This window comes from Chrysochloris asiatica, unplaced genomic scaffold (assembly GCF_000296735.1).
Source record: "Chrysochloris asiatica unplaced genomic scaffold, ChrAsi1.0 scaffold00212, whole genome shotgun sequence".
Classification (NCBI taxonomy): Eukaryota; Metazoa; Chordata; class Mammalia; order Afrosoricida; family Chrysochloridae; genus Chrysochloris; species Chrysochloris asiatica.
Window position 1 is genome coordinate 2,596,138 of NW_006408730.1, and position 64,028 is coordinate 2,660,165.

Consider the following 64,028-nt stretch of genomic DNA (forward strand, 5'->3'; position numbering starts at 1 on the left):
AGAATATTTCTTAGAAGCAAGGATGGGGAGACTTTGTTTCTCATAGTTTGGACATAGTATCAGGAGGATATCATAAACAAAGAATAAGACCCTCAACAAGATAGGATTGACACAGTGCCAGCACCAGTGGGTTCAAACACAGCAATTATGGAGTTGGCGCTGGACCCGGAAGTGTTTTGTTCTATTGTGCACAGGGTTGTTGCCTTAAACTATTTCTCTAAAGAAACAAAATTAGTGAAACACACACAAACACACACACATATATATACAGTTGTTGATGTCAAGTGCTGTTAAGTTGGTTCTGACCCATAGTAACCCTGTATAGTTTCTGAGGAGTGGCTGGTGAGCTTGAACTGCTGACCTTGCAGTTCAAATTTACCTTGCAGTCCAGCACATTAACCCACAGGGCCACACCAGGACTCCAGCAGTCCTATAGGAGAGTAGACGGCTCCTTAGGGTTTCTAAGGCTGTAAACCTTTACAAAAGCAGGTTGCTTCTTCTTTCTCCTGTGAAGCAGCTGGTGGGTTTGAACCATCAACCTTTTGGTTAGCAGCCAAGTGCTTAACCTGATGCACCACCAGAACTCCTTCAACTGAACACATCATTTCGGGAGTCTTCAAAAAGTTCATGGAAAGATTCCTTATCTTTTAATTCCATTTTTCCCACAAACTTTTCTTGAAGCCCCTTCATACTGAAATTACGTGTTTATCTCCACATCTAAACAGGAAGTCTTCTTGGCAGGTCTAGATGCTGTACTTAGCATACACTAGCAGCACAATCAATTATTGTTTGCAGTTCTTTTCAAGTTAAATGCTATGTAGGCGATAAACCAATTGCTATGGCACTAATGGCTAATAACACACTCGTGAATTCTCTCTTCTATCACCAAGGTGATCCAACTAACTGAAAGTTCTCCGGAGTGTTCTAGTACAGCTGTGTGGCAGCTAGAGCGTCTTCTCCCTGTAATAGCTACAAGTTTGGAAGGAAGCCGCAGGTCACTGAGTTTGGCTTACCTGGAATGCGTAGAATGAGTATTTTATGGGTTAACAGAATGCATCCCTTGAAGTTACTAAGTATTCTCCTGATTTCTTCACTAGCCTGAGTTGTCAAGAATTGTTGTTGTCATCGAGTCGGTTCTGACTCCTGATGACCCCATGCGTGTGACCTTTCAGAAACCTATCACCAGGCTTGTCTTCTGAGATGCTTCTGGGTGAGTCTGAGCCACCAGCTTCAGCTAGTGGTAGAAGTAGAGTGCTTAACTGTTGGCGCTACCCAGGGACTTTTGTCATGTGCAGGCAGGTCCATCTTACATCCCACAGAATCCCCAGCAGGGCATTTTGTACATAAACATACAAATGCTTACTGGATTTGGGTAATAAAAGGTTTTTGAGCCTTGCTCGGGGCATGGCTGCCGTACATAAACTGACAGTTCCAGCAATCTAGGGGTGCTGTGATTTCCTGAATGCTGAATCCCAAGATAACTATCACTATTAACTATCAGCTTTCACAGAGAGCCACATCAATACTTTTTGGGTTATAAATGCCTTCATGAACATGCCAGCTCCATCAGAGAAGAGAAATTCGGCAATTGTGACATGACTTCATAAACTGATTTACCCAGAGTCCTGCCTTTCCCTGCAGAATGACTTGGTGCCTCACAAGCTCTTTTCTCTAACACTTATCTGCAGAGTGACATAAGATTAGCTGCAGATTTAATGTCACCATGGTCGTTAATTTGCATGTGCTTGAAAAGTTAACATAATGTAGAAATGCGAAATTGGTTGACTGTGAGCATCAATCCTGCTAAGATCCATTTCTCTATCTTCATTATTTCGCCTCTTGGCTTATTGTGTTTGCCACTTTCTGTCGTTACTCACAAAATTGTCAAATATGGTCCCCAGGATGCAGTAGCACAGGCTTCTGGCAAAGTATCTGGACAAGTTTACATAATGGGAGCAATGAAGCCAATATGTCCTCAGTTGTGAAAGAGCCAATGTTCTCTCACTTTGTTAATTGACCCACAGCTTGTGAAGGAAGATGGCGAGTTTGGGTGGGGAACAGAATGAAAAAGCTAAGTATCAGGAGACTGGCTTGTAGGTTTTTATCAGTTTAAATGATGCTTATAAGAACAGTGAAAACTGGAGACTTTCAATGACATTGAATCCACAGAGGGAAAATGAGATAAAAATGATTATTCTCTTCTACTCAGAGAACATGGGGAGATGGAAAGAGGCAAAGGTCTTTTCTAATACAAAATTAGGAAAAAATAAATCAAACTATTATGGGTACATTAGAAGAGACAAATTGCTTCTCCAAGTTATGTTTGTGAAATTACAACTGTGGTGCGCTTAAATGTGCTTGTCATTATTATTCTTCTAGCAGGAAGATGAGCCAGAAAACTAGCCAACAGGGCTAGCTGGCCTTTCCAATTGAAATGCAGTCTTGTGGAGTTGGTGACAATTCTCGAAGAATTACTAGAGGTCTCTGGGAGACCTCCCCAAGAGATCTGTCCACTCCACACATCACTGCCTGCAACCTAGAGATCATTCACATCTGGGGCCGGTCCTTCATTCGAAGAAGTGAAATAAAAACAACCATGTATTTATCCTGAGTGTAATGAGTCAGGATAAACAGATGAGGAGAACACAGTACATTTTAATCATATGTACCAGAGGACAAAATGTAATATTTTATAATTTGGCAAATCTTTATTGTGCTAAGTGACACTACGTAGTTGTGCCATGAACAGAAGTGGCACAGGACCATCCCAGGCAGTTCAGAACTCCTTTCTCGCTTCTGCAGACACATTTCATAACAACGCCTCATTTAATCCTCTCATTTCAAAGTTTCTTTCAGAATTGGACATCAGGAATATCAATTTCTAGAATTGTTATTGTTAAGTGCTGTTGAGTTGGTCTGACTCACAGTGACCCTGCTTAGGGTTTTTGAGGAGCAGTTGGTGGGTTTGAACTGCTGACCTTGCATTATCCTGCAGTAGCACACCAGGACTCTGATTTCTAGAATTAGAAATTATTAACCACAGTGTGGATTCCCATATCTATGAGATGGTTAATACACTGCTCTGCTTCAAGCCTACTGGATTCTTTCTAATTTTATAATGACCAGATTTTAACATCTTGCCCTTAGTAAATCTTGACTGTAAAACTAATTACAAATCTTTGTTTGAGCCAAGGATTAATAAAAAGTCAGAAACAAATCCTTGTGAATTAAACGTATGGAGAAACGCAAGGGCGTGATATGTAAGCTATAATTTACCATTGAAGGAAAATAGTCTTTAAGTTTAAAATTTAACAAAGCAAACAAAAAAAGCACAGGACAACATGTAGTACTGATAACATTTTATTGAGAACCAGTAAGTCAAATCCTTTACAGAACACAGAAACACAGATGATCTCAGTCCTTCCCAATTAGTGACAATATGGCTTTGGGGCAGGCTCCCTGAATATCCCAAACAGAGTTGCTTTTCTATGGGAGAGATCGCTCTTGTACAGTTCAACAAGATGGAAAAGGCAGAAATGGGGTGCTCTAACCTGTTCAGGGGAAGCAGAGTGGAATCAGATCCAGTCTGAGTAATAAAAAAACTACCGATGAGTTCTAGGAGTCAATACATGGATCAGCTAGTGGAAGGCGGTGCTTTACGAGATCAGACACAGATTAACCTGAGGACGTAGGAGCAGAGTGTGCCTCTCATTCCAGTTACTTAGGGAAGTGGTAATAAGGAAAGAAAATAGCCTCTGATCTTCTTTTACCTAAAAGTCTACCATCAAGAAGGCTTTTTATGCCAAATAATTGGAACTGACATCAAAGATGGAAAAAACAAGAGCAAATGACGGTCAGGATTAAAGACTGACAACTCTGCTGAGACCCAAGCCCAGTGGGATATATGAAGTAGTCAACATAATTCATTCTTAGATGATGAAAAGTTAACTACTGAAAATTTTCATCATTGGAGGAACAGAAAACATATGACAGGATAAATGAACACTGTTCAGCAAACTTTTACAATCCTACTACCTTAGTCTTTGGAAAGCAACTTTTGGGAAAGTTTTCTTATTAAAAAGAAAAACATCTGAGGGAAAAATGTAACTCAGAAATAGAACTAAAACACAAGTGTGTCTTCCTTTTAAAAGGAAGCGAGCTAGTGTAACAGTTACTTTCAGTCTCGACCGTTGTATCAGGGGATTGGTTTTAGCTTTGTAGCATTTGCCTGAGACTAAAACTCTTTTTGCCTGAGATTAAAAACTTCCATTGCACTGAAATTTAAAAGACAGAGAGAGAGAGAAAAAGGAAACTTGCATTGTTTGTTTTGATGAATTCATCCATGAGTGTCGTATAGGTGAACTGCAGTCCAAAAAGAATCTCATTCCTATACCTTCTTTGTGCCTGAAAGTCTTCCCAGGCCAAAGTACCCGAGATGCTTGGAGAAACATTGGGATCAAGTCTTCTCGGACTGTGAGAAACACAGGTGTGTTTCATTCTCTTTCCCTTGGTTAGTGACTTCAGTAGCTAAAAGTGCAGAAACAGTACAGTAAGACATTTAACTAAACCAAATGGGATTTATTCTTTCAAGATGGACACACAGCCACAGGCAAATGAGCTTTGCTGAGCACTACTTTTATGTATTACTGTGAATGTTGACACCGTTGAGCTGAAACTTCTCAGAAAAGCACAGCATGCACATGCTTGCCAGTAACCCTTTGGAAATCCAAGAGGCACAAAATAATCCCTAACGTGCACAAGTCACAGAAGGAAAAGGTGAATCTGAGGAACTGAGCAATGGGCTGATTTTTAGATCCCACTGTCAGGAGCCTTGTCTAAGCCTTCTACGGGTTAGTCAACTTCCAGTAATAGTAGCGATATTTGTGCTAAACGGGGAATAATTGGGAGCTGTTACCTGCAGGAACTAGCATATACACATTGGGGATTTGGTTCAAAGTTCCAATAAAAATGGACCAAAAATGTGACCAAGAAAGCTGTAAAATTAGGCACATTTAAAATTATTAAACCCTGTTTTTAAAAAGTAGCAAAACATCCTCAAATCCGTGAAAACATAACAAACAAAATGGGCTTAGGAAAGGCAGCAGTGGCGGAGGAGGAGCTGATGGGTCAAAACCTTTATACAGAATTGGAAGTGCCAGGGGTTTCTGCCTACCATATAAATTCCAGAAAGTGATGAAATGGTAAGCCTAAGATATACAAAGATCCAGGATCTGTCGGTTTTAAATACGTTACTGGATAATACCTACTAAATAAACAGCATTTCTATCAAAAGCTTGGTCGTCTTGTTCAACTTACTGGCTACATAACATTTCTAACTAATTTTCTGTTTTAAGCAAAAGCACAGTGCTGTACTTACATGATGAATAGATCACCATTCAGACAAATTCACAGGAAAGAAAATACCTTAGGCTTTTAGTAACAGCCGACATGAAAGCCCAGTCATTACAAAGTGAGTAAACCACAAATCAAGGTGTAGGTTAGCTGGACAAGTGAACTCCAACCCTAGGTCACAAAGTACTCAGACACAGAACTTGCTTTCTGATCTCATACAAGGGGCTTCAAAACACTCAGGGGCAAATGGAATAGAAAGATAATGGAATTCTTCCACAAGCTTTTTAAACCAGTCCCTCATACTAACTGCAAAAATAAACTTACATACGAACTTCCAAAATGTACTAGACTGTTTTAGCAAAAACATTAATCTGTTACTGTTTACTGTGAACCAACCTTCAAGTCAGAATTTTGAAAATAATTGTCACATTTTAGAAGTTTTAGATAAAAAAGCTGGTCATGGAGTCAGAATGCTTTACTAATTACCAACAAAAAGGGGCACATCTGAAAGTATGTTTCTCTCTAAATAGCCATCATGGATTGTGAAATGGTAGCTAGGTTCCTGGCCCCGTCTGCAAAGTGTGAAGTGTTTCTACTGGAAGCACTGTTATGTTTTGTCCCCTTCCATAGTCAACCACTTAGAGAAAAGCAGTGATAAAGCCACCCGACCTCCTGTTGGGAGGAAGACAAATACTGAACAGAAGAGGTGGAGGGCAACATCCCATTAAGACGCATATATTTCTCTTTCACTACATTTAGCTTCACCTAAAGTTAAAATATTTCCTTGGGTACTTTTAAAGAAAAGCAAATGGTAAAGAAAAGGAAGTGAACTAAGGGCAAGTTCAGAAAAAAAATAAACTCAATCAAATACACAGTTTGACCCCATGTTTCAATTTAAAGCAATGAAAGCACTTAGCCCAGGTTTGAATACACAAGAGAGGGTCATGCAGAGACTTGCAGGGTGCATGCTTTTCTTTTAGAGTTCAAACGCAGGGAATTTGGCTTTCATGGGGACTAGCAGGTCCGACAGGAAATAGATTGTTCCAGCCATTCCTGAAGAAAGGGAAAGAGGGAAAACTTATTACACCAGATAGGATGGCTCCAACTTTTCAGTATCAACAATGTAATGCTAAAGGCAATGATTTATGTATACTATCTACCTATTTATATGCGCTGCAGTTCTACATTAGAACAAATCACTCCTGAGACGCCCATCCTCTTTATTCAGCAGGAGGTAGGAAGCAGAGTGGAACCCAATAGTTCAAAAGTCACAGCCCGGCCATTACCATATGTGAGCTCCCTCACCATGGGTCACTTACCTCTGACTCTCAGGCTCATCCTCTGCAACATCAGGGTAATAATGTGTGTATGTTTTTGCTGAGACGATCATGATCATGAAGCATCAGCAAATGCTCAGCATGTGCCTGGCTCCATAAGTAGCAATGACTACTAGTTAGTCTGTGGTGGTATAGGGGCTAACTACTTTTAAAGATTGACTACATTTAGGAAATAAAGAAGCTTAAGAAATGGCTATAAAATTAATTTGATGACAAAATTCAAGTATACTATGTACCGAGTAGATACTAACATTTGAAGGCAAATAAGTAAGGAGTGAAGAGTACCTTCAAAGAGGGAGAAGGGGGTGTCTGGTGTTCTGCATCCGTGTTCTCCATAATCTAAGCACCAGTCAGCAAACTGAAAAGGAGGCCAAGTTAAACCACTGCAGTGATTTCTTCCAAACATTTTCAAAAGTTCACACAGATAAAAAGAGTAAATGCAGAGAAACATATGGTCTGAGAGAGACTATGCAACTTGGAAGAACTTTAACGAGCTCCGTGGGCCACCTAGCTCCAAGTTATCAGACAGAAAGAAACAAGATCATCCTCCATCTTTCTTGGTTTTCCTTCCATAACTGGAAGAGTGCTGGGTCTAATTATGTCCTTAAAAACAAAGAAGTTAATTCAACTGAATGGTTTTGGAAGGCTTTTTATCCCCTTAAATAATGGTTTATCTACAGACTCATGGTTTAAAAAATAAATCAACTAGATGAAGCAGTCAAGAGAGCCTTTTCACAACCTCCCAAGAAGAGAATTCTTGTTGGCAGCTCTGGAGCCTACCTTACAGGCTCTGTACAGGTACTTCATGTCCTGTGTGAGGTTGTACAGCGTCAGGAAGGCGTAGGCATTTCCCGCGGCCCCGTGGCACAGGCCGTATCCTTTCTTCAGCAACCCATATTGCCAGATCACGTCAGCACACTGGCAGGCGTCGTGGAGATACCGTTCTTCTTTGAACACCTGCAGGGGAAGGAACATTCTGTTCTGTTTTAAGGAATTTGAAACAAAGTTCTATGAACATTCTTTCCTGAGGAATAAGTAAAGGCTATGGTAAAAATGGGGTGGATAGAGGAAAGTGGCTTGGCAAGAGAGGATGAGCAATTTAGTGGCATAGAGCTATATGGTGGTGTTGCTATGTGCCGTGAAGTCAATTCCGACTCATAGCGACCCTGTACAGGATTTCCAAGGCTGTAAATCTTTACAGGAGCAGAAAGCCTCATCTTTCTCCCATGGAACAGTTGGTATTTCAAACTGATGACCCCGAGGTTAGCAGCCCGATTTGTAACCACTATGCTACCAGAGCTCCTTATAAAGCTATTCAGTGGTGACAAATTTCTAAATTCACTAGTTTTCTTTTCCTTTTTCAGTAATTGGTCCTGGCCTTGTCTCTCTAGTATAAATTTCATGTATGTATGTGTGTTTGTGCATGTGAGCATCACTAATGAAGCAGCATTATTTAACAAACAACTTGTTATCACTAATCACTTGACAAAGAACACGGGTTACCTTCTTTGGTAACCAGAATGTCCTTCACTAGGAAGTTTCTTCACAAACTGGAGAAGAAACTTTCATTTATTGATGTGCAGACGGATTATAAAACACTGTACTTTGTCAGAAAAACAGAGATAACACCTTTTGTTGACTTCAAAATCTTGATCAAAGACTGGAGATATATTCGTTTTTTTTTTCCTTTAGGTTATGATTTGTAAATTGGGCACTTTTTTTTTTTTTTTTTTAAGGTTTTTACTGTGGATTGAGTGAAAGGTTACAGGGCAGATCATCAGTTGTTTTACATTAAAAAAATCATTCATACACCTTATTTCAATACAATGATTATAATCCCCTCCATGTACCATCAGTTAACAGTATTTCTTTCTATTCACTTTAGCTTTAAAAAAAAAACAAAAACAAAAAAACCCCACTCAGGCATATATAATAATTTACACCTCCAAAGGGCACATTCTGAAAATTTGCCTCCTGACCACCAGCTCTGAGTCCCTCTCTTTCTATGAATCTAGAGTCCTCAGCCGCTCCCCCTCTCTATGACCCCATCTCTGCCTCTGTCTCTGGCGTGGCTGCTTTTCTGAATAAGGTCCCGCATTCTGCTTGTGCGCTTCTCCCTTGATGGTCCTCTGTTTCTATACTGTAAGAGTAACCACTCCCTTGGTTTTGTTACAAAACTTCTACCTTTACAATTTTGATAGTCGGAATTAGTCATGATAACAATTATTCAATATTGAATCAAATAAATTTTATCCTCGTCTCTTTTCACCAGACCCATCTAAACAAAACTATTCAGTGGGGACTTTCTTCGCACCCCCATACTCTTAAACTCCCTCTTGAAACCTTGTAAGCCAGTCACTTCATGCCTGTATCACCCCCTCATTTTAGGTAGCCAACGCCTAAGTTGCCCATCCCTATCTACCTTGTGTACAGAGGGGACAGCACTGATACTTGATGTGAAGACTCCTTCCCTCTCTGTTGGTATTTAGAGTTATTATTTCCATAAATATAGGTCAGGTTCATCAAATTGTAGCAATTTACCCTTGTTTCCTTTATCAATTTTTTTTTTTTTTTTTTGTAATCTTCCTCTAGTCGAGTTCTGATTATCACGTCATTGAGGTTAGGTCAGATGGGTACTGTCTGCAACTTTGGGTGTTCTTGTGCATCTCCCCTTACTTCATATCAGCTGGATGCTTCACTCTCAACTCTAGCTCTTTGTGGCTATGTCCTTGTCCATGGGCTCAAGTGTCCCCAGGTCTCACCACACTTTGGAGCAACCAGCCCTTCCTCTTCTCTCTCTCATCTCCAAGTCAATGGGAGTCAATGGACTGTGGTTGAATTCAGCCCATTTCTTCATTGCTGCCTTTTCCCCTCTTCCACTCACCAGTAGACCAATGTGGTCGCCAGCAAGCTTACATGCCTGTTCATGTGTTCGCTTTGAGTTTTAGTCTTAGAGAGGAGTATGTCCTGAAGGAACTTGATTGTTTGCCTTGATGGCTCCCTGGTGAAAAGCTTGCTTTTGTTTTGGGATTTTCCTGATGATCTTTCTTTGAAGATGTATCTTCTGTTGCTCTAGCTGTTTCAGGCTGGTCTGCTTGTCCTTCCTAGTGGGAATGTCCCATCTCATAAGGTTCTGGTTGGGGGTCAGGATTCAACCTAATGTCCTATACTCTACAAAGGCTTTGCAAGAGGCCTATTTCACTGGGCAAGTTCTAGAACCCTTTTTAGGTGCTCCAATCAGTTATAAAGGAGCTCTGGTAGAGTAATGGTTACGAATTGGACTGCAAACCTCACGGTCAGCAGTTCTAAACTACCAGCTGTTCCATGGGAGAAAGATGAGGCTTTCTGCTCCTGTAAAGATTTACAGCCTCGGAAACCAACTCCACACACATAACAACAACAACAATCAGTTATAGGCTGAAGACAGGCTTACAAGTTTTCTATAATCATGTTTCCCAGCATTCCTTTCTATCCCACTCCAGTATCTATTTTACAATAGTAGGCAAGGGAAACCAACATTCATAAGACAGTCAAGCATATTAGTATTATTTCCCCTCTTCAAACTATGCCTAGATACCTGTATCACAGAGCCCTGTTGTTCCAAGGTTGAGCATGCATTACCATTTACCTCTGGTCCAACTTAGTCCATGCAAACCTGTCTCAGTGTTCCCTTATCTATCTTGTTCTTCCGCATCCTCCCCGTTTTTGTATTGCTGCCACCAACCCCATTGTTGTGGTTACCTTATGTTCCATTAACTCTTCCCTCTATTTAACATAGTCTATTTTATCCTGTAATCTACCTGATCTTCTTACCACCTGGATCTCTGTTCCTCTGTGTTTACCTTCTTTCACACTGTAATTGTTTTGATCAAAGACTGACTTCCCAGATCCTCTGTTCTTATCATTTTATTCTGTTCTTGACTCTTCCATTTGTCAATTGAGTTCAGGGTGATGCTGCCACGCACGTCATTCTCTGGTTGTTGTGGGTTCTTTCTTGTTGCTTCTCAGTCCACAGAACATCCTTTAGGATGTTTTTAATAGCAGGGTTGGCTTTGGCAAAATCCCTCAGCTTCTGTTTATCCTGGAATGTTTTGATTACTCCATCATATTTCATTGACAGCTTTGCTGGGTACAGGATTCTTGGTTGGCAATATTTTTCTTTCAGGGTTTTATATATGTCTCCCTATTGCCGTTTTGCCTGCGTGCTTTCTGTTGAGAGATCCAAGCTTAATCTGATTTGCTTGCCTTTGTATGTTACACTTCTCTTTTCCCTAACTGCTTTTAGTATTCTATCTTTATCTTAGATTTTGGGGAGTTTGATTATTATATGTATGGTGATTGTCTTTTAGAGTCTGTCCTTCCTGGGCTTCACTGAGTATCCTGAATGCTTATCTTTTCACTTTTTGGGAGGGAAATTTTCTTCCAGCAGCTCTTCAACTATCTCCTCTGTGGACTTGTGTGATTCTTCCTGTTCTGAAATGCCGGTAATTCTTAAGTTATGCCTCTTAATGCTGTCCAACATGAATCTTAGGCCTTCTTCAGATTTTTTTATCCTTTTTAGTGCTTGCTCGTCTATCTTAGTAGTGTTGAGAGATTTATCTTCTAGCTCACTAGTTCTGGCTTCTACCTCTTCAATTCTACTCCTTTGCCCTTTCAGCATATTATCCATTTTTGATATTCTATTATTAATTGTTTGGACCTCTTTCTGTAGGTTTTGAATTGTTTCCAATGCTGTATCTATCTTATCTGATTGTTCCTGTAGCACTTTCCTGACTTCTTCCTTATTCTTCTCAGCTCCATTGTATAGTGTTTTGATACATTTTATAATCATTCATTCTTCTGAATTTCTTCTCAGGCATTTCTAAAGCCTGCCCATCTTCCAGCATGGAGTGTAGGTCTATTTCCACCTCATTTGCCTCAGTCACTTTATCTTGTTTCTGGACATGTGCTGATATGGTCATCTATTTCTGTTTCTTGGGCATATTCAGGAATTATCTGTGGCCTTAATACTTACATGGGTGTGTATTTTTGCATTTTTTATGCTTTCTAATTGCTTCCAAGTAGATATGATCATGAGATGGGCTTCCCTTTTCACTGTTCTTTCTGAGAAATTTCAAGATGCCACTGTTGGTCACTGTGACATAACTCAGGATTTAATTTTTGGCCTATTTCCCTTTTAGTCTTCCTGTCCCGCTTTACAATCCCCATTCAGGCCTTTTTCCTAGTGATAAACAGTTCAGGGCCGGCTGTGGCTGTTTTGCATTGCCATTTGGTTTTAAGTGGAAACTGTCACTTTACATTTTGAGGAGGTCTGTGTGCATGCATAGTAGAACACTCTGGGGGTGGGGTGAGGGTGTCCACTGCCTCAGATACACCCTCTGGTCACCAGAATGGAGGTGCACAGACAGTGAGAGACTAATGAACAGATACAAAAAAACCAGATTATTATCCACACCTTTATCTTGACGGTTCTGTTAGGCGTCTGTGGCTGCTCTGATTCTTCCCTGCTTGGTCTCTCCCAAGATGGCATCTTGGGGAGCAGCTGAGTGTCTTGAATTAGAAAGCAATGGATTTCTTGCTTCTGCTATAAATTCTCCAAGCTGTAAGCCTTCCAATCTTCTAAATATTCCTTTATATGTGGTTCAGAGTCCTAGCACCATCTCCTGAGCCTGCCTGGTCCGGTATTCTGTGTTGTTGCTGACGGAGCTCCTCACTGCAATTCTACCCAATCTGCCATCTTGTTTGTTCTTTGGAGATATATTCTCTTGAGTGCAAATTTTTAATACCTACCTGATGTGCTGTAGGATAAGCACTGGGCTTCTTACCGCAAAGTTGGCGGTTGCAACCCAGTAGTCACTCTTCAGAAACCTTAAACAGAGTCGCTATGAGTCAGAACATACTCGATGACACTTAACAACAACTATATCCTAAATACGGAATGGTTTAAAATCAGGGAAGTTGGACATCATGATTGTATCCTTTCTCCATACTTATTCAATCTCTATGCTAAGTAAATAATCTGAGAAACTGTATTATATGAAGAATATGGCATCAGGATTGAAGGAAGACTCATTAGTAACCTGTAATAGACAGTTGATACAACCTTGCTAAAAGTGAAGAGGACTTAAAATACTTACGGATGAAGTCCTAAGATGAGAGCCCTCAGAATGGATTGTACTTCAATATAAAGAAAAGAAAAATCCTCACCATGGGAATAATAAACATCATAATAAATGGAGAAAAGATGGAAGTTCGTGAACATTTCATTTTGCTTGGATTGGAGGAAGACTTATGAATAATGTGCAATATGCAGATGATACAATCTTGCTTGCTGGAAGCAAAGAGGGCTTACAAGTGCTTACTGATGAAGATCAGAGAAAATAGCCTTTGTATGAACTGAACTTCAATGTAAAGAAAACAAAACCCCTCATAACCAGACCAATAAATAACATCATGATAAATGGAAAAAGATAGCAATTGTCAAAAACTTCAGTTTGCTCGGATCCACAATCAATGCTTATGGAAGCAGCAGTTAAGAAATCAACCTATATATTGCATTTGGCAAATCTGCTGTGCAAGACCTCTTTAAAGTATTCAAGGGCAAAGATGCCAGTTTGAGGACTAAGGTGTACCTGACCCAAGCCATGGTATTTTCAATAACCTCATATGCATGTGAAAGTTGAACAATGAATAAGGAAGAGCGTAAAAGAACCAATGCATTTGAATTACGGTGTTGGCAAAGAATACTGAAAATCACATGGACTGCCAGAAGAATAAACAAATCAATTTGTCTTTGAAGAAGTCCAGCCAGAATGCTCCTTAGAAGGGAGGATGGCAAGACGTCATCTCTCAGACTTTGGACATATTATCAGGAGGGACCAATCCCTGGAGAAGGACATCATGTTTGGAAAAGTGGGAGGTTAGTGATAAAGAAGACGACCCTCAACAAGATGAACTAACACAAAGGCAGCAACAATGGGCACAAACATAACAATTGTGAGGATGGGGCTGGAGCAGGAAGTATGATGCACAGGATTGTTATAAGTTGGAACTGACTCCACAGCGTCTACAACAACATCCTTCAAAGTAAATACAGCAGTTTAACTTTTATTATAGCTAGCACCTGTTGGAATTAATGGGTTTGACAGTCTGATCAGACCCATCAGCTCCTTACTTAAGTTGTTTTTGAGGACAGGGCACTGTTTTACTCTGTTTTGTATGAGCTAACTAAACAGTACTTTCCAACAAACAGCATCTCTGTCTCTATATCTCACTGTTTTTTATTTTTATTTTTTTAAGCTTTTATTTGTGAATTGAGTGATAGTTTACATGGAAGAACATTGGTTTTGCACTCATCCTGTCTTATTTCATTTCATTGCAATGATTATAATCCCCTCCATGCATCATCATTTAACAGTATTTGCTTCTATTCTTTTTTTTTTTTTCGGATGTACACAAAAACATTCAGGAATACATAATCATTTAAACAAACAAAGGGCACATTCTACAAGCCTACCTCCTGGTCCCCAGCACACAACCTTTCTCTTTCCATAAGTCTGGAGTCCTCATCTCTGCCTCCATTTCTGTTGTCGCTGCTTATCTGGATAGGGTACCACATTCCACTAGTGCTCTTTTCCCTTGATAGTACTAGGGTCCTCTCTTCCTGGACTATAAGATTAACTACTCTCTCTTTATGCTATACAAATTTTACCTTTACAGTTGTGACCATTGCAATTAGTCACGATAACAATTACTCACTAGTGAATCAAATGAATCTTATCCCCAGCTCCTTTCATCAGACTCATCTAGACAAGATGAAAACTATTCAGTGGGGATTCTACCTTTCTGTACACACTCTGAAACTAAACTCCCTCTTGAAAACTTGTAAGTCAGCCACTTCATGCCTTTATAGCCTCTCTCTTCCCTCCCTCACCCCCAACACACACATTTTAGGTAGCCAATGTACACTTGCTTCCTTATCAAATTTATCTTCCTTGAGTTGAGTTCTGATCAAGCCATCAAAGCTAGGTCAAGTGGGTACTATCTGCAAGTTTGGGCATTCTTGTACGTTTCCCCTCACTTCATATCAGCTGGATGCTTCACGCTCAGCTCTAGCCCCCATGGCTAGGTCCTTGTCCATGGGCTTAGGAGTCCTTCCTCAGTTTTTGACAGTGTTTTTATTATCTTCAAGTTTCTGAAATGTAGACTTTGACACACTAAAACTTTATTTAGGCTATCAAATTCCAGTGCATATATCCAATCTGTAGATTTGTCATTTATAGATTCTATACCTTAGGTATCAAAAAATCTGATTTTTCATTTTTAATTGAGCTTTTGACATATTTTAAAATACATCTTAGAGACAGAGGCAATGATGTGGACAGATGGAGCAGCTGGGGACACTGGACTCAGGGATGGAGGGGGCTGTGTGCTGATGGCTGGGGGTGGGGGTGAGCAGGCCTTTGGTTATTTGATGATGCATGGAGGGTATTGTGATCATTGCAATGAAACGAAATACGATAGGATGAATGTAAAACTGATGTTCTCCCATGTAAAGCTACATAATTCACAATAAAAAAAAAAAAAATCTCTTGGCTCAGACATAGTTGTTATACCCTTGGCTACTCTTACATGTCAATGAACAATGAAGTATTTTACTATTTAATGAAATAATGTCCACTTTTGGTATAGATGGATACTGTAAAATGAATTAGAATCCATTTACCAACATGATCTTAGGCCCAACAAGTGATTTATTTATTGCTCCTTTCAGAATTATGCTATCAGAATAATTTTACACAGCTGTATTACATTTTCCAGTTTATTTCTACAGTGAGAACACACACACTACCTTATAGGCCTGGATCAACATGTAGATTACTCCAGGAGCTCCGTGGCACCAATGGACAAGCAGATCCCGACTGTCATCCACGCATGGAGGGTAATTACCAGACGGGAATTTCAGCTGGCAGACGTAATCTATGCTGGGCTTCACCAAACTCTGTAACTTGGCTTGGCTCACCTGAAGGCTGGGCTAAAAAGAGAAAGGGTTACTAGTTTTGAAGCACATAGGCCTTCTTAGGCCTCAGGGATGAGTCTTGGACACAGCAGAAAGCATGACCAAAAGGAATTGGAAGCCACTAAGAGCTATCAGATTTCATCCAATTTCTTCACCTAAATGTTTCATTTCCATGGTTTGAGGTTTCATTTTGCAGTTTCAAATAATGGGACAAATGAAAATTTAGTGAAGTTAATCCTTGGGACCTGCTGATGTATAATGTTACTTTTCATTATTTGTTTTTATCTCCATGCATATACTAAATGATCTTCCTGAGTCACTGGTAAGGTTTCAATATTGAAAGCAAGCTTTAGGGTCAGAAAGCATGAGGTAAACTAAACACAGCCTTCATTATTCTACTGAAAACAGTGGTAGTTGATGTTTCCATGGAAGAGGACAGAGAGGGGTGGACAGTGGCATGTACAGAGAGCTCAGATACTGGTGATTTGTACAGGTACTGAATGTGCACTAAATTCTTTACCCAAAGAATACAGTTCAGGCTTAATTTAAAAATTAGAGTAGAATGAGTGGATTTTCCTCAGGCTTGCAGGAATTATCCAACCTGGTCTAAAAAGAATATTGTTTTATTTTACATAGACACATGTTGTGATTGTTGTTACGTGCCACTGAGTCATTTCTGACTCAGAGTGACCCTGTAGAGGATTTCTAAGGAGCAGCTCTGCAGTCCAGTGTGGATCCTACAGCACCATACCAGAAGTCCACATAGATGCAGAGGTGCCTACTCTAGTAGACTTTCGGGACTATAAAGAAAGTCATTTCATATAGATAATAAAATGCAAATGGAAAAATCAGGACTTGGGTTTTCAGATTCCTTGTTACAGTGAATAAAGAGATGGGAGGAAAAGACAGCTCCTGATGACCTATTTTACGGAGAGGCCAATGAGGCTGCCCGGCCACTTACCGGGGTGACTCCAACTCACCTGGAAACTTAAGACAGAAACTCTCCTTTCATCAATACTGAAGAAACCACCTTTACTTTATGAAATATGAGACATTGAAGCAATGCGCAAGAAAACGGAAGAAATTCAAGTCTGAATTGTCAAAAGCCCTCTTCAGTAAAACTATCTACTTGAGAAGTGGAGAATGAAGACACTGGTCTCTTACTGACACTAACACTCCAAGTGTGACTTTCCATCCAACAGCAGAACAACCTGGATGGTTTCAGCTTTACTGTCATTGTTAACATTAGCCAGGAGGACTGTCATTGATTATTTTTATAGCTAGTTACTAAACCAGCTGGTAGTAGAGGATAGGCACGCTTTCATGATGAATATACTAATCAAACATGTTTCTTTTTTCCAAATTGTGTTCTGCTGCCATTAAAATGGACTTTTTCTTGCCATGAATTGCATTCTTCCTCTTTTCTTGTGCTTTAGGTAGAAGTTTACAAAGTGAATTCGTTTTCCAATCAATAATTCACACAGGAATTGCTTTGTGACACTGGATATAACCCCTACAATGTTTCAGCACTCTCCCCACATCCTCATTTGTTCCCCAGTTCCATTCGTCCACCCCCAGCATACCTCCTCCCATTTTTTAATAAAGAATATATATTGTGCTGTTGCTGGGTGGAGTGTTCTATATGTTTTTGAGACCAAAATGGTTGATTGTAATGTTTAGCTCTTCTCTCTTCTTTGCTTAGTTTTTTTCTACTCGTTCTGTCCTTTATCAAGAGTAGTGTATTAAAGTCTCCAACCCTGTACAGGGTGGCTATGAGTCAGAACCGACTCCACGGCATGTAACCACCACCACCACTATAATTATGGGTCCTGGTGTGGCGCTTTGGGTGAATGCATCAGACTGCAACGTCTTTTGAACTGCAAGGTTCAAACTCACCATACAGGGTCACTCTGCATTGGAATCAATTCAACAGCACTTCACAACAACTGTACTTATGAAGGAGCCTTAATAGTGTAGTGGATTACTAGTGGACCTGTTAACTGCAAGGTCAGCAGTCCAAATCTACCTGTTGCTCCGTGAGAGAAAGACAAGGCTTTCTGCTCCCATAAAGATTTACAGCCTCAAATTAATAATGAGTCGGAGCCAACTCAGTGGCACACAACTACCACCACCACCACCCACTATAATTAGGAAGGAGTTCTGGTGCATACTGGGTTAGGTGTTGCGCTGCTAACAGTAAGGTCAGTAAGTTCAAATCCAACAGCCAATCCTAGGGAGAAAGATGAGATTTTCTGCTAAGTAAAGGTTTACACGGTTGCTAAGATTTAAAACGGACCTGAAAGAACACTGCCACTATAATTACACGGCAGCTCAATGACTCTAGAGGATAAGTTCTGGACTGTGAACCCCAAGGTCAGTGGTTCCAGCCCACCAGCTGCTCCATGGGAGAGAGATGAGGCTTTCTGCTCCTGCAAATATTTGTTATTGTTGTTATGTGCTGTGGAGTCAGTTCCAACTCACAGCGACCCTGCATAGGGTTTCCGAGGCTATAAATCTTTACGGGAGCAGAAAGCCTCATCTTTCTCCCGCGGAACAGCTGGTAGTTTCAAACTGCTGTCCCTGAGGTTCGCAACCCGATTCATAAGCACTACGCTACCAGAGCTCCTTATATTTACAGCCTCGGAAACATTACTGGGTTGCTATGAATTAGAACTGACTCAACAGCATTTAACAACAATAACAACTGTAATTGTGGCAATTGTGAATTTCTCTTTTCAATTCTATTAAAGTTTGAATTATTCATTCTAAGGGTGCATATCTATTATGGGTATGTTCTTTTGCTTGATTGACCTTTTAGTCATTATTTAAGGAAACTTCAAAAAGTTCACAGAAAAATGGAATTGTCACCTAACAGAATTTTTACATGAACCTATAGAAGCTTCCTTGTTTCTTATGCTGGTTTTTGCCTTAAAGCAGTTTATCAGAAATTAATAATGTCATGCTTGTTCCTTTGTGATGGCCATTTGCTTGATATGTTTTTCTTTTTCTTTTTAACTTTCTTCTATCTTTGTGTTTAACATGTGTGTCTTGTATACAACATATTGATCATACAGATAAGTTATTTTTAAAATCCATTCTGCCACTCTCTTTCTCTTGATTGCTGCATTTAAATCATTTAACACTTAGTGGGATTATTGATAGAGATTTACTGCTGTCATTTTGTTTTTGTGTGCATGTGTGATGTGGATACTTTCTTTATTCTGTTTAATCTTCTGTGTTCATTTTGCTTATGAATTTTCATTTCCTTTGATGATACTGATTTTGTGTTTACTGAGACTTCATGATTTTTTTCTTTTTTATTCTGATGAGCAGGTATTTTCTTTGTGGTTACCCTATAATTTACCTTTATATTTCCAAGTTTAAAAATCTTTTCTTTCTTGAAAGTGCCTTGACTTCCTTTCTATATGAAAGTTCCACACAACTTCACCATTTCCCCCTCCTTTTGTGTTTGGAAGTTGTCATTTAAAGATTGACATCTCTGCTTCCCTGTTTTCAGTCTTGTAGCTTTTCATTTTGAGAACTCTTTATCTGAGTTAGCATCTGGCTGATGTTGTCCTGTATGTTAATCTCAGGCTGTTGTCTGATGCTGTTGATTCTCTGTCCAAAAGGCTCCGTTTAATATTTCTTGTCAGGTTGGTTTGGTTTTTATAAAGTCCCATCATTTCTGTTGATATGGAACATCCTAGCTTTACCACTATATTTGAGAGACAATCTTCTGGATAGATACTTCTTAGATGGTAGTTTTTTATTTTCAGAGTTTTATATATGTCGTCTCATTGCCTTCTTGCCTACATGGTTTCTCCAGAGAAATCCTGAGTTGCTCTCAGGATTCTTTCTTTGTCTTTATTTTGGAAAGTCTGATTATGATATGTTTCAGTGATTCATTCTTTTTTTATTTATTCCTCAAAGAAATTGGTGCCAAGGGATTTATCAACTATTTTGCTGATTTTGTTTTCCATTGAATTTAATTATACTTCTATGTCTTTCCACTGAGTTCTTTATTTTGAAATTTTACTGTTCATACTCTGGATTTCTAGTTACTATTTCTGTATGGTTTCTAATTATTGATTTTGTCATATTGTTCTTATATTGCTTTCTTGAATTCTTCTAGTTTTGTCTGTTTACTTTGGTATTTTCTTGGTCTGCTGGAGATGCCTCATGGAGTTCTTCTAAATTCCTTGCCAGAAGATTGTGTGGCCCTTATTTTGGTAATTAGCTTGAGCCACCTTGTTCTGCTTCGTATGATTTGATATTGCCTGCTATTTCTGAGGTAGTAAGGTCTTATGACTGTATGTCTGCTTGCTTTGTCTTGCTACTGTTTTATTTTGATAAGTCCAGGTGGGCAGTGCAGACACGCTATACTGGTTGCCAGTCAGGCTGCATCAGAGCACTCAATCCCTTCGGATGGGTGGTGCAGCTGCTGGCAGGCAGTGTGAGCACAGGGCTCTGCTCACTGGTTGTCCAGAGAGGGTTAAGGCCAAGCTGAGCAGTTGTGGGCAGGGGAGTGTGAATGAGTGCTCTGAGGGGAGAAGGGTAGATGGTGGGCTCCCAGGAGCTTAGGAATATGCTCTCCATCTAGTTGATTTGGAGGGGTGGGTGATGGGCTGGGGAGGTTGGTTGGTGTGTGAGTGTGAAGGAGCATGGGTAATACCACCCACAGGGTTGGGCAGTGGGAAATGAGTGTGTGAACCTGCAGGGGTGTGCAGCCTTCTGTCTGGTGGGGGAACTAGGTGGGTGCTAAGTGGATAAGTGCACAGTTGCTGCTGCTTGCTGGCTTGTGAGGGGCGTCTGAGGGAGGTGGTAACTGGCGGGCAAGTGAGCTGGTAACTGCTGTTCATTACTAAGTCAGAGGGAGTGATGGGCAAGTGGGTGTGCTGCCAACCAAGTGAGAGTAAGGGGAGGTGCTGCCTGAAGTCCAGCTGGGTCTGGGGCCTTGGTTTACACTCTGAACCTATTGCTTCTTGTGTGTCAGCCCCCCTAATGGTCAGGGCCTGCCACTCCCTCTGGACCCTGGCTCTCTCCCTATTCTGTGAACACCAGGATCCCTGGAACTCTTGTCCTCCTTCCTGTGCTTCCCCTTCTTAGGTCCAGAGGATGTTCCACTCATCTTGCTTCCTCTGGGTGTGTCTACAGTTTCTCTCTTACTGGGAATGCTGTGAAACCTTCCTGTGCTACTTCCCGGGTACCACTGGCTTTGTCTCAGGATGCCCAGGCTGAGCTGGTGCAGCTGCCAAAAGAACTCCTCCACTCAGTATCACTACTTGTTTGCTGCGTTCCTTCAGTTTCTTCATGTGGTCAGTGGTGGTGGGTGGTGTTTGTTTCTAATTTTTAGCCTTCCATCTGATGTTCAGGCTTCGTTGTTTGTCATCTTCCTCTATTTTACTTGGTTTCTCAGGTGTTCGTTGTGCAAGGACAGGGTGGTGTGCTGACTAAGCTACCATCTTGACCTCTCCTGTGAATTCTTGTTCTAAGTAACAATTTCTCCTTAAAGAACTTAGTTAGCTTCTTAAAATGATGTTCTTATAAGAAGCTCTCTTATGACCCACCATGCCAAGTTATGTTTGTTGTGGCAAATTCTTTCTGTCCTTAGCCTACCCAACTTTGGTTGGTGTCTCTCAATAGTATTAGATCCTAGGAGTTGTTGGTATAGCAAATTCAGCTATTTTTCAGGTAAGTTACACAAAATTCACTAAAGCTCCCTCAGCCTTGCCCTCTAAGCCAGCTTGAAGAACCTGCGCTCATTTGCTTTCTATTGATTTTGTTTTCACTCCTGGAATATGTTTCAGTGGGATGTGCTGTATAATGAGGAAAAATATTCTCAATTCAAAACATTTGCTGAGAGAGAAGAAAAGAAGGGCTGGAGGCATTTCTTATAGAATTCTAGGTCAAAGTATTTTCAGTTTGCACAAAAGCCTCTAGGTAGCTAAGTATGGTTGGCTACAAATTAAATGTCATCTCCAAGCACTGTGCCTTTTATGTATATACACTTTAAAATTCACATTGGGAACTCTGACTGCTGTTTATCTAGGATGGTTACAATAAGGAGAGTGATGCAGGGGTTGGCAGAGAAAATAAAACAGAGCTGGAACATTTATCTTTTCACCAAGACAGTATACTCAGGAAGCACATTTCAAAGTTTCACCCTAATCACTCCTTACCTGCATCAGGAAGTAATAAATTCCTGCTAGGCCATGAGCAGCCCCCACGTAATATTCCTGGTACCATTCATACATCAGTGGTGTCTTTGCTGTGAAATTTCTCTTTCTAGCCAGGTTTTCTCCAGAGGTTAAAATTGTCTCACAAATCTACAGGGAGGAAACCGACACAAATAATGAATGAGAGAATTAGAAAACAAAACTTCCCAGTGGAGGTAAGGAACGTTTTTCTATAAGGAATACGATGAATTAGATACCAATTCACAGTGATGGATGGCACAGTTTAATTCTGCACTCAGAGAATGGATGCAACTGTATTCTGCCTGAAAGAGGGAGGGTTTGGACCATTTGAACCCTGCACCTGTTAAGGGAAGCTCTGGTAGCATAGTGGTTACGAGTTGGGCTGCTAATAAGCTCAAGGTCAGAAGTTCAAAACTACCAGCTGTTTTGCAGGAGAAAGATGAGGCTTTCTGCTTCCATAAAGATTTACAGCCTCAGAAACCCTGTGCAGGGTCGCTATGAGTTGAAAACGACTCCACAGTGCATAACCACTGCTTCCATCACCTGTTAAAGGAGAGGATAATTCCTTCCGGCATCTAGTAGAAATCTGGCATTGTTTTTCTTCTGAAAGGGTATGTAAACTCTCCAATAGAGCCGGCTGGACTTCTTAGACTCACTCCCTAACTTGCTTATGACAGCACGCAGGAAGAAGCTATTGGTTCTTTGTTAGGTGTGACTTTTTGAGGTTAAGATACAGATTCCAGCTACTGAGAAAATAAAAACAATAGTGCAAGCAGACAGTAAGTGGGGTCCTACAAAATCCTGTACCTGCTGAATATGACTTTGAGGAATCTTTTCCTCTCCAAAGTGCTTATTCACAAAAAGCAGTGCATAGATGTAGCCCATTCGTCCATACAGCATTTCATTCGGAGCATGGGGATCAATCTTATTTAGATGAATCAATCTGTGATAAAGAATACATGCCTAAGGTAATTCAAAAGAAACTAGGAGTGCTACACAAGTACATTTACAAAACATATATACACACATACACATACCTGCAGTGCCACACGAGGGATCTTCAATATACATACATACTTAAAGACACATATGATTTTTCCTTTTATTAAGTGGGCTGGCCCAGACTGCAAAAGGTAGTTAGGGTTCAAAGATTTGTCCTTGCTAAATTTCTTAAGTTTACAACAGAAGTGCCAAATAAGAAACTCAAGAATGAATGATTTCAGATGGATGTCTAAGACTGTCCAATGCCTTCCTAGTTCCTCACAGAGGCATGACCCATGCTACTTCAGCAGTATTGGCTAGAGAAGCCAAGAACTCCTGGTTGTATTGGCATTTAGACTGGAGAAAGAGCTAAGTCAACATACAAGGGCCATGGATTTCCATAAAATTCAACGCTTGCTTCATTTGTTATTACCTTCACTGGTTTCTTTCTTACATGCCATCAGACTTATTGGAAGTTTGTAAACTAACCACTATGGAGCCCTGCAGGCATAGTGGGTTAAACAGTGGGCAACTAACCACAAGTTGAGTGGTTCAAACCCCACAAGCTGCTCCACAGGGGAAATACGAGGCTGTCTGCTCCTGTAAAGATTTACAGTCTCAGGAACCCTAAGGGGCAGTTCTACTGTGTCCTATACAGTTGTTATAAGCTGAAATCAATTGGATGGCAGTGAGTCTGGTATTTGGTTTGACTGGTATAGCAGACTGATCTACCACTACTGATAACACAAATGGAGCCAAATGTATTAGTTAGTCTCTTTGCCTTCCCAGTCTCCAAACATTCCAGATCTTCTTCTCGGAAACATCCATGGGTACCCATTCTTGTAATCCCTAGCCTTATGTACACATAAGCATAGATAAATACATGTATGTATATAGCTGTTTCGGTTGTTAAGTGCCATTTGTTAAGTCAGTTCTGACTCACAGTGACTCTGTATAGGGTTTCCGAGGAGCAGCTAGTGAGTTTGAACCACTGACCTTTTGACTAGCAGTCCAGTGCTTATCCTATAGTACCACACCAGAACTCCATGTATACAGATTGTTGTTGTTAAGTGCCATCAAGTCAGTACCGACTCATAGCGACCTTGTATAGGGTTTCCAAGGAGCAGCTGGTGGGTTTGAACCACAGACCTTGTGGTTTGCAGTCCAGTGCTGATCCTACAGTGCCACACCAGTAGTTCGTATGTATATAGATTGATACATATATATCTATAGATTAAAACAGTTGCCATCGAGTCAATTCTAACTCTTGGTGACCCCATGCATCAAGAGCAGAACAACTGTGTTTCACAGACTTTTCACTGGCCTGTAGGTGGACCGGAACCTTCAACATTTCAGTTAGCAACCAAGAGCATTAACTGTTTTCATCACACCCAGGGACTCCTGCACATAAATAAACATATTTACAAATATTAAATATTTCCTTCAAATGGTCTACACCTTGCTATTTAATAATATATCTTGACAATCATTCTATTTCAGTATACATATAATCTTTAAAATCCCTGGTGGAACAGGGGGTTAAGTTCTAAGACACTAACAAGGTCAACGATTCAAATTGGCCAGCAGCTCCAGAGGAGACAGATAAGGTAGTGTGCTTCTGTAAAATGAATGCCTTGGGAACCCTACGGGCCAGATCTACTCTGTTCTTTAGAGTTACTATGAGCTAGAATTGACTTGAAAACAATGGGTTAGACTTTTATTCTTTATAATGGTTACACAACATTGCATGGATAGCATGCACTCTCATTTATTACTTTCCTATTGATAAATTCAGTTCTGAATTTTCTATTCTGGCTCCAAGTAAGATGGATTAAGCACATTCCCCCTTGGCTATCACACTAAATGCAGCTATAAAACAGATAGATTTCATGCCACAGCAACCTGAGGACTCTGAAAAGTAAATACAGTAAAAACTGTGAAAGCCTGAAGCTGTGTCGACGAACCTGTCATTTTTATTTTATGATAACCCCCCTTCTCCAATTTTACTTTCCTTTCTCTCTTCTCTCCTCTCAGCTGGGAGGCCCAACCAATCTCAAGATGGTAGCAGACCAGTGGCAAGGGGAGTGCCTAGGGGTCCAGACTGATGGAGGGGAGTTGCGGTGGGGTCCTCACTGGACCCAGATGCAGGCACAGTCATGGGGTAGATAGAGCACGTTTTTGCTGGAGGATCGAAAAGGGAAGCCCCACAGAATTGGCAATTAGGGAAGATAGGAGAGAAAGAGGAGCTCAGGTAAGGGACCATATCTGACAGGCTCCATTTGACAACAAACTTTTTTTTTTTTTTTCCCCCCCACTGGGGAGGGGAACAGGGGAAATGTACTTTCAAGTTTAGATTTTTTTTTTTAATCTTAAGAAATTTTCAAAGTACATCTCAATTCTCCCATTAGCTATAAATTCAATGCAATCCCATTTTAATTATTAAAACAACTCAATTTTTGGTGAACTTGGCAAAATTCTATTAGTATATAGGAAATAGATGAGGAAGAGCTAGGGAATTTCTGGAAAATAGTATATTAATGGGAGTTCGACCTTACCAGATAACTGGCTCTGCCATTTGGAAGCTTGTGACACTCTGACATTAACTTGGTACTTTCTGTGGCTCATCCATATAATACATGGTCCCTTCTGGTTGTAAATTTCTCTCATTTGTTGTCGTGTTGAAATGTACTTTAAAAATGTTGTTAAGTGCCATCCATTCATTTCAGATTCATATTAACCCTCTATAGGGTTTCTGAGGCGCGGCTGGTGGGTTTGAACCACTAATCTTGTGGTTAGCAATACAGTGCTTATCCTACAGTGGCGTATCAGGACTGCAAAGTTGTTGCTGTTGTTAAGTGCTGTTGAATTGGTTCCGACCCATATCGATCCTGTGTAGAGTTTCTGAGAAGCGGCTGGAGAGCTTGAACTTGCTGACCTTGTGGTTCAAACCAATCTTTCAGTCCAGTGTATCAACCAACAGCACCACACAAGGACTACAATAATTAAACATAAATACACAAGTGTGTGGCACTAGTATTTCTCTCTATATTAGTATTTACTTTGGTAGCATAGTAGTTACTAATCGGGCTGCTAACCTCAAGGTCTGCAGTTCGAAACTACCAGTGGCTCTGCGGGAGAAAGATGAGGCTTTCTGCTCCCGTAAAGATTTATAGCCTCGGAAACCCTGTACAGGAACTGACTCCACGGCACACAACAACAACAACATATATAGTTAACTACACAGTAGTATGTAATCTACATGTCTTGTCTATATTCTGGGGACAATTAATTACATTTGAAGTATCAGAAATTATACCTCTGGGGTGACTGGTTACATTTGAAATAGTCTAATCATGATTAACACCTAGAGTACTTAACACTTCAAATAACCTTCAAACCCAGAGGATTTGTTAAATTAGCATAAAAATGATATAATAGATTTTTGTTGGTATAGTTCAAGATGGGTGGTAGGTTTGGGGGATGGTATAGGCTCTCCTACCTGTTGATGCCCAGGGCAGTGCACCTTTCCTTGAGCTATATGAACAGGATATTTGTACTTGTTTGTGTGTGTGTGTTCTTGCTAGTAAATGTTTGTACATTTTTCAGAGTATGGTCAACTGCTTGCTTTCATTTTGATGTACACAGTGGCAAAGTTGTAACCGAGGCAGTACACACAGCTCAAATCTCTGGAGATTGCCAACATTTACAGAAACAAAACAAAACCAACAAGCTAACAAAAACCGCACAGCTGTTACTAACAGGCAAAGACTACCCTCTTAGCCAAAGCAAAGGTATGTGTGAAAGAGAAAACAACCACCTGCCCCCACTTTGACTTTAAGCTGTGATGAGGGGAGGGGAAAGCTTAAAACGAAAAGTAAATAAGCCATGTAATAATAAGAACCGGATGATTTTACGGACTGAATGCAAGCAAACCTTATGAAACAAGTACTGAGAACAAGTCATGAGTAAGTACTTAAGGGCACTTGGTGGTGATTATGTGCCGTGGAGTGGGTTCCAACTCATCGCGACCCTGTACAGGGTTTCTGAGGCTGTAAATCTTTATGGGAGCAGAAAGCCTCATCTTTCTCCCGCGGAACAGCTGGTAGTTTCGAACTGCTGACCTTGAGGTTCGCAGCCCAATTTGTAACCACTATGCTACTAGAGCTCCTTACTCCCTGTGAAAAGGAGTTTGAGGTATCTCAATTAAATTGGTTAAGTAAGTAAATGGCAGTTGTATGGGGCTGGAGGTGGTGGTGGTGGTGGGTTGGTTTGTTTTCCTTCCACAATGGGCAATAAACTCACAGTGGTTCTCTTAAGAAGAAGGCACTTAAGTCATGAGTGGTTTTCAATTTTCTTGTAATACCTTCCTTCAATTTTTTTTTTTTTTTAGTTTGAAGGTCAACAGCGTTATTTGATTGGTAGAATTTGGGGTGCTTTGTTTGATATTTTATGCTTTTTTGTATTTAACAATATGAGGAGGTTTCAAGTTAAGGAAAAATAGAATAGAAAGATAATGGAATTTTTATCCAACATCTGAAGCCCCCTCCTCATACCATATATATATATGGAGTCTGAGTGTGGCACAGGATAAGCACAGGACTGCTAACCTCAAGGTTGGTAGTTCAAACCCAAGAGTCACTCCTTAGAAACCCTATACTGGGTTGCAATGAGTTGGAATCGACTCGATGATACTTAACAACAACAACAAAATCCTTTTTTTAGTTCGACCTTCAAACTAAAAAAATAAAAAATAAAAAACTGAAGCATGGTATTATAAGAAAATTGAAAACAACTCATGACTAAGTGCTCTTCTTCCTAAGAGAACCACTGTGAGTTTATATATATGCACATACACATATTTATATTTGCCCACACACATAAATATCTAATATTTTTACGAACTTTAAAACATTTAAGGAAAAGCCTATTTATCTTGCCAGACTGGCAACTCAGTAATGTTGGGAACTAAAGAAAATGAAAGCTATGTGGTGGTGGTGTGCCGTGGAGTCGGTTCTGACTCATAGCAACCCTGCACAGGGTTTCTGAGGCTGTACAGCTTTACGGGAGCAGAAAGCCTCATCTTTCTCACATGGAACCACTGGTAGAAAGGTCAAACTGCTGACCTGGAGGTTAGCAGCCTGACTTGTAACCACTACGCTACCAGAGCTCCTTGAAAGCTGTGTGTTGTTCTTGTTAAATGCTGTCGAGTCGATTCTGACCCATAGCGACCCTGTATAGGGTTTCCAAGGAGCAACTGGTGAACTTGAACCACCAACCTTGCAGTTCAAATGACTTTGTAGTCTTGACACGTTAGCCCACACCAGGACTCCCTGAAAGCTGCTTGCTAGAATAAATTCAACTGTTAACTAACAGAATTAATGTCTCAATGTTCTGATAAGGACATATTATCAAGTTTTAATATAAATCTATTAAATTATATAAAACGTATATATAGAAAGGACTCCTGGTGTGGCACTGTAATTTCAGCCCTGGTAGAACCACAAGGTCGATAGCTGAAACCCACCAATGTTGATCATGTTGTTAAATGCATCCGATTCATATAGACTCTTCATAGGATTTCCATGGAGTGACTGGTGAGTGTGAAACACGGACCATGTGATTGAAACCGACCTTGTGGTCCAGTGCTTTGGCCCATAGTGCCAAAATGCATTTTCAAATTTACTTTTGTAAAGATGATCAAAAGAACAACTCAAGAAGGGAAAAATACTGTGGATTAAAAACAAAACAAAACACTGCTCTATGGAAATGTTACTCAGAACAATTGCCTCCAATGATATTTCTACCAAAATAAAGTATGTCTAAACTATATTAGAAGGAGCTCTGGTAGCGTAGTGTTTACGAATCGGGCTGCGAACCTTAAGGTCAGCGGTTTGAAACTACCAGCCACTCTGTGGGAGAAAGATGAGGCTTTCTACTCCCGTAAAGATTTACACCCTCGGAAACCCTGCACAGGGTCGCTATGGCTCCAAACCGACTCAACGGCAATTAACAACAACAACAACAAACTATATTAGAAAACTATCCCTTGCCTATGTCAAAGCCTACACTACCACTAGATGGCAGTATACAATTAGCATTCTAATTATTTTGCAGGCAAACTCATTTGCATTTGTGAAATTTGAAAAAAAACAAAACACACCAAAAAACCAAACTTACTGCCATGCAGTAGAGTTGATTCTGGTTCATAGAAGGTAGCAAACGTCTTTCAAATACTTGGAAATAAAGTATTGCCCAGGGCATACCATAAAATGCTTTGTTGTTCTTATTAAAAGTGCCAGAGTGGGTATGGACTCACAGCAATCCTGTGTAGGGTTTCTGGGAAGCAACTGGTGAGCTTGAAACACGAGGTCAACCTTGCAGTCTAGTGAAAATCTCACAGTGCCATACCATGGCTTTAGGGTAATCAAAAAGTATCCCATTTTTTCTGGATTTGATACAAGTCACTAAAATCTATTAGTTGGGCCTGATGATTACTAAAATGTGCCTTTAAAATTTTTATTTTGTTGTTCAGACGATACAGTGCAAAACATACACCAATTCAACAGTATCTATGTGTTTAAGTCAGTGATTCTGTTTATATTCTTAGGGTTGTGCAACATTCTCAGTCTCCTCTTCTGAGCTGTTCGTCCTCCATTAACATGAACTCACTGTCCGCCCCAAACGGCCCATCTACACTTTCAAGATGTTGTCATCAGTTTGATGCCAATAAAAGCAGCCTGTTCCTGGTATTTTCTCAAGAGAAAATGAAGAAATGACAGCATTTATAAGTCATAATGGTTATTTTATGTGTTTTCAAAAACTTTCAATCCCAGAAGCACATCGTGCAGCTCCATTTATTTGTTTTGATATGTTGATATTAATAGCAATCTTTAGAAGAGGCAAGTCGCTGAGATGCCACTGAAGGAAGAATGAAAACCTATAAAAACAGGATGGCTCTGCTCCACTCTGAGCAGTATTTCCCCAGGGTGTTATTGGGGAGACTCTGTGCCTTGTACTATGACAATGTTTGTATGTTTTGAAGGAGAGCGTGTATAATACGGTTTTTCCGAGCCAGAAAGCAAAAGTCCCTCTTCATTCTTTAGTATGGAGCCCAGAGCACTCTTGTTTGTCAGGCTAATCACTTAACTGACTAACAAATAGGTGTGCTCTCTATTCCTGTTGTTGTCACTAATTGATTCCCACTTGGAATCAATTACTTGAATTGGTTACAAATCACAGCAACCTTGTATAGGGTTTCTGAGGAGTGGCTGATGGGTTTGAACTGCTGACCTTACTGTTGTTAAGTGCCACCGAGTTGGTTTCAAGTCATAGTAATCTTGTATAGGGTTTCCAAGGAGTAGCTGGTGAGTTTGAACTGCTGACCTTGTGGTTCAAACCAACCTTGTGGCTGACTGCTTTATCCCACAGTGCCCCACTAGGAGTCCTTGCAGTCCAGTGCTTACCATACAGCACCCCACGGAACTCTAACACCATATATCTCTGTGTAGAAGAAATAAAACTGGATATGGTATAAAGCAGGCAGGAGGAGGAGCTAGTTATTTATTGCCATACTCCCACTTCGTCCAGGCCAACCGCAGCACAATTTCAGTATGAATGTGCACAAACTCCCCGCAGGAAGTTATCCCTTCTTTTCTAGAGCTGTGTCATCTTGTAATCTTGGGTCAGGATTCCTAACCTTTTGAGAACAGTATAAATATTCTCTCTATACTGAATACAATTTGGAATTTTTATACACCTCCAAATTGTATTCAATATAGAGTCCTGGTGTGGCGTTGCAGGATAAACACAGGACTACTGACTGCAAGATCAGTGGTTCAAACCCACCAGTCACTCCTTAAAACCTTACACTGGTTGCTATGAGTCAGAACTGACTCGACAACACTTAATAGCACAACAATATACACCTCTGGGATGTCCTAAGATTCTCAAGTGTCAAAGGTTAAGAATCTCGATGCCAGCGAAACAGTGATTTCATTGATTTCAGTTTCTTCATCATTAAAATGAAAGCATTAGAGTTTTAATGATATAACAATGGCCCTTTAGATCTGGAACACTCAAAATTATGGCTCTGAGAGATGGATGCATTAAGACAACATAGGAAAGGTGAGTTAGACTCTTGATGGTGTCAGTAAACTCAGCTGCAGCCGACAGCAAGAATCTGAGTGCACGGACAGGGCTGTGATGGAAAGCAAGCATTACTCAAGAAGTGGGTTTCTTAAATTACTGGTGACAGGGGGCAATTTCAGTTTTCCTGGAATTGAATTAAAAAGACAAATTTCTCCTTTACAAGGAAGGAGATATGAAAGAGTCTGCAGATAACTCCGTAGTTTGAAAAAAAATAAATTTTTTTTGTCTTTCGGTTCTGCCATGAACTCAGAATCTGAAGCTCAAACCTGCAATTACAGCTTTCTTTCCTATCAAATATCCTATTCACATTCTGCACTTTAACGTCAACAGGCCAACTGACTATAATAAAATATTGTTGAAATGTCATATAATTAAAAAAATATATATAAACAACAAAAGTGCCTTTATGTCAAATAATCAAAAAAAAAAGTGCAATTTTAGCTTATCCTTAAAGGTATTTTCATTTGCACACTAATCTGATACATGGTGATGGTGACCGTGGTGGCTGTGTGCCCACTGATTCAGTTCCAAATCATATAGGGTTTCCAGTGCGGGGACCAGTCTCATCTTTCTTCCATGGAATGACTGGTAGATTTGAACTGGTGACTGGTAGACAGCAGCACCAACTCATAACCCTCTATGCCACCTGGGCTCCTTTTGTTGCATGGTGCTGTTGTTACTCTTAAGGGCCACTGAGTCAGTTTTGACCCACAGCGACCCTGTATAGGGTTTCTGAGGAGCAGCTGGTGGGTTTGAACCACTAACCTTGTGATTAGCAGTCCAGTGCTTACCCTACAATGTCACACTAGCACTCCTTGTTACATGGTTGTTGTTGTTGTTGTTAAGTGACATCAAGCTGGTTCCGACTCACAGTGATTCTGCTCTAGAGTTTCCAAGGAGTGGCTAGTAGATTTGAACTGCCAACCTTGTGGTTCATACCTGTGCTTACCCTATTATTACATGCTGGTGGTGGTTGGTGGCTATATGCCGTGGAGTTGGTTCTGACTTACAGTGACCCTATATAGTGTTTCTGAGGGAGTAGAAAGCCTCATCATTCTCCTGCAGAGCAGCTGGTCGATTCGAACCTCTGACCTTGCAGTTAGTAGCTCAGCTTGTAATCCACTATGCTACCAGAGCTAGCATTTCCTAAACAGTATTTTTAAGACCAGGCCCTCAAAATGCCTTTAAAAGTTAGAGAAATGCAGTCCTAGAGTGTCCCTCTTGTTCTCCCCAAGGTACATAAACTACTGAAGACTGAAGTTTTCATTGTATTTAAGACTACATAGGATTGTATGTATTTAATTGTATTTAACCAGTATTTCCCTGATTTGTTAGAATATACACAACTTGTTTCCATTTAACACCTAGCTGCTAATCTCAAGGTCAGCAGTTCGAAACTATCAGCTGTTCCACCAGAGAACGATGAGGCTTTCTGCAGCAGTAAAGATTTACAGCCTCGGAAGCCCTGTACAGGGTCGCTATGAGTCAGAACCGACTCCACGGTACATAACAACAACATTCCTCACACAGAAAACGTATTACCATTTGGTAGCACATACTTTAGGACAGGTTGATGCAATATAGAAAATACTGCAACCACTTTATTTTTATGATATGTAAAAGCGATTCATTGAATCGCTACACTTTCATATAGACCTCTACTTTACATGTGGGGCTAAGGGCTAAATGGCCAGGCCAAAAAAATCACCCCCCAAACCCCCAAAAAACAAAACTAGTAGTGTCTGTATGTTTCAAATCTAGATAATATGAATCAGTATATTTTTCTGTACTGACAGCTCTCATGCAAGAAATTTACTATGGAAGTAACACATGCTAATTAAACTTAAAGGCAAATCACTCTTTTGTTTCATCTGCCATTTTGTTTAGGTCAAGCTAACTCACAGGTGTTGGAAATGCTTCCTAGACAAAGAGGTTTTTTTTTTTTTTTTTCCCATCTAGATGTAGTTTTCTTTTTTAAGTTGTATTATAGCAGGTTTTTGTATTTTTTTTTTTTTTTTGATCGTCTGATCATTGTAGAAGGGGGTGTTTGTGCGTTAAGTATTGGCGTACTTGCCGAAAGGTTGCCAGCATCTGCTCAGTGGTAGAAAGCTGTGGCTATCTCTTTCTATAAAGATTTTGTCTCAGAAACCCTACAGGGCAGTTCTACTCTGTGCTGTCGGGTCACTATGGGTCAGAATCAATTAGATGATAGGACAAAGCTGTAGTCCAGGCATGCCCAAAAATAGGTGCTTTCAAGTATAACCAATTCAGGGAAGGAGTCCACATGATCTAAGACAATGACCATTTGTGGATAGGACCATTGGATCCAGAGGGTTTAACTGGCTGGTTGTCGGATGCAGATCACCAGGCCTTTCTTCCTGGACTGTCTAAATCTGAGAGCTCCGCGGAAACCTGTTTAATATTATGGCCAACACAGAAATTTCACCAACAATCAGGTGGTGACTGCACAGGAGGTGCAAAGGTGGTCAGGACTGGACTCAGATCTCCCACGTGGAAGGAACGAATTCTACTACATAACTACAACTACCCCAGTAAGACAATGATTGTACTTTGAGTCCCAACATTTAGTAACTCTTCTTCATAAACCACAGGCTTCTAATGTACAGCTCTTGTTTACATTAAAAGAGAAAAATCTGGATTTCCATGTCATTTGCACCCAAGAAAGGCAGTTTTGAGTCAGTTTGTAGTTCATACAGGGCAGGCCTCTCCCAGGCCACTAGCTGAAAGTGAACTGTATTTTTTTCAAATTACTCATCTGGGGAAGCACCTTAGAAGATCAGGCTTTGTTCTCACCTGTTACTGAATTGATGTTCAATCTGGGACACATGAGTGTTACTATGCTTTGCAATAAAATAGGGATGCTAATGGTGGTTTTTTAGCTGTAACAGGGGGATAAAGTGTGAATTGCTCAAATGACAGCCAGAAGATCATCAGCTGGTAGATTACCGTGTGAGGCACTCTTCTGCCTGCTTCTCATTGTTCATCTTGTGCTGAACCACAGCAGCCACTGCAAGAGGGCCCGCATCCCCGCACAGGAAGGTGATGGAACGCTTGGTCAAACAGTTGAGACTCTGCTTTATGTATCCATGTGCCATCTGCAGGTAGACAGGGTCCCCGAACACATCATAGAGATGCAAGTACAGCAACGCAATACCTGAAAGGCAAAAACAAAACAAAACCATGTACCTCATAACACTGTCTAAGAAAGAACACTGCCTAGGAAAAATCACTGTCTAGGAAGAAGAGGGAAAAGAAAGATAAGGAAACAGTGGTTGATAACAAGGCAAAGTGTGTTGCCTACCTCATTAGGATTGATAAGCTATAGCAAATAGATACCTGATCTGGAAGTTCAGGTGGCCTTAGTTCTAAGGACTAGGATTAGGCAAATCACTTACTTGTCCTCAGTTTCCTCCCTCACTACAAATGTAAATACAAACTTTAAGAGCCTGGCCAATAAAGAGGCAGTAAAGTATCAATCCTTACTGCTCACTGATTATTGTATTAATGTACTCTTCTTAAGGGTTAAATAAGTCATCACACTCTGGTTACAAAGAAATAGTCATCTATTTAATGAACAAATTAATAATAATAATGAAAGAATTTGTTTTGTTCTTGTGACAGAAATTTAGACTAGGACACGAAAAACCTCAATTTCTGTTTCTACAAAGGATAATTTCCAGTGTAAGAAGGGAGTTAAACTCCCAGGCAGGAATTGCAAGCAAACTATTAAAAGTGATTTGGTATCTGAGCGGATATCAACTCCTTCTAAACATATCCAGTCACTTGGTGGTGGTGTTGTTTAGTGCTGTCGAGTTGATTCTGACTCATAGTGAACCTGTGGGTTTCCAAGGAGTGGCTGGTGGATTTGAACTGCTGAACCTGCAGTTCAAACTGACCTTGCAGTCTACTGCTTATCCACAGCACCACAGCAGGACTCCATCCAGTCATTTGCTGTTGCTGTTTAAGTGCTGTGAAGTCGGTTCTGACTCATAGTGACCCTATATAGGGTTTCCGAGGAGCAGCTGGTAATCTTGAACCATCGACCTTGTGGTTTGCAGTCCAGCAACTTTGCAGTCCACTGTGTATTAACCCACAGTGCCACACCAGGACTCTCCAGTCTCTTGTTGTTGTTGTTGTTGTTAAGTGCTGTCAAGTTGATTCTGACCCATAGTGACCCTGTATAGGGTTTCTGAGCAGCAGCTGGTGAGCTTGAATCACTGACCCTACAGTTCAAACGGCTTTGCAGTCTGGTGCATTAACCCACAGCGCCACACCAGGACTCCTAGGGAGATATAATGGAAGAGCTGCCAGAGACTTGCTCTGGGCTCCCTGTAGGCTCCCTCCGCTACTACTGAAGCCCGGGACATGTAATGGAGGCATTGTCTGCATGTCCTTATTCCAAATTCTTGTCAAGTAGGCAGAGCCTCCTCTGAAGCAACCTGGTCTGAGGGCAGACTCAGAGAAGTAGAATAGGAAGCCTGCCTGCCTGCCTGCCTGCAGCATTTCCAGAAACTCATTTTTCCCTTTAAAGTACATTTTCCATCTCATTTACCATTTTTAGAAGACACAGAGCTTATGTTTAAATCTAAATTAATAGAGCCAATCTCGTCACGGATTTCAGTGCAGTAAAAATGCAGCTTGCAAAATTACTTTTCACTGTACTGAGGACAATTTTAAATTTAGATAGTTTTCTCATTTTGCATGGGTAATCTCCAAAGCTTTGTGCTACAGACAATTCAATTTCACATGTATATTAAGGACAAATTTTCATTTCCTGCCAAAGTTAATAACCTTGTCTGCTCTTTCAAAGTGGTTCGATGTTAGTAATTCCACAAGCTGATGATCAGATGTACCAATGCTTAAAGTTTGTAGATAAGTGTACACAACTGCAGTATATGGAGAAGGAAAAAATCCTCCTTTTCACAAATGATCAGTGTCAAGAGCTTCTTCTAGAATTAGGTTCTTAATGGGCGTCATCTCCATCCACACCAGGAATGTGCAGGCGATCTGTTGTAAATTGTTACCCTTTCAATGTGCCCTCCTATTCCCATTGCTGTCTGAACTCCCTAATTAAGTTATGTAAGCACCATAGTCAGATAATGGCATGACTGAGAGCTGAGAAAATCAAAAGTGATTAAACACAAGTCCACTGATTGCTTTCCTTTTCAGACCTTTTGTCTCCCATTATCAACGATTCCTCTTGGTCTAAATATTTAACAGACAAAATACATTAAAGTTTGATGCATTTCTCATGAAAAGTAGGTAATCATATCTCAAGTTTCACAATATTCCAACTGGATAAAGAAATCTTTTTTAATTTTTTTAATTTCTTCTTTTTAATCGTGAGCAAATTATCCTTCTGGCTTCTTCCCACAAGGGTTGCTGTGGAATTCTCCAGTCACAGGCTCCAGCTCTCCTGTTCTGGCTCTCCGGGTCTATGTACTTTCAACAAGCAAACTTCTGCAGGTTGTAGTTTATGGTGACCACTTCCCTGACCAAAAAACACCCATGTAGGGCCAGGGCACTGAGTGACGGCTGCTGCTCAGGTCAGGAAAGTCAGACAAAATGCCGAAATCAAAGGCATTTAATGCCTCATCTACCTACCTACCTGGAGTCCTGATGTGGCAACATAGGACAAGCAATGGACCACAGGTCGACTTGAACCACAAGGTCAGTGTTCAAATTCACCAGTCACTCCTTAAATGGCCATTATGATCTGGAACCAACTTGACAGCACTAACAACAACATACCTACCTACCTATCTAGATTAGGAGGCTTCAGAAATTCACGGGAAAATTCCATTTGATTTGACAACTCCTCGAGCCTGGTTTCTGTAGTGTCCAACAGAATGGTTTCTAGCTAGATATGTCTATTTAGACTAATTAAAATGCGCAAAATTTAAGAATCAGTTTCTCAGTCACACTGGCCACATTTCAAGTGTCTAATAGCCACATGTGGCTGGTGGCTGCCACCCTGGACAGCACAGGAGGAATGTCTGTCACTGGGGAAAGTCTTATAGACACAGTTCTGTATTAGATGACTGGAAGTCTGGCCACCTCACAACTCATCCTAGTCATTTTCTGGTTTGGGAATGTCGAAAACAAAGTCGCTTGAAAGAAAAAATATATCTACTATGAGGTTTGAATAAAAATTTGCAACAGGAATGATTATCCCAGGCTTTTGGGGATGGAAGCTCTGTACTAGCTTTTCCTTTCCTGTTTCTGTCTGGGAAGAGAGGATAAACTGTTCCTGGATACTTCTAAATCTGCAATTTCCTTACTCAGCTACTTATCCCCAGTAGTACAGTAAATACGGCCAGCTGTTGAGAAGTAATTAATACTAAGCCTCTGAATTTGAGGGATCATTAGCCCTATTAATCTTGACCAATCAAGACCTTGCAGTGCCTCAACTGTATTTATGAGGCACTCAGACATTTCTCTGTAATTTTGTATTCTAAAGACCACTCCTTAACATTATGCATTGATTTCACAACCAGCCCACACTGAAGTAAAGCCTTTGCCAGGTGTTCCTGACTGAGGTAGTGTTAAGTCAGGGCTTGTAGATTCCCTTCACGTACTCTTGTGGGAAAAATCATGTTCAGATTATAGACTTGAAGGAGTCACTGGAGGTGCTGAGCTAACATCCAGAGTAGGTCTCCAGAGCAGTGAATACTATGGAGACAGGAATGCCCTACAGGATGGGCGCTCTGTGTATCAGTATCAGTTGGTATTTTCTAATCCATGGTTTTACAACTGGTTCTCAGTGCTGTGTGAGTTTAAGCACATGCATATTTCATGTCCTCAGTGAAATTACAGTTGATCTTAGGCCAGAATTCCTGTTCTCAGTCACTGTGGTCACTGTGACCAGCACCCTTCACAAAGCCTTTGGATAAGATTGTGATGTGAACAGTACACACTCAGTCATCAGATTAAAGCTAGGCAGTTTAAACTGCTGGTTTTCCCCATACTCCAATACATTTTTGTAGTTGAGAAAACACACAGCAAAACATACACCAATCCAACCGTATCTACATGCACAATTCACTGACACTGATCACATTCTCCAAGCTGTGCAAGCACGATCACTCTCCCATTCTGAGTTGTTCCTCCCTCCTTAACATAAACTCAAGGCCCTCTAAGGTTCCTATCTAATCTTGCAAGTTGCTGTTGTTACTACAATCCATATAGATAATTCTTTTTTCTTTAAACTTTTTATTGTAAATTGAGTGAATGTTTACAGAGATCATTAGCTTTACATTCACCAAATCATACACTTGGTTTCATCTCACTGATTGCAATCTCCTCTGTGTAACAACAGTTACTTCACTTCCTCCCTGTTCCTATTTCCAGTCCACCCTCCTTCCAATTCCTTCTCAACTTTGTCCTTCAGTAAATGTTGCTCTTTTGATCCTGAATAGTTGACCATTCCATGGTGAGCATGCCTTAGCAGTGTTGTTGTGCCCGCTACATGCCTTGGCTGAAAATGAGGCCACAGGGATGAGTTCCATTCCAGACCTGAAGGGGAGCTGATAGCCATCGTCTTGGGTTCCAGTCCTTCTGACCAGTTGTTGTTAAGTACCATGGAGTCGGTTCTGACTCATAGTGACCCTACACAGGGTTTCTGAGGCTGTAAACCTTTATGGCCAGGTGGCATCATTGATGGACTCAAGTGTGGCAGCGGTAGTGAGGTTGGTCCAGGATCGGGCATTGTTTCGTTCTGCTGTACATGGGGTTGCTATGAGTCAGTGCCGACTCTATGGCACCTGACAACAAACCTTTATGAGAGCAGAACGCCTCCTTCTTCCACGGAATGGTTGGTAGTTTTGAACTGCCGACCTTGAGGTTAGCGGCCCGATTCGTAACCACTTCGCACAGGGAGCTCTGGTAGCGTAGTGGTTACGAATCGGGCTGCGAGCCGCAAGATCAGCAGTTTGAAACTACCAGTAGTTCCGCGGGAGAAAGATGAGGCATTCTGCTCCTGTAAAGATTTACAGCCTCGGAAACCCTGTGCGGGGTCGCTATGAGTCGGAACCGACTCCACGGCACTTAACAACAACAACAACATAAGGGATTGCAGTTACTGTTAAGTGCCCTGCATAAGGTTTTGAGGATTGCTTTGTGTGTTTGAACTGCGATCTTGTGGCGGTGTTTATCCTACAAGACCAGATAGTAATAGCAGGGTACTCCTCATGCATGTAACAGACATTTACTAAGCACCAACTGTGGATCTGGTATTGCGCTATCTGCTGAAGTGAGTGGAATGAAAATGACAGGCATATAGCCCCAGCCTTCTTGGTGCTGTCTGCAAAAAGCCAAGTTGCTTAGATATGTTGTCTGGCACCCAGCTTTCCTTCTTTCCTTCCTGCCATTTCTTCTGATCTGACTGCAAACACTCTCAACCGGATACCTGTGCTTTACCCAAGCATACTGTTGACATCTAAACCCTGCAGTCATTTTAGCTTGTGTCTTTAGCACGTGAAGGTAACTTACATTACACTCTATCAAGTGCAGTCACAAAGCAGGTGACACTTGGCACATTCATCTATCTAGTAGATACACTGGAGAACGTAGGTACCCACTAACGACCCATGCCCTTGATTACCTCTGCTTGTTCTATAGGTATTTCTCATGAAGGTGAAGGACAGTTGGTCAGGACTCAAATTTGACATTGAAATGCTGACTCTGATGAAGAGCTACTTATAGCATGATAAAATGGCACAGAGAAAAGACCTGCCAGAGAGATTCCTTTCATTTAAGTCTGGCGTCAGCAGTAACTAAGAACCACACACTGTAGCTCAAAGACTACACATTTGGCAGATCAGAGGAAGAGCATCTTGAAATACTGTAATGACTTGCATTTAGAGTGCAAGTTAATATTGCTCTAGGGACTATGCTGCATAGCCTCTTATTTAAAATGTTATCTAATACTTGAAAGGAGGAAATATCTGCCCTTCTTAGCCTCATTAACTTTGTGAGTCAGTTACAGAAGACTGGGTCACATCTTTAGAACAAAAGCCCTAGAGTCCTGTGTGTACTTTTTAATTTTTTTTTTTTTTAAGTGTGAGCAGATCATCATTTCCCTTAGGAATCAAGAGAGCTAAACTTGGGTTGGGGCGGGGGAATGAAATTAAATGAGGGCTAACACTTCCCTTGTTTTCTCTTAAAGATTCCAGTGAAATCAGCCATCCCTTGGGTTTACTTAACTTTCATGCTATGTTATCTGCAAGGGAAGCAATCTTCTCTACTAAACGCTTACTTCTAACACAAAACACTTCATTTGATCATGGAATCCTTTATCATAATAATGCTCCATTGTTGCTTTGTGCTTTCCATTTTATAAGCACTGTAAAATCTTCCCTTGGCTCTCTCCCTAAAGCCAAGACCTATCTGGACCAAAGCCCAGTTCAGCCCGGCAGCTGGTGGCATTACACTCTCTGGTGAGTCACTACAGGTCCCCTCCCTGGACACCAGCGCGGGTCACTCAGTAGCAGACAAACGAGTTAGATCTTAGAAGGGCCCTGTGCCTGCTGTTTACAGCATACAGAACACTTTTTGATCGGATTCCTAAATAACCAAAAGCACTGGCTGTGAGCACGTGCTGTAAAGAACTCCCGTAAATCCCCTGGGAAAGGATTACAGCTATAAATGAACAATTCGCATACTGCAGGCATATGTCATACATCAGTACTGTGATGCGTTACACTTCAATGTACTAAATTTTATAAAGGAGGATTTTGGTAAAAAGAACTGAAGCTGTTCATTTCAAATATCGCTTATTAACAGCTGCATGAGCTACCGATTAATTTCAGACTATGGGTGATAATTCACTTGTGAAGAATCTCAACAAGCCTTTTCAAATACAAGCAATTATGAGGAAAAGCTTCTGTGTTGGCCCAATTAATTTTCTATCCTGAAACCATGCTGCATATATTAATACAGGATTAGGAAGGGGGGGGCGTCATCTTCTAGAGAATAACTGAATATTTTCTTTTTCTAGCTGCAAATGACCATAAATCTTTGCAGCATTTATTTTATGAAGAACCTAAAAAACTGTTTCCCATAGACTTAAATAGGAATGATTCCTACTTGTTTAGCAAGCCACCTCTTCCTTCTTTATTTTCAAATGCCTTTCATGTTTTATCAAGGCTAATTCTTACTTTTATATACAACACTTAAATCAAACTGTTGTTATTGTTAAATGCTACTGACTTGTTTCTGACTTAGAGTGACCCCGTATAGGGTTTCTGAGACTATGAATATTTATGGGAGCAGAAAGCTTCATCCTTCTCCCACAGAGCAGCTGGTGGGCTTGAGCCACCAACTGTGGTTAGCAGTCCAGTGCTTACTCTACAGCAGCACCAGCGCTCTCGGAATTTAACTAGTCGTTTGCCAATTCTAATGAGTTTTGTACAGAATGAGGACCATATGCTATCATTACTCAAATTACCCCAAACTATAGCTGATGGTGTGGTGCTGTAGGATCACGACCTCTGACCTCAAGGTTGGTTTGAACCACAGGTCAGAGGTTCAAACTCACCAGCGGCTCCTCGGAAACAGTATTCAGGGTTGCTACGAGTCAGAACCAACTGGACGGCACTTCACAACAACAACAACATAGCTTATGAAGATGCCCTGGCCGTACAGTGGACTATGAGCTGGGCTGCTAACCATGAGGTCAGGAGTTTTCATCTACCAATCCAATCCCTCTTTGGGAGACAGATGAGACTTTTCTGTTCCCGTATAGATTTACAGCCTCAGAAATCCTACACAGGATTGCTCTGAGTGGAAACTGACTAGGTAACACACAACCACTACCACCATAGCTTTTGAGTAGATTGTTTTCACTTACAGGGAGTCTTGGTGAGGTGCTGTAGGATACAGGCTGGACTGCTAAACTCAAGATTGGCGGTTCAAGCCCAATAACCACTCTTTGGAAACCCTATACAGGGTCACAATGAGTTAGAATTGACTTGATGGCACTAACAACACAGCATAAAATTTAAGAAATAATTCCAAATGTGTAAGCTGAGCGTGTGAGCATGCGCGCGCACACACACACACTCGGGGGTAAAGAGCAGGGCTCTGAAGCCAGGCTCACCAGGACTGGACCCTGACTTCATCATTCATTAGTTTGCTATACTCTGGAGGTCTGCGTATTGTTACGATGCTGGAACGATGACATTTCTATTTCAAGTCCAAGCAGGGACCCCATGGTAGACAAGTTTCAGTGCAGCTTCCAGATGAAGAAAGGCCCACTGGTCAACTTCTGAAAATGAGCCAATGACAATTATATTGATCATAGCAGAAGACTATGATCCAATGTCGTCCTGGAAATTGAGCCTCTACATTGGAAAGTAAGACATTAAAAATATACAGTAGCTGCAACAATGGATTCAGGCCATTGGTCATGAAGAGGGAACAGGACTGTGTAAGATTTCGTTATGTTGGACACAGAGTCACCACGAGTCGGAGCTGACCTGACAACAGCTAACCATGACTTTAAACTAGACACGCAGTCTTGTTTTGCTTTCATTTTCTCATGTGTGTCATGAGAAGATGAATAGTATCCATGCCATGGAGTTGCTGGGATTAGTTACTTCATGTGACACACTTAGAATGGTGCCTGACACATACGCTAGTTATTAGCATATATGCACACACATTTTTGCTTCTGTCATTCAGATGTCAATCCTAGTCACAGTTTATCAACAGGAACTGAGTTTTAATCTTTATTGTTGTTGTTGCGTGCCACAGAGTTGGTTCCAACTCACAGTGACCCTTTATAGGGCTTCCGAGGAGTGGCTGGTGGGTTTGAACTGGCGAACTACCAGCCTTGTGGCTAGCAGTCCAGGGCTTAAATGACCATGAAACTTTACACAGATGAGCCTCAATTCCCTTGAGAACATTACATTCACTATAGTTTAATTAGTGAATTAATTAATTAATAAGTTGTTGTTTTTGAACATTAATGCACAGTGATAATCTGGGAACTCTTAATGACTGTCTGAGAAACTGGGTATGTACAACAACTCATTCCTGGAGAAAAATGAGAGTGGCTAAAGGGATTTATGGCAATTGTTGCCTCATTTACCAATATGACTCAGTTGTGGTAATTTAAAAATTCTCCCTTTCTTTCCTTCTGAGAATCAGGGCACTTTACCTCTCTGCTACAAACAGAAAAATGTAAGCGTCAGGGATACAGTCTGTAAATTCGGACCATGACATCCCAGAGGCATAAATACTCCAGGTTTTGAGGGAAATGCTGTTTGGGTGCTATCAAAACTCCAGGTTAATCTCACTCTCACTCCTTATGGTAGCCTGTGCTTCTATTTTAAAACAAAAGCCAAGATCATTTCAAGTATAAAATAGTTTGTGAAGTAAATTTAAAATACCTTTTAAAGCAATAATTTGCTTCTTTTAAATTTCTACTTAAAATCATATTACCCATAAAGCATTTGTATATTGAATTTGTATATTTTCTGAATTACAAAAAACACAAAGATGTGCTCTAGCAGAAATTCTAAGTATCCCATTGCCTTTAGAGTCAATCTTTGCTGAAGAGACAAGACAATGGGAAAAAATAACGGGAATCTAGTTTTTCCACTGCAAGTATATATATAACATCAGACACACAGGAATGCTGTATCTCTTCACCAGAACCTGTCATCTTCAAGATCAACTGAGCAACTGAGACAAATCCAGGCCTAGCATGAATGAAGTCTAATTAAGTGGGGTGACCTAGATTTGTAGCTTTCTTTAGAGTCGTTAAGTAGAAAACACAGATAGCTCTGACCATGGGATTGAGTAGGCATGATATATGCTTGTCATGGATTCAGTTGCGTCCCCTCCCTCAAAATTAAGTGTCAACTTGGCTGGGCCTTAATTCTCATGTAATGATGGAGTGAACGCCTATGATGTGATCTGATGTGATCAGCCCATTAGCAGATTATGGTGGGATGCTACACTGTTACTTAGATCACAGTCCTGATCTGACAAACGGTGAGTTTCCCTAGGGTGTGGCCTGCATCACCTTTTATCTTACAAGAGCTAAGAGGAGAGACACAGGACAGAAGAGGGGCACCTAATATCAGCAAGACAGACCAGCAGGGAGCAGAGCGCTGCTTTTGTACTAAGTTCCCTGTGCTGGGGACCTCCTGGAACCAGGAGACACAAAGAAAGCCTTACTCTAGAGCTGGTGCCTCCTCAAACTGTGCCAGCGACTGGTGGGTTTGAATTGCCAATCTTGTGGCTAGCAGTCTAGTGCTTTCCTATAATTGCCCTTTCTATACTGCTTCACTATGAGTAGGAGTAGACTCTATGGCAGTGAGTTTTTGATTCTATGGGAAACTTTGTGGAAAGACAATTAATAAAATGAAAATTGTTTATAATGAATTAAAAGTATTTTGAATCAAATCCAAATGAGTTTCCCTAGAAACTAAGAACAGGTGAAACATTGCTTACCAAATTTAAAAACATTTTATGTTGTTAAGTGCTGTTGAGTTGGTTCCAACCAACAGTGACCCTGTATAGGGTTTCTGAGGAGCAGATGGTGAGCCTGAACCACCGACATTGCGGTTCAAACCAACTTTGCAGTCCAGTGAATTAACCCACAGTGCCACCCCAGGACTCCATTTAGGCTGATAAAAATCCACTGATAACGGACACAGTTCAGGATCCTTTGGAAGATGATGGAAACTCAAGGTTCACGCTCCAAATGCTTTGTGTAAAACTTTGGAATTAAGAGGATCAATTTTCCGGTTTTATAAGACTTCAAGGAAATAAGCTAATCTTATCCTGAAATGCACTCCCCCCTTTCCTTTAGTAAATAGATCGCTAATAGACTGCATTTGCTATCCTTTCTTGCTAACTAGGATGATCATGTGACTAAGTTCTGGCCAGTGAAGACTAAGCAGGAACGAAATGCTGAGTGGGCTTCCAGGGTCTTTTTAAAGGGAGGGAATGCATATTTAAGTTTCTTCCTGCCTTTGGTTTGAATTGCTGATGCAATGGCTAGCTCTTTGGCAGCCTGTTTGACCGAACTGGCAGCTGACAGCTGAGCGATTATGGAGCTGACAGGAGCCTGGGTTCCTGCTGACATGCTGAGGCCACCAGATCAGCCCTGGCCTGCCTCCTGCTGACCTCCTTTTACAAGAGAAAACTAAACTACATCTGCTGCCCATTATTGGTCTACTCATTATCACACATTTTATACTTGTGACAATAGGAAAACATCTACTGACTGTTTTGCATATTAACAATGTATAGCTGGCAATAATGAACGCTGGGTTAAGAATAACACTGGCTGACATGATTATGGTTGACTGGTTAGGAAATCATGACTGGGACATGATTTCTCTGGTTTGGGAGTTAAGGAATAGTGTAGTCATCCTCCATTTTCATGTGATTCCAATTTTCACATAACAACCTGGTCTTTGGAACCGAACTATGTTGATAAGTGAGGAGGGGATAGATCTTATTTAAACCACTGTTATTCATTCATTGGGAAAGGAGGAAGTGTATCAACTGAATCTAATCCTACTCCAGTCTGAACTTCATTAACTATCAGAGCATACTTCTCCTGGAAAACGATATTTAACAAAATAAGATGATAATTTACAGTTATAATTAATTGTTATATTATTCTGTTTTCTCATACAAAATGTGTAATGAGTTATAATAATGATTATTTGCAAAAGCTTTCATGGTATATTAACAATAAATGTTCAATAAATATCAATGCTGTTAAAAAAAATAGTTTAAAAGGTTTCTGCGATTCAGTGGCACACGGTAGCAGCAGAATTAGTGTTTCCCAAAGTAAAGTAATTCTGAACAAGTAAGTAAGCTCTGGTAGCGTAGTGGTTACGAATCGGGCTGCGAACCTTAAGGTCAGCGGTTAAAAACTACCAGCTGCTCCGCGGGAGAAAGATGAGGCTTTCTACTTCTGTAAGGATTTACACCCTTGGAAACCCTGTACAGGGTCGCTATGGGTCGGAACCGACTCGATGGTACATAACAACAACAACAAAGCAACAAGAGCAAACAATAAATTAACATTTATAAAAATACAGCCCTGGATTTGTGGCTGAAAGAAGTTAAACAAACACAATCCTAGCCTCCTAAAATGTATCCGTTTTTGAAAGACAACATGGAATACATGTTAACGTGTAAATCTGCACGGAGTTCTATCAACACTGCTTTGGCACACAGTCACAAGTATTTTAGGTTTAGATGTTTGTCTATGCTGTTTTGTTTTTTTTTTTTTGTAATAAAGCTACAATATTTTGTAAGATATAAGATAATGAGAAGAGAAAGTATTATGAATTTGTGATGGAATCAACTTTGGTTTCTTATGCAACTCAGTTTTCTGCTATTTAGAAATATGAATAGTGGTAGAGGGAAGCAATTGACTTACCAAAGCACTGCAAGAGACGGTCCACATTATGTAGGAATAATGCTTTTTAACAGTGTTTGATTAGGGAGACATTAGGAACTTTGCCTCGAATGCCATTAGCAAATCTATCTAGAAGACTTTATGCTTCATCATAAAACAAGCAGGAATGGAAGACACCCTAAACTGCTTAGTATGCCAATTTGCCTCAGATAGTGCCATATAAGCGGCTTTCAGGAACCAGTAATGAGTTCCATAGATGTTTCAGGATAAAGGGTTGAAGAACATTGTTAAAGGTAAAAATGCCCGAAACCATAAGACAATCAAAACTACATTTTAGTTTGGAGTGAATTTTTTTCTTCTTCTATTTTCAAGTTAAGTTTAAGTTATACTTTCTAAATTAGCTCTAGGAATACATGGGTGTAATAAGTTTTCTGAACATGGTCAAATTATGAATTCAAACTGAGGCTTGATTTTTTTCTCTCTGAAACAAGGAACCCTATAATAAACAAGGGGTTCATGGAAAAATTCCATTATCTTTTCATTCCATTTTCTGCAAACTTTTTGAAGTCCCCTCATAGAGTAACTATAAGCTCATCTGAATAGGTGATTGAAGTTTTAAGTCATTCTGTTTGCATTCCATCCTGAAATCAAGTCTAGCCATCTCTTAGTCTTTCATTTTTGCCAAGAATAAAAAAATAATAGAAACTCAAAATATATTAGGAAAAGATCTCACAGTTTAGGACCGTATGTATTAGCAAAATGTGGCAAACAAGAGAAAAACTAAAGACATCCATTCATTGTCCTGTTTAAATTCAAATCTTTGTTTTAAATAAATAGTAATTTTTAAAAATGAGATTAATCTACTAACACCATACCTGGACACAGCAGCTGCTCAGTAAATGAGTTGTTATAACTTTCCTCTTAAAGCAAAATACTTTCAATTCTCATCTTAGTATTTCTTGAGCTAAGTTTCTACAATCCACAACAGCATCAAACTGAACTACAGTGAAGCCTGTGAGAGAGCCAGCACTTTATAGGCCTCCCATGCTTTTCTGGGTCTTACAAGTTTTCGACCTTTGACAGGGTACAGTTTTACCCCCTTTCTAGCACTTGTTTTAGTGGAAAGATTTGAATTTTCCATCTCTGGTAGGTTTCTGCCTTACAGAGGTTCCAACTTTTTGCAGGTTTTACTGTTGGATGACAGTATAACCTGCAAAAACTTGCAAAGTTTGTGGAAGGATGACTAGATATAATTTAGCCCATTCCTCGTATTTAAAAAAAATATATTGGCCTTCAACATTCTTGAGATTATTACTTTGCTGATTTTGACTCTTTTATAACTTAATTGGAGTCCTGGTGTGGTACATAAGATAAGCTCTGTACTGTGAACCACAAGGTCAGCAATTCAAACCCACCAGTTGCTCCTTGGAAATCCTATGTAGTGTCGCTATGAGCTGGAAACGACTCGACGGCACTAAACAACTAGAACGAGAATGACCCCATTATTTGCTGTTTTGAAGTTTTTGTTGATAGCATATGTTTTCAGTAATACAAAGCATACAGAAATAAATTTTAAGGGAAATATGGATTATGTGTGACACAAGGGTCCCAGTGGATTTTGGTTGTAGGATTGGGGGAGTGGGGCCCACATCTTCAGATTCATATAAGTAGCAGATAGCAAACTTGAAAGGCTGAAAATGTTGATGATTTCCGGAAGTAGCTACTCAATACAATGCAAGAATCCCTTAAGGGCGGACAGAAGCCCAAAGGGAATGCTTTGACCACACAAACACTTTTTAGGTCAGTTCATAGTCCTTCGTACCTGACCAACCCGTGTAACAAGTGCCATCCCGAGGGTCTGCTGACTTTAGGCCTCTCTCCATTTGCTGAAGAAGTTCCCGAATCTTATTGTTCAAGCGTTGTGAGAACTCAGGGGTCAGCTGTAGATATTAAAGGGAAAACAAATATAAAAAAATGTGGACCACTCAACTTCTGGGACGACAGACTACCAAAAATAGGAGAGTATTCCATTTCTACTGAGGCTACACTTTTCTGCCTGGGAGAACGAAATTAAAAAGACATGTTTTCTCATTCAAGGCACAAAATATTGTTGTAGCTCAAGTAGAAGAGTGTATCTACATAAGAAAATGTTATCTTCTGTACACCGATCATGTATAATTTATCATCTTGCTTGGCCTTTCCTCAAGAGATCAAGAATGTGAATGCCTTAGGAAGGCAAGGGTATTTCCTATTTGAGCTGCCTGAGAAAATGGATGGCTTGTGGCAGACCACCAGTTAGGTGTGGTGCTGTAGGATAAGCTATGGACTGCTAACTGCAAAGTTGGGGGTTCAAACCAACCAGCTGCTCTGTGGAAACAGGTCACTATGAGTTGAACCTCACTGGACAGCACTTAACAACAGCAGCAGTAATAATCTGAAGAACCTCTAGAAGCTTTTTCTGATTGGATGACAGAAAACAGCCAATTTTCCTCATTGAAATCATTGTACCAACAAATGAAGGACCTGTCTCTCTGGTGTACAATTGTTTGTGTTCAACTGTAAACAATTTTAGAACTGTTATGGCAATTTTTATCTAGTTTCTGGACTCTCAAAAAAAAAAAAGGCAATAAATTACATTTTTATTCTTGGATCAGGGAACACTTGTTGAAATTTATGAATTCTTTTTATAAGTACCCTTAGAAATAATGAGCTAAATTCATAAAAGCATTTACGCTCTAAGTGGCTTAAATAGTGAGCTCCATTTTATTCAGAGTTTGTATCATTAGGACACATTCTCAAGTGCTCCTTGTCAAGTTAGCATGTAGCAACACGTCCATCTCCAACAAGAAAAGACATATACTTCAGCTCCAGCATTTGTAGAGCTAGGCAAAACGCAGCTCCAAATGGCCCAAAGGAAGCTGTCTGACCTCAAAATAACTATATCAGGATTTTACTTGGGCAGGTCAGTTGTTGTTGTTGTTAAGTGCCGTCGAGTTGGTTCCGACCCATAGCGACCCTGTATAGGGTTTCCAAGGCTGTAAATCTTTACAGGAGCAGAACGCCTCATCTTTCTCCCACGGAGCGGCTGGTAGTTTTGAACTGCTGGCCTTAAGGCTTGCAGCCCGATTCGTAACCACTATGCTACCAGAGCTCAGTATTGGTCTTAAAATAAGCCGATTGCCACTACATCCATCCATATGCACTTTGGCAAACTTCTAGCCTACCTACACCCCTTGTCCATCTCCTCATTATTCGTATTACTGACCAGAGTGAATCAATAATGAAGTGTTTGAAGAACAGAGCCACATAAAGTTAACTTGACAGTTAAGGAATCTGTAAAGCTATGATATCACCTGAGAACTGTTTTTTGTATGAATGGCAAGTTGAGAAAAATAAGCTGGTAAAATGAAGAACTATTGTGTGCTAAAAGTTAAGAGATTAACTTGTTGTTCTTGTTGTGTGCTCTCCAGTGAGTTCTGACTCATAGAGACTCTGCATAGGACTTCCAAGGAGCTGGTGGGTTTGAACCACCGACCTCGTGGCTAGCAATCCAGTGCTTATCCTAAAGTGCCACACTAGGTGTGCTTAAGAAGGATCTCTAGTAGCGTAGCGGTTAAGAACCGGGCTGTGAACTGCAAGATCAGCAGTTTGAAACTACCAACTGTTCCACGGGTACAGCCTCGGATACCCTGTACAGGGTACCCTCTCTATGAGTCGGAATCGACTCCACAGCCAAATTCTGTCTTAGCAATTATGTTCACCCAAGCAGGAATAAGAAAAACAATTTCTTGCTTTCAGAAATATCTCCTAGCGTTCCCATGTTTAAAAATTTTTAGACTTTCACCGCCAACTTTTTCTCCCTTGGAGCAATTGGTGTTTTCCAACCACAGACCTTATGCATAGCAGTTGAGTGCTTACCACCTCACCACTAGGCTACTGGTTATCTCCTATCCAGGTTGTCTTTTTTGTAAAGTGGTTTGTGAGATAATTTACTCCTTTCTTAAACTCTGAGGATGTCCTGGGAAGAGTGTTAATTTCAGGCCTGTCTCCTCCTTTGTCTTTACCTGGTCTGTATCTGACCTTCCATAAATATACACAATCGTAAAAGCATACGTGTAACTTCTATTAGGATTCCTTGCTCTCTTTATGAAGCAAACCAAAATGGATGGAAAACCCAAGATAACACGGTATAGTGAATATCCACTGTATATTATCAACAGCTAGCTATGGTTATTCCCTCAATTAACAATATTAACGACTGTTTTTCTCAAAGAAATTCAACGTTAGAGTTCTAATTGTATATTTTAACAGTATTTTCTATATTTCAAAACTGTACCTATTTTGAAAATGAATGCTCATCCCTTTCTTTCAGGCAAAACTAAGGTCTTTTCTGGACACTAGAGGAGGTGGGGATGGATGTAGTTATATTCCAAACTCACCCTGCCGGCAGAATCAAAGTAGCCTTCGGCCAGGGATTTGTTATAATCGGCATAAGGATTCGGGAAGGCCCTTTGAGCCATGACGCCGGAAGCGAGCCTGCAGAACAAGGGAAAAAGAGAGTCCAGGTTGAGATGGGGGTCTTGGAGGAGCTGAGAGGGCGGTGTCAGGCGCCCGGGCAACACCACCTTTCCTCTTGCTCCCTGACCACCGCGCCGTCTCGGCGGTCCAAGTGGACCCCTGACGCATCGTGGTGGAACCCCTGGGGCGCAGCGCCACCGCGTAAGGGCTGCCAGGGCCCTGCACCCACCGGGATAAAAGGGACCCGTTTTGCACCCCAAGCTCCCACGCCTGCGATTTGAAGCACGCAGAGCTACGGCTTCTAGAAACCCAACCAGGCCGGGACTCTCACCCTACAGCCTCGGACAATAATAGAAGCGCGCTTTCACCGCCCACTTCCTGTTAGAAGAACCAATCAGAGTCTTCGCAACACCAGAGGCCCACCCTCTCTCACTTGCAGTTTGTTAAAGAGACAGGAGTATGATATCTAAAGGATAGTTAACAGGGCAATTTAATTCTCGGATACCGGAGTGGGTACAAATCTTAAAATAATATGAAAATGTGACAGATATTCCCTTCTTTTTTAATTTTTATAAGAAAACAAATTCAAGTCCAGGTGATTCGTAATTTTTGTTTTTTAATCTGTTGTTAAAAGTGCTGTCGAGCCCATTCTGACACATAGAGACCCTGTATAGGGTTTTCAAGGAGCAACTGGTAAGCTTGAACCACCGACCTTGCAATTCAAACGACTTTACAGCCTGACACAGCCCACAGTGCCACACCAGGACCCCTTTATCTAGAGAACGAAAAATGCTGGTTTGATATCTGTACATATATTTCTACTGTTTGGCTAAATGAAACTGGAAAGGGTAATTGATCTTTAGAGAACTTACAAACTTTTTCATCTGTTCAAAACAAAACAAGCACACAGGCATGAAACCACCATCACCATTAAGAACAAAAATGAAGGTACAGGTAGTTCTCAGGTTAAGGACCACTTGGCTAATCCATCTCATTGGGGGTCTTCCTCTTTTTCTCTGACCCTCCACCTTACCAAACATGATATCCTTCTCCCGCGACTGGTGCCTCCTGACAATGCGTCCAAAGTATGAGAGAGAAGTTAGGCTATCAATATAAATCTTTACTGGAGTAGAAAACCTCTTTTCGCTGGAAATTGTTTTATGAGTTGCTATTGTTTGTTGTTAAGCACTGTCGAGTCGGTTCTGACCCATAGCGACCCTGTATTGGGTTTCCAAGGAATGGCTGGTGAGCTTGAACCACCGACCTTTCAGTTCAAACCGACTTTGCAGTCTAGCGCATTTACCCACAATGCCACACCAGGACTTCTTTTATGAGTAGAAAGGTACATATATATTATACACCAAGACAAACATTTGGTCAGCAAATAGAGAGGAATAACACCTGCTTAAGATTTATGTACAAATTCAACTTAAAACAGACTGACGAATGACACTCATTAGTAATCCAGGTACCACCTGCATCATGAAAAGAGGAATAACATGCAAATTGGTAATAATTTATTCTCAAGAGCACTCAAGAAGTAATACTAAGTAAGGCCCCCAGGATAGGATATCAAATGGCGATTGATAAAACTTCAATGAAAATACAGTAAAGTCTGTATTCTGTGAAAGCCAGAACTGGTGAGGGGCAGAGTTTTCAGAGAAGGAAAACTCAAATATTTCCCAGGAAGAGGAGCGACAGAAAAGTGCTAAACATTCACTTGTATGGGAAAACAAACAATAGCTCTTAAGAAATCTGTTCCCTAGCTTAAATCGTTCTATAATTCTAAATGTCGACCCCTTAAAGAAATAAAGAAGACAAAGGAAGTAGAAAAGTCACAATATTCAATGTCCACATTTAACAATCTCTACGATCTGAAAAAATTCCCTTTCTCTTAAACTTAAGTCCTACCTTGTACAGATTAGGCCCATTCGGTTGCTCTAAGAATTTTGGAGTTCAGTTTTAAAAGTCTGAGAGTCAGTTTCTCCTCACTTTCCTTTCCTCCTTTCAGTGTGGGACACTTGTCCCAAACCTTCGATTGTAGAAGCTCAATCTTGCCTTCCATGTTTGTCCCTCGGTTGTTGCCATCCCAAATTCTTACTTCTGATTCCACTCTGGATCAGTGTGTGCTTCTTAACTGTTTTTAACTATTGGACTCCCAGGATACTTGTTAGTGTCTTTCTTTTCTTCACCATAGTCCAGGAAATTTCGTAGAGGCCCTCAGTGAATCTTAAATTAGATGAGCTTCATATTTTAAAACATGAGTCTACAGAGGCAAAACTTTATTAAAAGAAAAGAAGTAAGTATTTTTCTATAATTATTAAAGGCTTAACATCAGTTTATCCCAAGCACAATCTTTATGTAAACAATTAGAAATGAGTGTGATATTTAAGTAAATTCACGATTAACAAGTGGCCGCAGCAATGGGCTCAAAATTAAAGATGTGAGGATGGTGTAGGATTGGGAAGCCTGACGTATATAGGGTTGCTGTGAGTCAGAACCAACTTGAAGGCACCTAACAATAACAACAACAACAAAGGAAGTATATAGTATCATAAAGGTAGAATTTGCTTGAGTGAAAAAAAAAGAGTGGAAGAGGAAGATGAGGGAAAGTTAGAAAGCAGGGGTACTCCTGATGGCACCATGGGGACTGTACCATTGGTGGTTGGAACCAATTCAGATGCTCTTCTTCTCGATGGGCAACCGATCTGACAGTTTGCTTCCTTAGAGAATACAGCCTAGAAGAATGAAGTCCTTGGCAACGTCAATCTTTTCTCCATTGATAAGAATGTTGTTTATTGGTCCCGTGGTAAGGATTTTTGTTTTCTTTACGTTGAGATGTAACCCATACTGAAGGCAGTGCCCTTTGATCTTATCAGTAAATGTTTTAAGTTCTCTTCACTTTCAGTAAGCAAGGTTGTATCATTTGCATATCTTTTTGTTTTGTTTTGTTTTGTTTTTATTGTGAATTGAGTGATACTTTATATGGGAGAACATCAGTTTTTATACCCTCCTATGGTATTTTGTTTCATTGCAATGATTACAGTCCCTTCTGTGCATCATCATTCAACAGTATTTGCTTCCATTCCCTCTGGTTTTTGGATGTACACAAGAAGACTTGGGAATATATAATCATTTAAATAACCAAAAGGCACATTGTGCAAGCCAGCATCCTGGCCACCAGCACACAGCCTTTCTCTTTCCATGAGTCTAGAATCCTCAGCTGCTCTCTTTCTTCATGTCATCATCTCTGCATCCATCTCTGGTGTCATTGTTTCTCTGGGTAGGGTCCCATATTCTGCTTGTGTTCTTCTCCTTAATGGTCCTAGGGTCCTCTGTTTCTGGAATGTAAGATTAACTACACCCTGCCCCCTTTTTGTTACAAAACTTTTAGCTTTATACTTGTGACAATTGGATTTAGTCTTGATAACAGTTACTTACTATTGAATCATAAGAATCTTATCTCCATCTTCTTTCACCAGACCTGTCTAGACAAGATTAAAACTATTCAGTGGGGATTTTACTTTCCCCCACACACTCTGAAACTCCCTCTTGAAAACTTGTAAGTCAGTCACTTTGTGCCTTTATAGCTCCCCACCCCCGCTCTGTTTTAGGTAGCTAGTGAATAAATTGCCTATCCCTATCAACCCTGTATACAGGGAGGATAGGAATGATACTTGATGTTAAGACTCCTTCCCTCTCAGTTGGTATTTTGAGCTACTACATCCATAAGTATAGATCAAGTTCATAAAATTGAAGCAATTTACACTTGCTTCCTTTATCAATTTTTTTTAATGTCTTCCTCTAGTTGATTACTGACTCTAGATCTTTGCACATTTTGTTGTAATATTTGACTTTGATCTAAAGTCAGAAAACTAAAAGGAAAGAACACACAGCATCTCGCAAGCTGGGAAACTGAAGAAAAAAATTCAAGCCTCAACTTTTGTTATTGAAGGATTCTGTGGGCAAATTATTGAATGATGCAGAAAGCATCAAAAGAAGATGGAAGGAATACAGAGTCACCGTACGAAAAGGAAATGGTTGATGTTCAATCATTTCAAGAGGTAGCATATGATCAAGAATCAATGATACTGAAGGAAGAAGTCCAAGGTGCATTGAAGGAATTGGCAAAGAACAAGGCACCAGGAATTGATGGAATAAAAATTGAAATCTGGGCTTCCCATGAGATTTGCCTGTTAATACCTTTTTGCCCATTTTTTAAAACCAGGTATTACAGTTTTTTTTTTTTTTTTTTTTTTTTCTTGTTGATTTACAGGAGTCATTGTTTGCTTTTGTTTTACTTGGTGGAGGTGGTATATTTTGGGAGTACATGGATAATGCAAATGGTTAACACTTGGCTGCTAATCAAATGGTTGCTGATTTAAGTCCACCCAAATCCTGAAGTCCTGGTGTGGCGCTGTGGGCTAATGCATCAGACTGCAAAGTCATTGGAACTGGAAGGTCAGTGGTTCAAGCTCACTAGCTGCTCCTTGGAAACCCTTGGAAACCCTTGCTGAGTCGGATTCAACTCAACAGCACTTAACAACAACAAATACTTCTGAAAAATCAGCTATTGGAAACCCAATGGAGCCTAGTTCTGCTCTGACACACAGGGGTCATCCTGAGTCAGAATTGCCTTAATGGCCACAATTTGTAACTGGTATTCTATAATTCACCCCCTTCGGCTTTATATATTGCTGGTATCTTCTTTAGTCTGTTAACTTCATGGTCTTCTTCATTGAACTACAATCCTTTGGTTTGCTGTAGTTAAATCCATCAAGTTTTGATACTATGATTTCATGATTTGCAATCAGAAAATATTATTCCACTCATAGGCTGACCTCCTACATTTGATTTTATTAGTGTCTTATAATTTACACTTAAATCTGTAATCTCTCTGGAGTTCATTTTTGATACAACATAAGGCATGGATCCAACATTATTTAGGGAAGGGAGGTAGAGTTGTTATCCGAAGCTTAAACATAATCAAAGCATGAACACGTATTCTCTTAGTTGGAAAATGAACCAAGCATTTGAATTACTGGAAATCATACAGAATTTCATTTTCTTTGCTAGGCACCCAACACAGAGCCCCTCCTTGACTGCTGAGCAAAAGAAAAAGTCGTTGAAATTAAGAATTTATGCTCTCACATGTGGCCATCGTGGCTGAAAACATTTGTTAGTAAAACAGATTTGAATGTTGATGATTTCTCAAGAACCTTTCCTTTTAATATAATTAGTTTGATTTTCTTTGAAAAAAGAAATTGTAATGTTTCTTTGAAATCTGTAAATTCTTTGCTGAATTTGTCATTCCTTATATATACTCTCTGGACATAGCAATCACATTAACAGCAGATCCTGAGAAATCAAGGAAGGTTTATATTAATCAGAGACAAATCATCTGAGGACTATTTATTTCCATTGTAAGACCTCAAATTTCAATGATGTGTATTTGGTAAATGAAAACTAAATTGTAGTTACAAAACCAAGTCCAACATCCAGACCTGCTACCAACAAGTTGATTTTGCTGGTGCTGAGGGTTAATGCACTGGACTGCAAGGTCGGTTTGAACCGCAAGGTCAGCAGTTCAAGCTCATCAGCTGCTCCTTGGAAACCTTATACATGGTTGCTAAGTGTGGGATCTGGCTCGACAGCAGTTAACAACAGTAACAAGAGCAAAGTAGAAGTTCCTTGTAGGATTCCCAAGTCTATGGAGGAGACTGGCATGACACTGTAGAGTAAATACTAGATTGGAAACCACAGGGTCATCTGTTGAAACTCATATTGGCTCCCCAGACACTCGGTTTATATGAGTTGGAACCTACTTGATGGTACTTAACAGTATTCTTAATGGACGCAGACTGCCATATCCTTCTCCCACTGAGCAGCTGGTAGGTTCAAACCACCCACCTTTTGGTTAGCAGTTGAGTGCTTAAACAACTGCACCACCAGAACCCTTTGCAATTACCTCAAAATATAATAGCTGAAATAGATAGCAAAATATTTATCTCGTAGTTCAGTTTGGCTTTGCCCTGTGTGTCGTTCAGGATCACAGATTCCTTCCATCTTTTTTCTCTTTCCTGTTTCAGTGTGTCATCTTCATCAGCAACATCCATGCTGTATAGATATGACCATAATCCTGCATGTGGGAAAGTCAGAAAATTTGGAGGAGAGCACTGCTGATGTCTTCCTTCCCAGACCAGGAAGTGGTCACTTCACTCACTGGGGAGAATTTAGTTCACATGGCTCCTCTAACTATGAGGGAGACTGTGAGAAGAAATCTTCTGCTGAGCCGTTTTACTATGAGAAAATGGGAGGACTGACTTTGGTGTACACTTAGTGATTTCCAACGTATAATGGAATGGAAGTTCCAGTAACTGATACTCTGTGTGTCCTATCAAATGGGGAACACACATTAGTTTCTGTGGTGTTCCCCCTGCTACTGACCTCACCAACAGGGCTCCTCTATTTCCTCTTATGTATGCCTTTGAGCTTTGAGCAACCACGTTTTAGCCTCTGGTAGAAGACAAATCACAAGACTTCATATTCTTTGTTCCAGAAAACACCAACCCTCCAAAATAAGAACACAAAATAAGCTAAATGCTTTTTTAACATTTTGTCATGCAGTATCATATCTTCTTGTGATGAATCCCCTATTTCCTTTTCAGCTCAAAGAAGTGTAAAGCAATCATTATCTAAGCTTGAGTTGAATATCACTCTGTTGGTTTAAGGTCCAGCTGGGACTGTGTAATACTGAAGCAATTTTCTGGTTTTCTCATAGTACAGGATTCATGGATTGACAGGAGCTATTGCCGGTGGAGGAAGCAAGAACATAAACAGATGTACGCCAGGCCCTCTCTGTATACACTTTGAATTTCCCAGAGACAGCATTGCTATGGTGCCGGCAGCATTTCCTTCTCCCTGGTCAAGACTGTTATTAGTATGTTGACAGATTCTTTTCTCTAAATGTACCTGCTAGGTGAGAGCCACGATTAAGTGAAACCCAGGTGTGCTGGGGTTTCCTTGAGATATTAAAAGGACTGAGTATAGAAAGTTGGTTTAAAACTGCAGAAACAGTTTAACTTTTCCCCCATCTCACTCTACACTTAATATTTGAGAAGGTAGTTTGGTCGACAGCCTTAGTCTATGGCTCTTATGAGCAAAGAGAAAAAGAGGCTTCCCATTTTTATAACTGAAAATATCTACCTACGGTGCATTGATGAAATTATGTAGCTCCTTGTGTTTCTATATGCTTAGCATATGTAACATCAGTCAAGACTGAAGAGGTTCCTTATCCAAGAAATGAATATTTCCTGAAATAATCAGTCACTAATCAGACAGATTAAGTAGCTCTGGTAGCGCAGTGGTTATGAATCAGACTGCGAACCACAAAGTCAGCAGTTCGAAACTACCAGCTGTTCCGTGGGAGAAAGATGAGGCTTTCTGCTCCTGTAAAGATTTACAGCCTCGGAAACACTATACAGGGTCGCTGTGGGTTGGAACTGACTCCACAGCATACAGCCACCACCAGTCAGACAGATTACATTAGCTTCTATCTCCACCCAACTACACAAAACTCATCCATGGAATCTGATGCTATATCACCAAAGCCCTGAGAAATCCAGGTGTTTTTTCCACTTACTTATTTGGCAGTCTAACCTTCTGACAGGAATTCCTGGTGTGGTGCTGCACTGGACTGCTAACTGCAAGGCAGTCAGTTCAAACCCATCAACTGCTCCTTGAAAAACCTATATAGGGTGGTTATGAATCAGACCTGACTCAATGGCACTTAACAACAACCACCCCCTGGCACAGGAAAGTAGCCAATAGTGAAACATTCTGGCCCATAATCTCTCATTTGAGCTTCAGAGCTGCCTCACTGTAGGTATTCTATCATTTAAAAGGACAAACATTTCCTGACTTGCCTAGATGTTGTTATCATTCATAGTGACCCTGTATAACAACAGAACAAAGCACTGCTCTGTTCTGCACCAACCTCACCATTGTTAGAGTTGAGCCCATCCTTGCAGCCAGTGTATCAATCCATCGTGTTGAGAGCCTTCCTCTTTATTTTTTTCTTTTCTGACCCTGTGCTCTACCAAGCGTGATGCCCTTTTCTAGGGACTGGACTTATAACATGTCCAAAGTATGAGGGTTGTGCCTGATAGCCTGGTTGTTTGTACTTCATTTTCCCTTTCTATTAGTCAAAACCACCACTCATCTGTTTTTGTTTTGTACTTTTGTGGTTTGTGTTGATATGATACTGGAAACTATGCTGTCAGTATTTTAAATATCAGCACGTTTCAGTCCTAAGCTTCCAGACTAAGACAGACTAGGAAGAAAGAGAGGCAGTCCACTTCTGAAGAGTTAGCCACTGAAAACTTTACAACTAGCAGTCGATCATTGTCTGATAAGTGCTGGAAGATGAGCCCCTTAGGTTGGCAGCCACTCAAAACAGGACTGTGGAAGACCTGCCTGCCTCCTCACAGTAGAGCTTACCTTAGTGACGTGGAGAGAGCAAGTCTTCTGGGGTTGAAGTTACCAAGGATTTCATTTTATTTGGATCTACAATCAACACCCATGGAAGTAGCAGTCAGGAACTCAAAGGACACATTGCATTGGGAAAATCTGCAAAAGACCTCTTTAAAGTGTCGAAAAGCAAAGATGTCACTTTGAAGACGAAGGTGTACCTGATCCAACTCATGATATTTCCCATCGCCTCATATACATGTGAAAGCTCAACAATGAATAAGAAAAACTAAAACTATTGAAGAAGTGATGCATTGGAATTATGTTGTTGGTGAAGAATAATGTAAGTACCACAGGCTATCAGAAGCACAAATAAATCTATCTTGGAAGAAGTGCAGTCAGAATGCTCTTTAGAATCAAGGATGGAAAGACTTCATCTCACATACTTTGGACATGTTATCAGGAGGGACCAGTCTCTGGAGGAGAACATTATGTTTGGTGATGTTGAGGGTCAGCAAATAAAGGAAGACACTCAATGAGATGGATTGACACAGTGGCTAGAGCAATGAGATCAAACGTAACAATTGTGAAGATGGTGCAGGACTGGGCAGTGTTTCGTTCTGTTGTACACATAGTGGAGCAATGAGTCAGAAGCAACTTGATGGTACCTAACATCAACAAGAAATTCAACAGGACTTGGAGTCTAAAGCATTATACAAAGTTTTTCTGCTGAATAATGCCACGATTCTCAAATATTGTATCATATTGGTAATTCTAAACAGATTTTTCAGACTTTACTATTACTATTTCTGATTCCAAAAGTTTAGGTGAATATACTTAAAAAAAAAAAAAAAAAACAAACTAGGAGAAAATCATGGAATCATTTTTCTCCCATAGTCTTCAGAAACTATCAACATGTCTGATACCCTGGTTTAAACTTCTAGCCCCTAGAGATTAATGTGAGACAGTTAATTTCTATTATTTCAAACCCCCCCCCCTTAGTGGTCCCATAAATCTAGTACATGGTTTAAAAAAAGTGAAGATGGAAACATCTGATCAATCAGTTTAATTGATGCCATTTCTATTATATTTTTCACTTTTGCAGTGAGAAAACAATACTTAAAAAACTAAGTAACCTTTCCAACATCACCATCAGGCAAGTGGTGATGCCATCACTTCTGATTCGAAAGCTAATACCTTAATTATTTTTACTACCACCACCCAGGTAGCTCTAAACACCTCATTTCATTTTTAAGACTTTATTGTGAATTGATTGATAGTTTACATGGGATAACATCAGTCTTGCACTCATCCTATAGTATATCATTTCATTGCAATGGTTACAATCCCCTCTGTGCATCATCACTCAACAGTATTTGCTTCTATTCCCTCTGGGTGTTTTTTTTTATGTACACAAAACACTCAGGAAAATATAATCATTTATACAACCAAAGGGCACCTCCTGCAAGCCTACCTCCTGGCTGCCAGCACTCAGCCTTTCTCTTTCCATAAGTTTAGAGTCCTCAGATGCTCTAACTCTTCATGTCCTCATCTCTGTCTCCATCTCTGGTGTTGCTAATTTTCTGGTCAGGATTCCACATTCCACTCATGCTCTTCTCCCTTGATAGTCCTAGGGTCCTCCCTGTTCCTGGAATGTGAGATTTAATACTCCCCTGTTTATGTTTTAAAACTCCACCTTGACAGTTGTGACAATTGCATTTAGTCCTGATAACAAATACTCACTGTTGAATCATCAGAATCTCATCTCCATCTTCTTTCACCAGACCCGTCTAGACAAGTTGAAAACTATTCAGTGGGGATTCTATCTTTCCCCATACACTCTGAAACTAAACTCATTCTTCAAAACTTGTAAGCCAGTCACTTCGTGCCTTTATAGCTTGCTAGCCCCTATTTTATGTAGCCAATGTCTAACTTGCCCATCCCTATCAAACCTGTGTACCAAGGGAATAGGCTTGATCCTAGATGTGAAGACTCCTTGCCTCTTGATTGGTATTTTGAACTACTACATCCATAAGTATAGGTCAAGTTCATCAAATTATAGCAATTTACACTTGCTTCCTTTATCAAATTTCTTTATCTTCCTCTAGTCGAGCTGTGGTCATCAAACCATCGAAGCTAGGTCAAATGGGTACTTTCTGCAAGTTTGGGCATTCTTACGCATCTCCCCTCACTTCATATCAGCTGGATCTTTACTCTCAGCTCTAGCCCTCCATGGCTAGGTCAATGTCCAATGGGCTGAGGAGTTCCCAAATCTCCCCAAACTTCGGACCAACCTTTCTTCTTTCTATCATCTCACAGTTGACAGGAGTCTATGGAACATGCTCTAACTCAGCCCATATCTTCATTACTAACTTTCTCTCATTTCCCCTCACAAGTAGACCAACGTGGTTGCCAGCGAGCTTACATGCCTGCTTGTGTGTTCCCTTTGAATTTCAGTCTTAGAGGGGCATTTGTCATGAAGGGACTTGATTGCTTACTTTGATAGTTCCCCGGTGAACATCTTGCTTGTTCCTGTCATAGCCAAACAGACTGCTGTTTTTGTTTTTTATTTTGTTTTTACTTGCTGGTCTTTCTTTCAAGAAGTATCTTCTGTTCCTTCAGCCACTCTGGTCTGTACGTCCTTTCAAGTAGGAATGTCCCACCTCAAAATGTTCTGGATGGGGCTCAGGATTCCCCATAAGGTCCTATACAATACAAGAAGCCTGTTTCACTGTTCAAATTCTAGAACCACTTTTAGATATTTCAATCAATTATAGGCTGAAGCCAGGCTTAAAAGTTTTCTGTAATCATTGTTGTTGTTGTTGTTGTTAAGTGCCGTCGAGTCGGTTCCGACCCATAGCGACCCTGTACAGGATTTCCGAGGGTGTAAATCTTTATGGGAGTAGAAAGCCTCATCTTTCTCCCGCGGAGCGGCTGGTAGTTTCGAACCGCTGACCTTAAGGTTCGCAGCCCGATTCGTAACCACTACGCTACCAGAGCTCCTGTATTTACTGATATTCCTTTCTATTCCACTCAAGTGTCTATTTTACAATAGTAGGCAAGGAAAACAAGTATTCATAAGATAGTCAAGCATCTTAACATTATTTCCTCTCTTTTACCCATTCAGACTATGCCTCGATCCCTGTATCACAAAGCCCTGTTGTCCCAAGTTTAAACATACATCACTACTTACCTCTGTCCCATTTAGCCCATGCAAATTTGCCTAAGTATTCCCCTATCTACCTTGTTCTTCTACCCACTCCCTCTTCTTGTGTATTGCTCTTCCCTTCCTTCTTATACAATGCCCTCTCCAATGCTGAACTATGATGTGTCTATCCCCTAATCTGTGCTCTACTGTCCCCTCCCTTCCATCCCTGGTAACCAACAGAGATTTTTTTTTTTTCTTTTCTTTCTTTTAGTATGGGTACCTTTTCTTAAGCTTTTATAATAATGTACTTATGCAATATGTCTTTTTGTGACTGACTAATTTCACTCAGCATAATGTCCTCAAGGTTCATCCATGTTATACAGTGGTTTGCAGCTTCCTTGTTATTCTTCAAGGTAGCATACTATTCCATTTTGTGTGTCTACTAAAGTTTGTTTATCCATTCTTCTATTGATGGGCACTTAGGCTGTCTGTATCTTTTTGCTATTGTGAATAGTGCTGTGATAAACATTGGTGTGCATATAGCTACTCATGTAGATATATACCAAGTAGAAGAATTGCTGGATCATAAGGTATTTCTATTTCCAACTTTCTGAGAAAGCACCATACCGGTTTCCAGAGCGGTTGAACCATTTTACATTCCCACCAGCAATATAGGAGGGTCCCAGTCTCTTCATATCCTCTCCAGCATTTATTGTCCTCTGCTTTTTTGAACTTCTCTATTACTACTGGTGTGAGATGATATCTCATTGTTGTTTTGATTTGCATCTCTCTAATGAGGCTTTCTGCGCTTGTAAAGATTTACAGCCTCAGAACCTTGTGCAGGGTCACTATGAGTCGGAACCAACCCTACGGTACTTAACAATAACAACAATGACTAATGATCGTGAACATTTCTTCATATGTTTGTTGGCTGCCCAAATGGGTCCTTGGTGAAGTGTCTATTCATGTCCTGTGCTCATTTTTCAATTGGGTTATTTGTCTTTTTCTTGGAGAGGTGTTTTATTTTCCTATAGATTTTAGAAATTAGTCCTTGTCTGATGTTGTTGAAAAAGATTTTTTCCCTATTCTGGGCTCCCTTTATACCTTTTTGGTGAAATCTTTTGATGCACAAAAGTCTAAATACCTCTTACTGTATTGTTGTTATTTCTACTCATAACAACCATACAGGACATAGTAGATTTAACTGCCTTATAGAGTTTCCACAGCTATAATGGTTACAGAAGGACACATCTTTCCTCTGTTGAGTGGCTGCTATGTGTAAACCACCTATCTACATTTTGGTTAGTAATCCAATGTTTAATCCATCATACCACTGGAACTCCTCAGGGAGCTCTTGCTCACTGCCATTGAGTCAATGCTGATTCATAAAGAGTTTCCAAGACTATAAGTGTTTATGGAATTAGACAGTCTCATCTCCCCCCCCCCC

At 40.4% G+C, this 64,028-nt stretch overlaps 1 protein-coding gene across 1 annotated transcript; it reads right to left on the bottom strand.

The window, feature by feature from the left end:
* Positions 1–6,328: 6,328 nt before the first annotated feature.
* LANCL1 (LanC lantibiotic synthetase component C-like 1 (bacterial)) lies at positions 6,329–51,326 on the bottom strand. Its single transcript, XM_006872743.1, has 10 exons — positions 51,296–51,326; positions 50,886–50,982; positions 48,269–48,386; positions 34,002–34,209; positions 22,713–22,848; positions 21,888–22,034; positions 15,541–15,723; positions 7,470–7,646; positions 6,975–7,047; positions 6,329–6,405 (listed from the first exon to the last, which is right to left on the bottom strand). Exons 2-10 carry the CDS (start codon positions 50,964–50,966, stop codon positions 6,329–6,331), a joined length of 1,200 nt encoding a protein of 399 aa, XP_006872805.1. The 5' UTR covers positions 50,967–50,982; positions 51,296–51,326.
* Positions 51,327–64,028: the final 12,702 nt, after the last annotated feature.

Excerpts from the sequence above, each read along its gene's own strand:
- LANCL1 (XM_006872743.1), bottom strand. The coding sequence starts at position 50,966 with ATGGCTCAAAGGGCCTTCCCGAATCCTTATGCCGATTATAACAAATCC. Across the intron at positions 48,387-50,885 it reads ACTTTGATTCTGCCGGCAGG|CTGACCCCTGAGTTCTCACA; the intron begins GTGAGTTTGGAA and ends TAATATCTACAG. Across the intron at positions 34,210-48,268 it reads TTGTTACACGGGTTGGTCAG|GTATTGCGTTGCTGTACTTG; the intron begins GTACGAAGGACT and ends TTTGCCTTTCAG.